This window comes from Colossoma macropomum, unplaced genomic scaffold (assembly GCF_904425465.1).
Source record: "Colossoma macropomum unplaced genomic scaffold, Colossoma_macropomum, whole genome shotgun sequence".
Classification (NCBI taxonomy): Eukaryota; Metazoa; Chordata; class Actinopteri; order Characiformes; family Serrasalmidae; genus Colossoma; species Colossoma macropomum.
Window position 1 is genome coordinate 9206309 of NW_023494796.1, and position 65000 is coordinate 9271308.

The 65000-nt window shown below is 38.4% G+C and overlaps 2 protein-coding genes across 2 annotated transcripts in view; both read left to right on the forward strand.

The window, feature by feature from the left end:
• Nucleotides 1–11499: 11499 nt before the first annotated feature.
• On the forward strand, nucleotides 11500–21242 carry chrnb5a (cholinergic receptor, nicotinic, beta 5a). The gene is made up of 6 exons (XM_036583771.1): nucleotides 11500–11646; nucleotides 11762–11806; nucleotides 15081–15190; nucleotides 17535–18471; nucleotides 20542–20684; nucleotides 20883–21242. The coding sequence occupies exons 2-6, from the start codon at nucleotides 11780–11782 to the stop codon at nucleotides 20896–20898; spliced, it is 1233 nt and encodes a 410-aa protein (XP_036439664.1). The 5' UTR covers nucleotides 11500–11646; nucleotides 11762–11779; the 3' UTR covers nucleotides 20899–21242.
• Nucleotides 21243–54921: 33679 nt separating this feature from the next.
• Nucleotides 54922–65000, forward strand: part of chrna6 (cholinergic receptor, nicotinic, alpha 6) — a 36877-nt gene continuing 26798 nt past the window's right edge. The window contains exon 1 of the mRNA XM_036583765.1: nucleotides 54922–55079. Coding sequence (XP_036439658.1) covers nucleotides 55010–55079 — 70 coding nt within the window. The 5' untranslated portion in view covers nucleotides 54922–55009. The remainder of the gene's footprint in view (nucleotides 55080–65000) is intronic.

Consider the following 65000-nt stretch of genomic DNA (forward strand, 5'->3'; position numbering starts at 1 on the left):
GCCAGATAATTACCTGTCCAGAAAAATAGCTTTCCAGGCCTTTCCACTCCCTGAGGTTTCGCCACCATTGGAACGCCACATCGATGTTCACTTTGGTTTGAGTTCTTGCTTTATCCAACCTCTCCTTGTTCAAGGCCTTTTCTACTGCTGTCTTTCTTTTCTTTTTTTCTTCAGCCATGCAAGCTGTTGTAGGTACCTGTGTAACTTTCTCTGTCATTTTTGTGGATGTAGCTCGCTGTGTGTGTGTGTGTGTGTGTGTGTGTGTGTGTGTGTGTGTGTGTGTGAGACAGACATGCACATGCGCAAATGAGTGCAAGCATTTGGTTTGAATGAAATGATTGGATGGAGTTTTTACAAACAGCAGTCCTGTGGCTTCCACAGATAATGATTTTTCTTTTTGTTGTCTTTTTGTTCTTTTTGATTTATTGATTGCTGTTGGGATATAAAGTGTATCTGAAGAAATACAACTATTTTTTTCTAAAATAAACATTAAACTTCTGAAATGTGGAAAGATGAGGAAAAACAACACAGGAAACTTGAAAACCCAACCTAATTATCCTAGGCTAAAGCATACCGTCACTGTGGGCATAAAAAATCAATCATATATATCATCCCTTTGATAACTCGATGCACTGAAGAAGACACTGTGACATTTTGACACAGTCCATTGTAGCTTTAGTAGCAGTAGCACTGGAGCATTGGAAGTACCAAATTTGCAGAAACGGCCGATGACAACAAATATGTTTTAAGCTTTGGCAATGGGCAAAGGACAAATGACATAATCTAAACAACACTCTACTCGCTCCATGTTATTAAGATCATATCCACACCTTACTGATTTGTGTACAGTATCTCTATCAGTATCTCTATCCTTTGTATGTGTCCAGTGGCTTATAGAGGTTCTCCGTTCAATATTGTACTGTATGGAAAAACACCCACTTAATGAGCTCTAGGACATTCAGATTAGAACATGGTTATTCAAATATATGAATGTCTGAACTCATCTTACTATTTGTTTAAGTACCCCATTAATGTCCACATCTGAATTTTATTCTGTTTGCTCCATATGTGTTTCCGACCTTGATCAAACTATTTGGCTAAGAAGTAAATTTTTATGACTTATGTCTCATATAAAATTCAGTTTTTGGTCACATTGGATTACTGGTTTTTTAACAGTAGAAGAAATTAAATAGGTACAGTTACTGTTCATCCAGGGTATAACTGCAAAATGCCTTCAGAATAAACTCTGTGGCGTTTTTTTTCTTGTCATAATAAATTTAGTTGTTGGGCATGAATGGTATGTAAATAATCCATGTGCTGTTATAAATAGGGTATTATCTTGTGATTTTTATGTAAGTTTTGTGTGAACCGTTTAACATGGAAGAGAGTGTGGGGACACGGATAGCTGATATTGCGTCTCATGATAAGGGAGATGGCCACCTCGAACAGCCGTATGTTGCATACAATAAAAGAAGGCTATAAAAGAAGGCTAAGTATTTTCTTACTGGGATAATTTGATCCTTTAAAAATATGGATATTTGAATAGCAAAAGGTGTTATAGTGTCCATTCCTAGTTTGTTAGGATAAAGATCACAGGCGCCCCCTCTCATCCACTGAATCACTGTACTACAAACAGACAGTAAACAGGGCAAAATGTAAAAAATCACATCTGACCCTGCTTATTTACTGTGTTATATATTTCAGTTCTTGACCTCTAGAAGGCGCTAGGATAGATCGCTGCTCACCTAAACAACTTTTTTCCACTGCAGTACGAACATTAAATTCCATCTGATAATGTAATTTATAACTTGATCTGCTGCTCTGTGGTACCTGCACTGTCAGAAAAAGGTACTTTATGGGGCAAAGGTACAGCAATAGTCTTAGGGTCCAATTGTGTACCTTAAATAGGATTTTCCCAGGGAAAAGGTACATATGTGTTATTTTCTTAGCCTGACGTCTTAAAATATAACAATAAAATAAAAAGCCTGGAGTCCAAACAGGGTGTCTGGAGTCAATACAGCTTAAAAATATAATTGCAATAGAATGTGATAAAGTTATGTTCCCTAACAAAAGGCACTGAAAACGTACCCTCGAGGGTCCCACCCCAGTGACAGTTTAGTATCTTTTTTCTGACAGTGTATCGTGAACCACAGTGCTTGCCATATTATTAGTTTTACTAAGTCGTCTGCGGAGTCAATGCTTATTATGGCGATGTCATACAAGTAATATATATTCTGAGCTGATCTGTATTTAATGTGTTGCTGTAATGGTGTTTTATGTTGGAACTGTGGAAATGAATTCCACTAACTGTGTTGTTGTTGAAGACTGCGAATGTGTATGAAGTGTCTAAGTAACCAGCTTACTAGGTGCAGACTGCACTGAACACATCTGGCCTTTCCAGCAGTCTTTGTTATGTTGGTCAGATCTGTATGTACTGTACTGTTGATGCAGATTTGTACATGGATTATGTGTCAGCATTTGTTGTGTCTGTAATGCTGTCAGTGCTGTGTTCATCACCAGGCCACAAGCAGTGAAGCATATGGCAATGTGTATTTAATTATTAATCACATGATGTGCACCTGGAACATACTCCTCTGTGTGTGTGTGTCCTGGGCATGATATGTAGATTCTTGTGTGATCTTACTAAATCATACACACCCTAAAAGAATGTTTTTTGGAAAAAACATTACCCCAGATGTAGTTGATCAGCCAAGACATGTTAGGGGTTACAATTCTGCTTCTTTAGTTTAGGACTAGAGCTAAAAGGCTAACGTTGCTAACACCAGAAGTGAACTGTGACCCTAAATCTTTTCTATAAAGCCATTTCCAAAACTATTCTGAACCCGCTTAATCCACATCCAGGTCTTCATTAGGGTCACACAGACTTGTCAGAGTAGGTTAGAGTGCAGTATAACTTACCGTAAACTATAAAACTTAAGAACTTCTCCAAGTTTTCTTTCTAAGGAAACTACTTCACTGAATTTGGCCTCCCTCATAAAATCAGACTTCCCATCGCTTGCATGCAGATCACACAGTCATGTGGACGCTTGATTACTTTTTGTTTCTAGTTATAAACATACACTGTATGGACAAAAGTATTGGGATGCATGTACATCTACAGGAGCTTTTATAACATCCCATTCTAAATCCATAGACATTAATATGGAGTTGGTCCCCCTTTGCAGCTATAACAGCTTCCACTCTTCTGGTAAGGCTTTCTACAAGATTTTGCAGTGTGTCTGGGAATTTTTGTCCATTTATTCAGAAGAGCATTTGTGAGGTCAGACACTGATGTTGGATGAGATCCGTCACTCTACAGAATACGTTTCCACTGCTCCAGAGTCCAGTGGCGGTGTGCTTTACACCACTCCATCCAACACTTGGCATTGTGCTTGATGATGTAAGGCTTGCATGTAGCTGCTCAGCCATAAAAACCCATACCATGAAGCTCCTGGCGCTGATGTTAAAGCCAGAGGAGGTTTGGAGTTATTGAGTCAGCAGTGTTGGCGACTTTTATGCACTATGCGCCTCAGCACTCAGCGACCCGCTCTGTAACTTCATGTGGTCTGACACTTCATGGCTGAGTTGCTGTGGTTTTCTTAATGCTTCCACTTTTCAATAATACACTCACAGTTGATCATAGAATATCAATGAGGGAAGAAATTTAAAAAACTGACTTGTTGCAATGGTGGCATCCTTTTACAGTTACATGCTGAAATTCAGGGGGCTCTCTAGAATGACCCATTCTTTCAAAAATGTTTGCAAAGGCAGACTGTATGGCTAGGTGCTTGATTTTATACACTTGTGGCAATGAGACTGAATGAAACACCTGGATTCAATGATTAAGAGCTGTGTCCCAATACTTTTGTCCATATAGTGTATGTTTGTAAAATCAAAATTAACAGTTCATAATAAAAACAAACACCAGAAATTGTGAATGTATAATGTACTCCATATGCCTGTGTGACATGCACACGTGATGTCAATATCAGTTGTATAAAGTGTCTACCTGAGTTAACAGAAGTTTTGAGGATGTATTTATAGAAAAGATTTAGGTGACTATTGATTTCTAGTGTTTATTGGCAATATTAGCTTCGTAGCTCCATTTTTTAACTAAAAAGCGAAAAGTTGGACACCAAATTGCAGATTGACTACAGCTGAGGTAGAGGGGAAATTGTGAATATTTTATTTTTTGCCCAACTGCTTCAAACATTTTTTGCTGCTTTAAACATGGGCTGTGTGCATGTGTGTGCATCTATAAGGCTGTCTCCCTGCATTCATCTGCTCGTCAAGCTTGCACATATGGCGTGCAGTTGGATGAATGAAATAATGCTCATATGCTAGCATGCAATACCATCACACATCATCATGTTACTGTTTCTGTATGAAGTGAAATGTTCTTCTTTGGCCTTCATGTTGCATTCTTCCCCAGTTAGCTTTAGAGGTGTCAGCAGTGCTAGTGCTGAGTGGAGATTTTCACTTCATGTGGATTTAGGCTGCATGTGGTGCAAAGATGTCTGAACTTTTTAAAGAAAATATTGTTTTGCTGTACATTTGGTCAATATTAACGTATAATCATGTCTGAACTTGGTGTGAAATGCTATAGAGGAACTTACTGACTGTGGTGATAGGAACCAGATGTGTGAAGAGTTCAGTGTCTCTAAAGCTACATCACAGAAAGCTATTACATTCACTAGTGGTTTTGTATAGTAAATAAAATGGCTATATTTGTGTTGTAGACATTGTGACCCCTGGTTCCTATCACCACAGCTGCAAATAAGTTTGAGCAGAAGTTGAAACGTTTCTCTAGAATGGCATATTTCTCACCAGAAAACTGCAAATCAACCATTGAATCATGCAGAAGTTTTGAAAAATTGGTGGAATTCCCCTTTAGGTAATGACAAACATGGCTATAATTTGAAGAATGTTTTTTTTCTCCCACTAAACAAGATTGAACAGTAACTTTTCATCACATTAATTTCATAATATAACATCTCCTCTTCTACTAACAAATACATTTGTGGTATGGATTCAAAGTGTAGAATCTGTACTTTTGACAGAATTTCTGTGCTTGTTTCAAAAAGCTATGAGTCAGAAATAATTGAACAAAATGTATGAAGAGCCGTTTCATGGTGTATAAACCATGGAGTTAAAAACGAAACCTCAGGTATAAAGATCTGTTTTTCCCTTATTCATTGGTAGCCCCAAGACACAAGTTACGAAATAAAGAGCAGGGGTGTGAAAAAAGGCAAAACACCAGGGAAATCTGTCACCATACAGAAAGAACGCAATATAGAGAGAGAGAGAGTTGGTTTATAACAACAGCAGACAGGCTCACTAAAAGCAGCTTACACAAGTCACGCTAGGAGGCTGGGTGTTAAAAGGCCAAGCAGCACTGTTTTAAAAAGGGTCAAACAGCACACAAAGTAATCAGGCCTGACAGAGAGTAGCTTTAGATCCAGGAAACAACATGAGGAAAGTAGCTTCAGTGTTGTTATGTCATGCAGGCTTCACTAATATGACGCTACACAAAATCGTAGGCAAACCAAACAACAAACTAGTGCTGCAACAATAGTTTCATTTTTGAACATTCTCTCTAGAAATTCAAATATTCTATTATAATGAAAGTTCAACACGTTTTAATTTAATAAGTGAATGTAAAAGAACGCTTAATGCTATTATTGCTAGTATTATTAGTCCCACTGTTGTAATTATTATTTTTTAAAATAATTATTAATGTGATGTGCTACTGATGGCAAAGTAGTGTTCAACCTGATAAAGAAACATTCCCCAGAGGAAGTATGTGAGTCAATAAATGTGGTTAATGTGTCTGATATTTGGATGGCCCTTGTTTTATATTTATAATGTTTTAATTATTTCATTTATTCTATATTATCAAAGGTTTGTTGCAGCCCCAAAAAACACATTGTTTTATTTGTGCTCATATATTCACTTTAAAAATGCCCTAAAACCTTCTCTCCCTGTATAATCATCATTTGAGTTTACCCAGCCTTAAAAAATAGTATGTGAAAAATCACACTTACACAATTTCCTCCCTGAGTATAGTCGATCAAAGTTCAGGCATTCAATTGTCAATCGTCGGACGTGGATTTTCAGAACAACTTTCTCGGCCACCCCCTTCCACAGGGTGGAATGGACCCCATCGGTCTTGGTGTCTTAAGTGAATACAGTGCGTCGCAAGCACTGTCATTAGTTTGGGAATTCACAGCCAACAATCAGTATTACTGTATTTTCTGTTCTGAGTCGTACTTGAAGAGGACAGTACATATTGGTTTGATATTAAATACAGAAAACACATGTAAATCCTTCTTTGAGAGCCTCTGCTTTTCCACAGAACATGACAGCGTTTTACCAACATGTCGATTTGCATGGGATTAATATAACCTGGGGTTAATTTTATGCTTGATTTTATAGGAAGTAAAAGGTGAGAGACCTACTGCACACTCTGACGCAAGAGTGTGCAAGTAGGTAAAAATGACTGACAGGGCGCATTTGAATGGGACTAAAATCACTGAGAAACAGCGATAAATTACACTCTCCCACCTCCTCATGTAAAACTAATCCCAGCCGAATAGTGCTTGAGAGATGGTGGGAGGTGTTGCTGGGGAGGGTAATTCAGACACATGCTGTCCTCTTTATCTGGATGGTGTTTTAAATGATTCCCAAAGCTGAAAAAAGGTTTTGATTAAACTATATTGAAGACCACACTTACAGATTAATGTCAAAACTAGTCACAGGCAGACGTGTGTTTGCTCTAAGGCAGTTGTCACCAACCCTCCTCCTACAGATATACTTTCCTGCATAATGTAGCTCCAACCTGCATCTACCATACATTTCTTGGGTGCGATATGTAACAATGGAGAAGCAATGCCACACCAAATGAAAGAAGAAATTCTCAGACATATATTTTGTATTCTTTTCATCTGTGTCTTATTTCAGTATGGAGTCATAGTGAAATAGTTCAGTTGTTCTAATTGCGCCTGTTTACACCTTGCGTTATCATGCATTTTTGGTGATTGGATCTTAATCGAATTTCATTTTAAGCAATGAAAAGCCAGGTGTGAACACCCCCGGGATGCATTGTGAACAGATTATGATCGGATTATTCAAACCGCGTTCTGAGATGCTCAGAGACGGATTTTGACAGCATTTAAACAGAATGAAATTACATGAGCAGAACTGCACCTGCTGAACGTGGACTAAACGGTGAGAGAATAAATAACTAAATCGAAGATGGAGTACATGTGACGCTGACATTAGCCCCAAACCAACAGCCTTCTCTCACTTTGAGCTGGTGAAAGTGTCCAAGCCATGATTGTTGACTGGTATTGTAACATGGAAAAGGTAAACAACAGTAAAACGATAATTGCATATGTATTGTCATCCTTTTTTACATGGGAAAAGTACAGTTGGTACAATCAGATCTCATCTGATCAAACTGGATGCATTTTTAGAAAAGTGTAAGTAAAATCAGGCCAAAGATTATCCAGAAACAAAACATATGTTAATACAAGGTGTAAACGGGCACATGGTTAAGTGTGTTCTTTTTTGTTGATGGGGCAAGTTGTCACAAGTGCACGCCCTCGATTTAATAATAGCAGGTAATTTATCACCCTAGAACAAATAAGAACATGACCAAGGGACTGTTGATATAGTTAGAGTACAGTAATTTATGTTAAAGTCCTTCGCTGTAGGACAGAATTTAGCACAGTAACTAGTACAGAAAAACAATTCATAAGTTCAAATTTTTATCCTAAATCTGGGAATTGGAGTCCCCTGAACTTGTGGCGCCTCGCTGGGCCCTTACACTCTGCAGTTAAAAAACACTGCAGACACATTCTCCCTGTTCATTCTTCTTACTTTTATTTCTTAATGTATAACATTAGCAAGCTTGCACACTGAATAAAGGGGATGAAAACTTTATTCGTTCTTTTCTCCTTTCTTCTTTTCTTCCTGACTCAAAACAAAGTTCCTTATGACAATTACAGGCTTATCATATCTGCCTAATATGCTTGTTGCCACAAAGCAATTCATAATGCACTACATTCTTAGCACTGCATTAATCAGCGTGTGTATGTTTGTGTGTGTGTGTGTGTGTGTGTGTGTGTGTCTGTCTTTATTGTTTTAGCAGACACACATACATATGCTTAGTAAATATATAGGGTAATCTGAGTAATATAGTGTATATGATACTGATATAAAATGAATTTACAATAACATTAATGAATTATCCTATTATCAGAAGCTGATTATACAGTATCACAATGATTTTCATACGTGTTCTATGTGTAAGTTTCTAAAAGTTTTTTTAAACAGCAAATTCGTGATGTAGACTGTTGTCATGCTAACTTTTTTCTTTATCATTTTAATTATTTGGAGAGCGATGTCTGCTCTCTCTTACTGGACAAAATTTATGCAGACCAGCTGAGTGTTGACCAGTCACATTGTTGATGTGAGGCAAGAACTGCTTGTGTCACGTCGGTTGCATTTAACCAGTCCCTGAAATCTGGGGGTGCTGCAGCCCTGCTTCCCTTCTCCCTGCTCATGTGTGCTAATGGGGGCTATATCTTGCGACCATCTGAATGCAGGCCGGGAGCTATTCTCTTCTTACTCAGTATAAAAATATCATTATCATTATTACATAAAATGTAATGTGTGCTTTGTGTTTTGTTGAGTGGCACTAGACCAAGGTCAGAAGGCACACACACACACATACCCACACACACAATGATACGTAGCAGATCTGAGCTCTGAAACACTGCAGGGGACGCGCATTCAGAAATGACTAATGTTTAATAGAGTTATGGTGGCTCATCTGTGTGTGTGTGTGTGTGTGTGTGTGTGTGTGTGTGTGTGTGTGTCAGCGTAACAGATCATTACAATCTCATGTGACATCATATTGGATCCATGACAAAGACAAGGTGTGTGTCAGAGCCTCATGTTCACAGAGAAATACACACAATCTTGTCACACACACTCAGTGGGGGTGGACTAGTGTGTGTGTGTGTGTGTGTTGAGTGGTTGATGTTTTTCTGGTGCACCTCGCTGTAGCTGATGAGATGTGAAGGCGTGGGGTGCGCTATGAAATCATTCTGACATATTTGTGTTTTCACCTTTTCTCCAGAAACTGACCACACGCAGGTTGGGTGACACTTTGGCCTTTTCAAACCTTTCACCTTGACAAATATGAAGAAAAATGAGAGTTCTTTTGAAGCAGTTTAAAAAGTCTTTCACATGCTACAAAAAATACTAGATTATTTTTAGAGAACAAAATTAAAAATCAAAAAGAACAGAATTAACTTACAGAGTAAAAACTTTTTGTACTGGTTTATCAGGGTTGATATCTCATTTTAGGGATGTGCGTTACAACTAGGCTGAATTTCAAGAGGTAATGAACTGATATCTGATTAGTTGCTGGAAAGAAGAAAAAAAAAGTACTTTGGCCTAAATGAATATAGGGCTGGAGACTTACTCTTTTAGGTGAAAGCACTGCTGTTAAGAGGCAAAAAAATTGCAGCAAGCAGAGGAATACACTCGAAAAAATATTTTATTATTCAAAAAAGCCAAGAGAAATCATAGTGTTCGTGTTAGAAGAAGAACGGAGACTAAAACTACAGCTAGCTGGTACAACATTGAATGCTGATGAGGTATCTTCTCAGGGACGATAAGCGAACGTGTTAGTCAGAGAAATAGCTCTTCGCTTTTCTAAATCTAACTAGAGAAGTTAGCATAGTTAGCAATAAGCCGCGCTACATCTGCCTTCTCAGTCACATCCCTAACAACACGTCCTTAGCAACACTTTCATGTTCAGGCACCCGTGTTTCGTCATGGCATATAATGTAATATATGTTCTTACAAATTCTAGAAAAACCATAACATCTTACAGTCCTGTTAAAACATACAATTGTTAGGCTGTATACTGCATGTGCTGAAACGGAATGAGTGCCCGAATAGTGTTTTCAGTATTCGAATGCTAGAACCTCGAACGATTAATCAAGTTCTCAAGTATTCGCCCACATCCTCTCATAGTTAATGACCAGACTGAAATAAAAGAATGATTACCAGTGTTCATCTGACCTGTGCGTATATTAGGCCTAATAAATTAACAAGAACACCAAATTAGATCCTATTGCATCTGTTCTATGTCTAACTGGAATGAAATAGGGATGTGGAGTAGAAAAGCAGAAAAACAAAGTCTTTTTTTTCAGAATCAGAATAAACCAAACTTAAAGTTGCATGTAAATTATGTTGCATGCAACATATGACATGCTAGTTGCTACTAGTTGCATGAAACTCTCACCATGTAAAGCCAGCCTTAAGGGTATAGTGTTAGTGATGTTGTTTTGATGTACTGTGTATATGTATGTAATTACATGGTTCATTCATGCAAACTCATCGCCTTTTTTCTGAATCTGCTGTTTTGAATGATGGGTGTGCCGTTTCACCTAAATCATGTAGATTTGATGAGTTTTAGTTTTGAGAAGTGGGGAGGGTGGAGGTCTACTGCCAGCAGAGAATTCTGAGAGAGATTCCCCCCAACACAGTCCAGCAGCAGTTCACAGTCATCATTCAGCAGACCCACAGATACAGTATTAAACCTTAATTGGCCAGTGAGATGGAGATAACGTTACTGGAAAGTGAAAAGGGAGCTAAGATTTGTGAGTGGTGCAGTTGGTTTTATTCATTTGTATTTCTTTCTTCAGTAGTTTTCAAAATGTGGCCGAAAAAGGTTAAGATGTGTAAATGATCTTTGTTTGCAACTAAGGTAATCAGCTACCAACTGATTGAGACTGACGTAGAATATGTTGTTTTCTGTGAACCACGCACATTATGCATCCAGTAGACCACACACAATGAGGAAAGTTCTTAAAATGATTTATAATTTATAATGTGAAGTTTCAAACGAGTCTGCCAAATTTTGTACACATTTACCTTTTGACTTTCGTGTGGTGAGTAACAGATTAAAAAAAAAAATAAGTAAAAATATCTGGAACACTGTTCAGTATTTTGATATCACTTGCACAGTTTAACTGAATAATTCCCAGTAACTACTCCTGTATTTTAGCCTCAGAGTGTCATGTTAAATGTTAGACTGTATACATAATGATAACTTTTCCTCAAATTCAAATCATTATAAAAAATCTCTCCTTCTACATACAGACACATGTCGTTGCTGTGGGAACAAAACCTTGTGTCTCTATTTTTGTTTTCCAGTTTTTTACATAATTTGAAAGGACTCCCTGCCCTTTACGTTGTGTGTAAGTTTCATGATGAATAGACCAAAAGAAACAGCCCAAAATTACTTGGAAAAAAGTCTGGTTCCATTGTTTTTCCCTTCTTCGGTAAAGTTATCATTTTAGAGATACAAGGTTTTTTCTGATAACAGCGATGTGTGCTTTCGATTGGAAGTTTGAAATCTACAGTTCTGACTGGATGTCCCTGCTTGAGATCTGAGTATGATTGTATGTTGGTCTGTCAGGTTCTCTAGAAGCTGATGCTGAGGAGAGGTTGGTGGAGTTTCTTTTGGGTCCAGAGCGCTATAATAAACTGATTAGACCGGCGGTCAACAAGAGCCAGCAGGTCACCATCGGCATCAAAGTGTCTCTCGCTCAGCTTATCAGTGTGGTGAGTGCTGTACACACACACACACACAAACACTGCACTTAAACAGATTTTAAACTACAGTGGAGTGCTTCATTTGCTCTCCTAATCCTGTTTTGCTATTGTCACCCTCTTGCAGAATGAAAGGGAGCAAATCATGACAACTAACGTGTGGCTCACTCAGGTGGGATATTCACCTGCAGCTCACTAACTCAGCACCTCAGCACGTTACTGCACACACACACACACTAACACCATGCTGAGTGTAAATTCAAGTTTAGTTCAGTTTCATGAAAAAATCCTATTACACACACTGCAGCAATTGAGTTTCTGAAATTAGGACAGTATATGGTCAACCCCAGGGGTTCTCATACTGAAGATTTCATGCTGCTATTTTTATTTTAATATCTACTGTTATTAGCAAAGCCCTGCAAAATGTTATGCTAGCTCTGTGTAGGCTTAGGACCATGCACTTTGCTCATTGCCATACACTGTTTTGTAGCTTAGCTGAGTCTCAATCTAGTCTTGAGTATTTAGTGACTTTTAGTTTAGTCTCATAATTAGCTGCAGTATTGTACAAATAAACCCTGTCAAAAACCCGTCACACTCAACACGGCATCCAATAATTAGCCTTTCATTACAGAAAAACCTTCAGTTTCAGTTCAGAAGAACAGAACTGAAGCATTACCTGCAGTTCATGAGGTGTTTAAGGCCTGAGACACACCAGGCTGACTGTCTACCATCAGACACCACCAGGTCGTTGGTGAGCATTGGTGGCAGACCATCGCCCGTAGTCAGTGTGTATGGCACCGTGGGCTTTAGACAGTACTCCTCAGCACTTTTTTTGCAGACTGAGCATGTTGGATTCAGCAGGGGTTGGCTGTGAAACAGGGTAAATGAGGAAAGAAATGAATGCAAGAAAGAGAGCAACGCAAGAAAACAGCACTCTCAAACAGACACACACACAGAATAGCCACATTTTTCAATGCCAGTGAAAGTAGCAAAGTTTTAGCACTAGGAATGGGCATTTTAACTATTTTTGATATCCGAATGTCCAAATATTTAAAAATAATGTGATTGTCATATTCCCAACAAGAAAAAACACAGACGCACAAAAGCTCAGACTTTTTTACTTCTTCTCGTTTAATTAAGAACATGCAGTCATTCACTGTTAAATGTTCAAACATTCACTGTTAAGTAGTCTTTTTACCCACTTAGCACTGCAAAAAGTGATTTACATTCACTTTAACACAACTAGGTTTAGCTTAAACACATTTGTAGCCTATGATGTGTTCAAACAATACATTCTTTACTTTGTATGCAGATACATTCTTTACTTTGTACTACAGATACTACCTTTACGCTACAGTTTTCCTCTGCTATAGAGAGTTGCTCCCTTTTGCACAGGCGCGTTACAGCTGTAGTCTTCATGCATGTTCGAGTGCAAATTTTCACTAAGACAAAACGAGACGAGAGGCAACAGTGATCTGACGGAAGATGATAGTTGGCGCTAGTTCTTAAACGTCAGCTTGGTGTGTCCCGGGCCTTACAGGAAGAGGCAAAACAGTTAGAAACGGTTAGTTAGTCTGTCGTTTGTAACACAATAGCTAAAACTTCAGCTAGATACACTGGCAATTTAAGCTATAAAAGCTAGCGCACTTGCTTGCATACTTGCTGCATGACTGTATGCTGGCCAACTGTTCAAGTTGTTTTGCCTCTTTCCTTTTAACACTATTTACTTCATATAGTGCTTGTTTTGTCCATCAGACTGAAGGTTTTTCTGTAATGAAAGGTGTTATTTCACCACACAAAAAGCTGGAAAGGAGAGGTTTCATTCATTAACTGCATTATGGTTGGTGGTCCTAATTTAATCAGTTTTGCTCATGTTTTGTCAGGCTGAAATTTTAAATTTTACTTGTTTAATTTAAGTCTTAAGTCTTGAATCTGAGTAAGTCAAGAGTCAGTCAACTTGTGTTGCTGACTCGAATCCCCATCTCAGATATGTACACAAATGAAAATAAGCCTATTAGCAATAGACATGCATTTTAATACACATATCCAGTGAAAAAAATAAAGCAATACAGCTTCGAGGACCACATGAACCGCAAAGACCACAGTGTGATGGAATACACAAAAACATAGTTTATTGCAGAGTTGATTATTAATAATAGTCACGTTTAGGGCTGCAACAAACATCTGATCATTTTCAATAAATTTGATCATTTAAATATCCATAAATAGAAATGTAATTTGAATATGTGACCGATTTACCACTTTTATGAGCCCTAGCACTTTCGTAAATGTGCATATGTTACATTGAACATTCAGTAAAGTTCAAATTAAAAAGGAGACAGAAATATAATAAACATGGCTGATCAGACCTGCCTGAGGACTGTGTGAATGTGGCCTCATATTCTGATTAGTGTGCGATTGACATCCCTTCGTCCAACACTCGCAGCCTGCTACATCACTAAAGCAGAACTACACACAACGAAATTTAGATATTTGCTGCATTTTTATCATCTTTGTATATTTTTCCAACTGTCATTACCGTTCTATATCTCTATATCTATATATAGGTCATTTTTCTATCTGCCTTTCTAGGGTTCTTCACTATATATTTGTATCTTTTTTATCTGTTGTGTGTATGTGTTGTTTGTTGAGTCAATAAAACATTAAAATTAGGTAGTCATTACAATTATAGCCTACTTGATGTCTTGATCATTCTGTCCTGGAAGCATTTCATCTAGAAGCACATCTCAGTCTCCCTTCTATAAGAAATTTTATCCTTGGGATTCCAAATGAATCTGAGCTCTGTATAAAATTAGAAAATTAAAAAATGTATAAAATTAGGGGACATCAGTGGAGGAGAAAATGAATCTAGCTACATAAATAACATTACAATCAGGCTAAACAAGAAGAAACGGTGGTAAAAGCAGCCACTTAAACAGCTGTTAGAGTTAACAGGCCAGTTAATGCAGCTGCTTACAGAAACGTTAGCATATAGAAACTTAAGTTTGTGTCATGGCTCAGGAAACTAACAAAATAAATAAAACTACAACCTTAAATCAGTTGGGTGATGGGTCTCCTTTCCAACTGTCCAATAAAGCATCTTCTGATTTATTTTCTTGTCAGTTGATCCGGTGAAATAAATCATTTGATGTCATTTGATGTTGTCATGTGATGCATTATCTGCATTTTGGTTGGCTGTTATATGAAACTTGTTTGAAGTTGCCATGCTTGCAGCTCCTGCAGCTGAGTTTCAAATGAGTAGTGGGACGCTTTACATTATGCAACTCAAGTGCAATTTAGTTTCATGTAGGTTTTAAGCAACTAAAGTTGCATGAAAGTTTCACAGTGTAAAGCCAGGCTAGGTTTTCTCTGAGCAGCTATGCTTGTTTGATCATTTTGTGTGTTCATGTCCCTCATCTAGTGTGTTCTTCTTCTGTCCCGCGCAGGAATGGAACGATTACAGACTAGTGTGGGACCCAGATGAATATGATGGCATCAAAAAAATCCGAATCCCCTCCCACCACATCTGGCTACCTGATATAGTCCTCTACAACAAGTACGCCACAGCTGCTGTTACAAAAGTCCTCCTCCACACTCTGCATTAGCCAGTCGCTGTCCATTTCATATACACTTCGCTTACTGTTAATCACAATGCAGTGACTGTAACTTGCTAGGCCAGATGAATATTTGTAGTCTACAATATGTTAGACATTTGATAGGTTTACTGGTTAGTTGGTTGACTCACTGATTTACAAAGTGATGTCTTATCAGAGAAGACTGTATTTTTGTAAAGGACCTATATCAGAAGTCTGTCCAAAAAATCCCTCTGAGTAAAAAATGCCCCAAGTAGAACATTGTATATCAGTCTGTTATTTGCTGTTTATTAACGCCTTAAGCCTCCTAATCTTTGGGGGATTTGAGGCTTGACACGCAGTGGATTTTTTCTTTTTTTTGTGCAGGAAACACAATACTCCAAGCAGGCTGTCAGTGTTCCAAAAGACTGACTAATTATGCCATGGAGTTGCCAAAAGCGAGAGAGCAGCCGCCTCACCATGTTGCTGTTCTGTCAGGTCGTTTGGGCATTTTTAGAACAATCCCAAACGCAAAACCCTATGACAAACGATATCACTCATGTGTTTCACGCTGTACGATCTAGGTCACCGGCGCCTTGTAGAGTGTGGCTGGGCTTTTGTTTGAAAGAAGGTAGATTTTATGCTACAAGCATTTGGAGAGGATGATGTTGTGAGTCAGCTGTTCACTTAGTTCATGAAACAAGAATCCAAAAAACAAGGGGAGTGGAATGACACGCAATATATGATACGCAAATGGATCTGGTAACAAGTGATTATATCATGTGATGATGTTTTAATTAGCTTAAGATGTGTTTTGCTATGCTTTCATGGGCTGGGTAATCCCTGGCTAAAATAAACGTTCTGTTTCTATGCTAATTTTAATTGAAACACTGTATATGATAGTCTACTGAGGGAAGGAAATTGAGGGTGGATTAGCAATTGGTTAATTAATGCATATTAATCAGACACAGTGTGAGATAGTGGTTTTACCACACACACAGGTCAGAGGTAGAGATGAGCATTCCTTGATATGAATAGCTGCACAGCAGGGATTGTCACGATTTGATCCGAAAGACTGATATAGAATATATTAAGCCCAATCCTTTCCCCATTGCACTCTATTTATGCCACTGCCGTAAACGTAATATAGACATTACACCATCTGCAAAAGTGAGATACGCTTTTATGGGACTGTTTTAAAGTGGAAAGTGAAAATAACTCAACAATCATTGTTTCAACTGTGGCTGCACTGGCTGTCATTTGTCAAAACACAGTTAAACTAGTTGCACATAAAATGTGAGTGCACAGCTATTACACGCTTAGTGGTAAGAGTAACAATGCCTCTAACACAGAGGAAAGGAGGCTATTATGTCTATTAGAGCACCCTGGAATACGAAAGTAGCATATTCAATACAATATAAATTGGTCATATTAGAAAAGCAGTTCAAAAAAACAGATCAATTCAAAGTGTTACAGTATACATACACTAAAAATTATGTGATTTAACTGTAGCGTTTTAAAGTAATGGGCAGCCTAGCACATACAGTACTGTACAAAAGTCTGAGCCTTTCATTTGTTTAATTTCCAGTCAAAACGGCCTTTAAGCACAAATTATTCATTTTTCAAGAGATATTTCTGAGGAGATTAGATGTAAGACAATCCACCTGCATAAAGAAGAAAAATAACTGTAAAAAACACGAGTATCCAAAACTGGAGTTCAAAAAATTATTAAGAGTTACAGAGAAATTGGGACTCCACCTGCAAGTTGGGAACAACCACCTGAAAATCCAGGTAGACCACCAAAACCATCCCTATCACCAGCACTTAAAGCTTTCAACTTTGAGAGAGAGGAGAAAATTAAGCTTCAAATCTGAAAAAATCCTCAGGTGTTTCCGTTCTTTCTTCCACTTTGAAAAAACAATTTGCGCACTAAAACTAGAGAGAGCCCAGACCTCACTGAATGTTTGGGATTATTTGGATTGTGACGAGCAGAAAATACAGCCAACTTCTAAGACTGAACTTTGCGAGTAAAAATAGTGATGTAGATTCTTGTGAAAAACTGAAAGCAAGCCACTGAAATTGAAGCTGTTATGAAGGCATTTTGACTGGAAATTCTCTGTATTACATAAATAGGCCTGATTTCATTAACATTAATGTACTTGCAGTGTGCACTGTGTGGATGTATTGTCTACGAAAAGTATTGTATAAGGATTCAGTATTGCCAGATATTCAGAATCAGAGAACTTAAATTGGGACTGAGGGCAAAAAAAAATTGATTGGAACGTCTCTACAGCACAGTTAAATATTTCTCTGCTCTCTGTCTCTCAGTGCGGATGGTGTGTACGAGGTGTCCTTCTACAGCAATGCCATTGTGTCCAACTCAGGCGACATCTTCTGGCTACCTCCGGCCATCTACAGGAGCGCTTGTGCCATCGAGGTGCGAAACTTCCCCTTCGACCAGCAGAACTGCACGCTCAAATTCCGCTCGTGGACGTATGACCGCACTGAACTGGACCTAGTTCTGACCTCAGACTTCGCCAGCCGTGACGACTACACACCTAGCGGAGAATGGGACATTGTCTCACTGCCAGGCCGCAAGAACGAAGACCCCAATGACCACACATACATGGATGTGACATATGACTTCGTCATCAAGCGCAAACCTCTCTTCTACACCATCAACCTCATCATCCCCTGCGTACTTATCACCTCGCTGGCCATTCTGGTCTTCTACCTGCCGTCGGACTGCGGCGAGAAGATGACTCTTTGCATTTCCGTTCTCCTGGCGCTCACTGTGTTCCTTTTGCTAATTTCCAAGATCGTACCTCCCACTTCGCTAGCTGTCCCACTAATTGGGAAGTATCTGATGTTCACAATGGTACTGGTCACCTTCTCCATCGTCACAAGTGTCTGTGTTCTTAATGTACACCACCGTTCTCCATCCACTCATCGCATGCCCGAGTGGGTCAAGCGTGTTTTCCTGTGTCGCCTACCCATCTTTCTGCTTATGCGGCGGCCTGGCAGCTCCAACGTGCGGGAAAGGTTCAGGCGGAAGCACCAGCGCATGTCTTTCTCCAGTGGCCCGCCCGATGACTCTTTCGTCCTTGGCAATGACCCCGGCAGGGCCTGGAGGCTGGGTGAGCTGCCAGAAGGGTCAGAGTTCAGACAGAGGGTCAGGCTCAGACGAGACCCGGAAGTAGACGAGGCCATAGAGGGCGTGCGGTTCATTGCTGAACACATGAAGATCGAGGACGACGATGAAGGGGTGAGGAGGATCACTATGGAAATTACATTTCTATTGCACAGTCTAGAAAAGTAGCAGGACAGTTTTTGGTAATGTAACTACAGAGGCTTCAAAACACCACTAGACTAGGGATGGGCATTTTTCACATATTTACTGTTCAGATATTCCAGCATTCAACAGTGCAAGCAAAATGCTTGCTTTTCCTCCACATTTGTTAAAAAAATTAAGCAGAATTTTGATTTAGGATCACCAGTGTGAGAACAAATTTTGTGGCCTGCTACTTCAAAAGCAGGTTGTGTTTGATAGTTTGCCAAAGTAGGTGGTTCTTGGCCACACCATGTGGCATAAAACATCAGATTTACTGCCAATAGATGCACAGTTTATTTATTTTTTATAGTATAGAAAATGTCATCAAGTATTCAGTAATGAAAAGGCACTGAAATGAGTCAGAATAATCTTCATTTTGAAGATTTGTATACAGGTATTTATGTACACCCATCCTTGCTATGGAAACGTTCTAATATACTGTCACTAAAACTAGCTGGCCAGTGTTTGGTAATGTAAGCACAGAGGCTTCCAAACACCAGTAATGCCTCAAGACAGCACACACCAATAGCACAGCAAAATCTGGGCTTACTTGCCAGGTTCTGTGTTTGTAAACTGTCATCTAAGCCTGGGGCAGCTATGTTGCCGCTTTGGAAGTTGTTTGTTTGAAGCTTGAAATGGTTCGTGATGGCCACATTAACAATGCAGAGATATTTTTTGTTGTTTTTTGGTGTGTTAATTCTTTAGTATTTTATTTATGGATATTTGTACGAGTCAGTGAGTGGTCTTTATTTTGCTCTTTTTATGGGGACAAACCACAATACAGAGTACGGTGTAAAATTCAGAGACTGCCCTTTATTTATTTGCTTTTCTGATCAAAATGACTTTAACAACCATAATTTCTGAAGATATTTCTGAGGAGATTAAATGTAAGATAATCCACTTGCATAGTGAGGGAGAAAGTTAAAGGAAAATAAGTAGAAAACAGGAGTTTCTAAAACCGGAGTTCAAGATACAAAGTATTGAGTAAAAGATGCAAAGAAAATGGAACACCTAAAAACCGTGCAAGACCTGGTAGACCACCAAATGATGTCCTCATCAGATAAACAGCACTTAAATCTTTCATCTTTGAGAGAGAGGAGAAAGTGAAGCTTCATTCTTACTTCTTTTACATCCGAAAAAGTTAACAGGTTTCCATCCTTCCACTGTGAGAAGACAAATCACATGGTCATGGCTATGGGTCTGAAAGAATGTGCTGCTGCAATTTGCAAATGTCACTGGTTGAACAAAAGCTCCTATTTTTGAAATGGTAACTTTTCAGTAGAAGGAAAAAACTATCTTTAAATGAAAATCAATGGAACTGGATGCTTTTTTTAAGTAATTGTGGGTCATTTCTGTTGGACTATTCATCATGAAATGTTCACAAAATTTAAAGTGTTTTTACATTATGTCATAAAATGATAAACAACAAAAATGGAGAGAGAAGGTTTTGTTCCCAAAACATTGAACTGAACACCCCAGAGTCCAGACCTCAACATCACTTAATGTGTTTAGGATTACTAAGCAGAAAATGCAGCCAACTTCTATGACTGAACTTTGGCCCTGTGGAAAAGTGTGGACATATTAAATACTGAAACAAAAAGATATTATTTTTAGTTGTTGAGGCATCTGTGTCATTGTCTATTAAATATGTTTCTCTGCTTTTTTCCTGATGATAAAAAATTAATAACTTGGGCTTAATTGTCATTTTGGAAATTAAATAAATGAAAGGGTGGTCTCTGACTTTTGCACGGTACTTTTTCACAAAACATTGAATGTCTGAAATGGTACCTTCACAGGAAGAAAATACCTCTTCACTTTAATGTCATGAGGTTTTATTCCAAGTAATTTTGAACCATTTATATTAGTTCAGTCATTATAAATGTTCACATAATGTAAAGGATGTAAATGTAAATGGTGTAAAATAATAAGAAAATGTAGTTGTGAGGTTTGGAAATGACAATGACTACTACATGTAAAAAAAGTGTATGATTTTTGTATTTGTAGATCATCGAGGACTGGAAGTATGTAGCAATGGTGATTGACCGCTTGTTCCTGTGGGTTTTTATCCTGGTATGTGTGATCGGAACTCTCGGCCTCTTTGTTCAGCCGCTGTTTCAGAGCTACAACACCCCCGTAGCGAAGGACGAGTGAGTCATATTCCTCTCTTTTCTCTCTTTTATGCTTTTCGACAGTTATGGTTAGAAATACTGCTGCCACTGTAAGCTTTTTCCTAGAATTCACACATACACAAACCAAAATTCACCTTCAAATAATAAACCTTTCTTTCTCTGTCTCCCACTCTCTTCCTTCCTATGCTCTGCTTTTTTCTTTTTCTTCTACTTTAGCTTTGGCGATTTCTAAACATGTGCTGGTTAAACTCAAGAAGATATTTGAACACATCTGAACCACAGCAATAAGACCAAGTATATGAAGTCAAAGACTGAGATTCACCCTACACACATGGGGACTGGGGGCCAAACTCAAAAACTGTGCATTTTAAAATATGCAAAATACATTTTGTTGTGTTTTAGATGACCAGCTGTACGACTGTTTTATTTTCTTTGCTGTCATATTTGGAATAAGGTATATATTATAAGTGGAGAGACCACAATTATGTAAAGTCCCAAGGAACCTAAATCCATGATTACTATCTAGTTAAGTTAATCTTCTGCACACACAAAATACAGTAAATGTGCAAAAGTCAGACACCACCTTTATTTAATTTAATTTACAGTTGAAACAGGCATTGAGTACAAGTTATTCATTTATCAGTGTCAGTAAAAAGAAGGAAACATATGTTTAACAGAAAATTACAAAAAAAAACTCCAATACTAAGTATAATGTCAGGTCTATCAGTATTTAATTTGTTCACTTTTGTCCACTCTTAAAACCAACCAATTACAGCTGTGTCCTCCCAACAAAACCTGTTCCCAAAAATATCACTGACATTATGTTCCCCTTCATAGAGACACTAAATGAAAAAAAAAACAGACAATAAAGATAAAAATTTGAAGTAGAGCACTGAAACTGGACTCTGAGATTATGGACTGTAATCTTAATTTATAATTCACTTTACTTAGATTGTGGGAAGCAGAAAATGCAACCATTTTTCTAAGACTGAACTGTGGAGTTGTGAGAAATATCCCCACAGATTTCGCTGAAAAAACGTGGACACATTAAATAACAACAAAAAAAAAGTTGTCTTTCTTTTTCTCTCTCTGCTCCCTGCCCTTTGTTTTCCTTCATTTCTGTTCTCTGTCTGATAAATGTGTTTTATTTATCAGAAGCGTTCACAAGCGTTCATTAGTGAGGGAAGCTAATAGTTAGCGGTTCGTCATGGGCGTGAACAGAGTAGGATGCACCTATAAACTAAAAAATGGCTCTATATAATCATAGTAACATATTCACTGTCGTTACTAGCCTTTCACTTCTGGTCCGCCATATATGATCTTTAACCTCTGGTTAAGAGGTTGAGATGTTCTTAATGCACATTTCTTTGGGCTGCAACCATGACAACAGAGCTCTGACTGGTCAGCCTGTGTCCGTTTTCAAAACTTGATGTGCATTTTTTCTGTCCTGTGAAAATCAGTTGGGTGTGAATAGATAGTTATTATCCACATGGTTCATCCAAATAAGTGGATTCTGTACCGGCACAAGCCAATACTCTCCAAAAAAAAAAAGATACAAAACTGTCAGTGGAGTGGTACCCTTCTTGTCACCGGGGTGGGTCTTCAGTACCTTTAGTTAGGGAACATAACTGTACCTAAATCCATTGCAATTATATTTGCTAAGTTCTATTGACTCCACACATCCCGTCTCATCTCCAGGCTTTTTTTATTGTTCTGTTTTAAAACATCAGGTTCTGAAAAGGTACAAATGCATACCTTTGCACACAGTTGGACCTTAAAACCATTGTTGTACCTTTGAGGGTACATTTACCTTGTTGGTACCTTGAAGAGCTAAAACATACCTGCACAGTACCTTTATTTCTAAGAGTGTACTTCAAACTTTAAAGGTTTGATATTGATAATATTTTACACTTTATGTTCTCTGGGACTTTAATTGTGGATTTGGCCATTATTTAAATATAGATACTTCTATCAAGTTTTAACTAATGTACCATTTAGAATGATCAAAAATTCTGATAAAAACAGTTCATTAACCAACGTTCAACGGATGCAGTTACTTTATACCATTTAACTCCCAGTTCTTCATCTGCCCACTGATGATTCATAGTTTAATGTTAATGGTGAACCATGGCAGGTGCCCCGTCTCAAACCACACAACTGTATTCTTTTTAAAATCGAATATCATTATTTTTGTGCTTTCTGTTCAGTATATGCACACTTTATAAGGTCAACTTGCACTTATGCATTTTCGGTGTGTTTTTAAAGGACTTTTTGCATGTCTAAATAAACACCGGGGATGTTATTAGAGCTTCCTTGCCAAGGCTGATCTTTTGTATAATTCTTTTTCCCCCATGTTTTGCTAAGCTTCACAAATGCAAAAAACATTTTTATGTGGCTCAGAACATTTTAGCTTTGCAGCGACAACATTGTTTGAGTTTGCTGATATGCAGATATCTGTAAATATTTATTTTCTGTGAACTATCACTTTTTAATTGCCTTAAAGGAGACAAGGTTGCCATGGAATAATTAAAGGTTATATTTCATCACGAAGGAGAAAGTCTTAATTATATATGTTTGAAATATTCTTCAATAAAGAGATTTTCTTTCATTTGCTATTGGTGTATGTTTATTTATGTTTTTAAAAACAACTGTTTACTCCCTCAGTTTATTCTCTATGTATTTTCTGGCAGAGATCTATTTTATTAATAGTAATAGTTTATTTTTCTCTGTTTTCTGGCACCGTCTCAGGCTTCTGTTCTCTCTGTACCTTACAGAGATGCTACATAGCTGTACAATACTACACAGCAGAGAGAGTGAGAGAAAGAGAGGGAGTACGAGAGGGTGAGTAAGGTGAAAGAGAGAGAGAGAGAGAGAGAAGTTAAATAAACAAGGTAAATAGAGAGTGAGAGAGGTCTGTGGGGACCAGAGGAGGACAAACACTTCAGATCCATTTTGGGGAACCTAAAAAAAAAAAGATGTATGTGAGTAACGACCATCTGTTAGTCTAGCCTCCGGTGTAAAAATAGATTTTTAGAAAAGATCATGCTTGCAGAAATAATGAACAAAACATGACATTTCCTGTAAGTGTTTGAACTGAATTCTGAATAACTTGTTATTCATTTAACGTCAAAACCTTCACGTTTTTAAAATGTGTTATTTAAGAAAATATGCTTTAAAGGAATACAGTTTTTTTCTAAATATTAATTTTAGTTACTAGAAATGACAGTTAGGTATGATTGGAGATACAGTTTGAAGGCATAAGTAATACTTGTTAGATAACATGAAGTAAATATAGAATTGTATCCCGATGTTGCTGCGGTTGGTTGGCAATTCATTTTGGGGTTGGTTGCCACAAACAAATATTATTAAAGCAATAAGCCACAAGACGCTGTGGGTTACTGCGATTGCAGTAACACACTGCCTTGAGTGGCTTATTGCTTTTATAAAAAGTATTCCGGCAAGAAATGTAGTTCCTTTAGAGTATGGAATTGTTGCTAAGCAACCATTGACTACTGAATGAAGAGAAGAACGTTCGGTCGCCAATCACTGCAAACTGAAGACATTTTATGATTTGTTAAAACTTTTTATCGTATAACAGTGAGCGTACGTAACATAGCACTGTTTAATGCAAAAACGTTCAGTTTATAAGTAATTTTGGTCACCAAATTACCACTGAGAATCTTCTGCCAGTCTGACGACGCCACTTGTCTCATGCTGGGGCTGAATCTCAAACGGCTCCCTGCTCCCTCCATATAGTTAGTGCATTAAGTAGGAATTAAAAAAATGGGATTCATCCACATTCATACTCAACAATAAGTGCACTATTTGACAGTAGAAGCCAGAATGTCTAAACTTAATATTGCACAGGGCACTATTTAGGGAGTACGGAGCCGTTTGGGATTCAGCCTCAGTGCTCGGTGCTCCGTACGCTCAGCGCTACAGTCAAAGATTAATCCATTAACAGCAGAAGGGTTTTTTGTGCTGTGGCGCAGTGATACAGAGTTCAGTTGTTGTGAAGCGGTCATAGCCGTGGTATATCACGGATTTTACAACGGCTTCGAACGCAGCTCAGCCAATCAGATTTTAGGACCAGAACTATCCGTTTTATAATTCATATTATACACTACACACATCCAAAATACCATGCTAAATAACGCAGCTAGACTGCAGTACTGTACTCTATCAGCGTTTATATTTAATTTACTTTGTAACAGACTGATCTTAATTCTAAGCTCTGGGCCATTTGATGATATTAAGATGAAATTAACAACCTTTAATCAAACTATACACCAACGAGCCAAAATCTTATGACTACTCACAGATGAAGAGAATAACACTAATTACTCGTAATAACAGCGCATGTCAAGGTCTGGGATATACTAGACCATGAGTGAACAGTTTGTCCTTGTAGTCGGCATGTTGGATATGGAAGAATAGGCAATGTAAAGACCTGAGTGACTTTGACAAGAGCCAAATCGTTATGGCCGGGTGACTGGGTCGGACCAACTCTTAAAAGGCAAGACTTGTGAGGTGCTCCCAGTCAGCAGTGCTGAGTACCTAATGGCAGTGTTCTGAGGAGGGCCAAAGGCCAAACCATGAAACAGTGACAAGGTGTCGGGCGCCCGAGGCTCATCAGTGTATGAGGGCAACGAAGGCTGTCCCATCTAGTTTGAAACAGCAAAGGGCTACTGTGGCACAAGTGACAGAAATTGTTGATGATGGTTACAGGCGGAATGTGTCACAACACACAGTGCATCACACCCTGCTGCGTATGGGTTTTTGTCGCAGCACACTGGTTGGTGTGCCCATGCTAACTTCTGTCCACCATCAAAAGCACCTACAGTGGACACACAAGCATTGAAACTGGACCTTGGAGCAATGGGAGAAGGTAGCCTTTTCCAAAGAGTCCTATTTTCTTTTACATCATGTGGACGGCCAGGTACATGTGCGGCATTTACTGGGGAAATGTGATGGCACGAGGATGTACTGTGGGAAGAAGTCGAGTCAGTGGAGGGAGTGTGATGCTCTGGACAATGTTCTGCTGAGTCCGGGCACTCATGTGGACATCAGTTTGATACATGCCATCTACGTGAACATTGTTGTGGACCAGACGCACCCCTTCATGGCAATGGTATGCCCCTATGGCAGTGGCTTCTTTCAGTACGATGATGCCCCCTGCCACACTGCACACATTGTTTGGGAATACTTTGAGGAAGAAAGTGTTGCTCTGGCCTAAAAATTCCCCAGATCTCAGTCCAACTGAGCATCTGTAGGAGGTGCTGGTCTAGTCCAATCTCTGCCATCTCACAACTTACAGAACTTAAAGGACCTGCTGCTAACGTCTTGATGCCAGATACCACAGGGCACCTTCAGAGGTCTTGTAGAGTCCATGCCTCAGTGAATAGGAGCTGTTTTGGAGGACCAACATCATATTAGGTGGTTTGAATATTAAACGTTTATTTAAAAAGGTGAAATATAAACAGAGGACCTCTGCTTTTACTTCAGCAATATTTTACAAAGTATATCTCTATTTTCACTCTAGTACAAGAGTTCTGTACTTTGTCCATCACTAGATAAACATTTGCCTTACATTAAAAGCTCTATCAGTTGCGTTATTCTTTGAAATTAATGCCTTTTAATGTTGTGCCAACCATCTGCACAAATGTGTCAACCAACCTGTGTTGGGGCTGGTTGGCAGAAGTGCACAACATGAATTTTGTCAGGCATGCACTAATTCTAGGAAATATTTTCTGACATTGAATGTGTCTGTGTTTATCTAAGATGTTCAGCTTTCATTTACTGCTAGTTGAGTTGTGCTAATGCATGTCATGCCTGGGCTGTTCAGCAGAGAGTGAAAACTGCGCCAACCAACCCCTGCTCTCCCCCGCTCTGGGTAATAGCTTTTAAGACATTTCCCTTTACGTAGTAAAAGAACTGCCCCCTGGCTTCTAATATGCAGGTTTTCAAAATGATCATCCATGTTAATGGACTGTATGCTACAGATGAAGCAGATACGAGACTAAATTCTGGACTTGTTCCTTTAAGTATAGGCTGGTCGAAATAGCTTGGTGTTCACAAGATAAGTGAACTGAAACTTATTCAGAAGGCGTCCACGCTGCCTGCGCCATTTAGCATTCACATGCTTTTGCCCATTGAATTTGTGTTATTTTCAGGGCACAAGTATGGCGATATCAGCATGGTGTAAAGCCATCAGTTGGCCCAAGCTTGAACTGTTTCTATTTTCATCCCTTGGTGATTGGTGAAAGTAGACAGTTTGGATAGATGCCTTTTTTATGTCGGATTCCAATTCCAGCACCAATTCCCTCCTAAAATGAGTTGCCCTAGTAACAGATTGGGCAGGATGGTGTTTCCTTTGGACCTCTCCACAGCTTTAAAACGCCATTTCTCTAAAGCTCTCTCTCTGTGCTACGAGAGTTAGCCACAGAAAAAGTGTAATTCCATCTCCTATGGGACCACTGAATGGAATCTTAACAGGAGATGGGAATATACATTTAATGTCAATTCGCTATAACATACCACACTAGTGCTGGGTGGAACTGATAACATGCAGTATAGCAACATTTTTAAAATGTATTATGCTGTTGTTGCATAAATATAGATGATATTTAAGTTTCTGTTGGCACTGCACAATGTGTCGTTTGTCAATCATTATTGTCATATTAGCGTTTGCAGTACCGATATATGCAATACCGTGGGACCACAAGGCCCACCTGTTAATAATTTGAAAGTGTAGCGGCCCACAGGAAAACTAGAATTGCCTTTTTTTAGTACAGTTTTCATTTTCTTTTATTATGTACTGACACTGAAAACCTGAGAAAAGACCTGAAAAAGATTACATCGTCCATTTTGGTTCAATCGCAGAAAACGAAATTTCAAAAGTTATGTTAAAAAAACAACACGTTAAAGAAATATCATGTTTGCAGTGATGTTAAAAAAGGGGGAAAAAGAAAAAATAAATAAAAATGTACAAGGTGAATGTGGACTGTGATGTTAACAGTTACTCGCATTTGAAGTTGTAGTCCATCGTGTTTTCATTGAAAATACTCCACTGGCTTTCTCACCGCAATAGGCTGTTTGGTCTTGAGATGTCTCTCAATTTAGAGTTTTAGCACCTCATTTGAACGTGTCAAGCCGCAGTCTACACACAAGCTTCTAGATTAGTGTTGTTACAGTTAAAGCCATAATAATAAACCTTATTTAATATCTGCTTCGTTTTGATTGGTTTTATCTATTTGAGTTTAACCACCCAGGTCACTGATGCAACTGGTTAGCTAAGTACAGGTTGCAGTGATAATGGCAAATGTCTTGCTAGAACAAAATCTTTCTTTTTGGTAGTTTTTTATTAATTCACATGTTTGAAATATAAACATGTAATATATTTTCAAGGTTGGGAAGCAAGTAATATGAAGCATACAGCAATACTGCTACTCTGTGCTAAACAATGTCTATTTTCTGAGGTGTTCCATCATCTGAAGCACTCAGTAAATGGCATATACTGGAGTTAACTAATTTTTTTTTTTTTAAATCTGTTTATATTGCGACCTGTCCAGGGTGTATCCTGCCTTCTGCCCAATGACAGCTTGGATTAGCTCAAGCACCCCCCATGACCCAGAGGGATAAGCGGATTAGATGGTGTGTGTGTTTATATTGCTAAAGTCGGTTTCCGCTTTATTAAGCTGATTTTTATAGTCTTTTTGTTTTTTCACCTGAAGCTCACACTATGTAGGCTAAGTGAACACCTTCATTATTTGCTTATTAATTAGCCAAATTTGCATTTTAAATTCATTTATTAAATATTCTTTCAAATTACTTCAAACTAGTCCCACAGTAAAAAACTTTTAAGTATTCAGACCTTATATATTTTCAAGGATTATGTTATGATCTATCTATATACACAAGCTCATTATTTATACCCTACATTAGTTGAAACAGTCACTACTGAAACATTTGGTAAAGTTTCAGTGGTGTTATCATTGTTTTAATAGTGACAAAATGGAATGTTCAATCATGTATTTTAATAACATCAACATAATTATCCCTCTGGGGTTCATAAACACGCCTGTGCGTCAAATTCAGTGTTTCTACGTGTTTCTCTATCTTTGTGATAATACAGTGCAGGAATACGGTTTATACATTTCCTGAATATGTGGAGTCGCCCTTTCCAATCCATCTTATCATGAGATCATACATGACCCACATCCGGAATTATGAGGCAATGAAGAGGGGTTGAGATACACATCATCTCCCTCTCACTGTGTGTAGTTGGTGGATTCCTGTGTACGTCTACATTTTGTGTGAAACTGAACAATGGACACTCAGGGAATCACTAAGGACTGACCCATCACACCGGAAACCCTTCATTATTCATTCAGTCCACGTCAGAGGCACATGTGAAATGGCAAAGAGTTTACAGCCACCGAAGCGGTTTTGGAAAGTAGCAACGTAGATAACGGAGCATTTTAATATAAAACATATGGGTATCAGGCTATGCGCAAATGCCTTTAAAGGGTCACTCAAAGCAAATTTTAGTCAAAAGCAGAGTCGAAATTCCAAGTCAGTTAAAAGTCCGTAATTCAGTAGAATGATGCGTATGCGAATAAAATAATTTGCCAATTTAAATGACATAATAAAGTGCTACAAGTTAGAGGCTGTGTAGCACAATGAGTCATGCATAATTATGCTACAACTTTTATGTATAGGTGTAGCTGCATTCAAATACAGTGCGAGTGCATTAACCTGACTCACATTGTTTATATCATAACATTGCAACACAGATCAGCCAACATCTGGACTAATAAATAAACGTAGATTGGCCAATTCCAATCATGCATCAGTGGCTAAAACTAACAATCAATATTTTTACGTGACACCAATATTGAAGTAGATGATACACTTTCATTTCACTCTCACTCCCTCTCCATTATTGGTGATATGGGTTGATGAATCTCTCTGGTCTGCAGCAATGGAAACAGTACAGCACAGATAACTGTATCTGTAATTATTCAGATCAATACATTGACCATTATGATGCTCTCACATTTAGAGACGCTGAGATCTCTCCATCCGTTTACTGATTCCGCTGACAGCACTGTGTTTGCACACACACACACACACACACACACACACACACACACACACTCCACACTGATAATGCTCCAGCGACTTGGAGAACGTTTTTAAAGCACTTCTCAAACGCATTTAAAAAGCTTTTTAAAAATTAGCCTCTCACGAACGTCAAGGAACGTCTGACTTCAGTAAGCAGAGAAGAAAAGAGAAGTGATGCTCACTCGCCCACTTTCCCTTCCTCTCTTTCTCTCTCTCTCTCTTTCTCTCTGTCTCTCTCTCTTTCCCCGTCTCTCTTTCTCTCACTCTTTTTCACTCTTTTTTTTGCTCTCTCTTACTCTTTCTCTTGTCTTTCTCTTTCCTTTACTCATGTCTTTTTCTCTTTCCCTTATTCTCTTTCTCTATCTTTCTTCTCTCCCATTCTGTCTTTATTTCTCTTTTTCATTCTTTTTCACTCTTTCTCTCTCGTCTTTTCTTCTCTTTCTCTATCTCTCTTTCCCAGACACACTTACTGCCAAGAGGAATGGTGTTAAACAGTGCGCATAGGTGCTTAAGGCTTTTACACACTTATGTATATGTGTGTGTGTGTGTGTGTGTGTGTGTGTGTTGCTGCAGACACACTGTCTGTGTTTAATATCACCTCCTGGCTCCTGCACTCTTCCATCTCATGGAAACACACACACATACAGTCTTCTGTCCCATTTTACTCATAAAGCTTCATCGATCCTGTCCTCATCCCCCATTACTCTAAAATTCAGCTCCTACACAACAGCCCTGACCACTCATACTGACCCTAATGTATCCACAAATCAAACTACTGACCAGTCTCGCTATTATTTATACATTATATCTCTGATGATGACCATGATTTTCTCCTTAAAGTACAGCATTGTTTTGAGGGTCTTCATCACTTTTTATAGTATAGCTTATATGTAGTTTAGTCAAAAATCATATGTACACAATTTCCTCCTACCTCAAATAAGTTTATCAACCAAGACTAATTTGTTTTTTTAGTTTTGCACTCGAGCTACAAGGCTAATGTAGCTAACAAGTATTGGAAGCTTATCGGGGTAGACACTGCCTGTTACCTGGTGCCTTTGGCTCATAATATTCCATGTTTTGGCCACTAAAATGCAGAGTCTGTGGCCCAAGTGGTCATTTGCCTTGGAAATGTTTATCTGCATTTTTTCCCTATTAATAAGCCTATTTTGTCAGACACAGATCTAATTGCATCAAATCAGGTTTCTTCATAATTCTTAATCACTGAGATACCGACTGGGATGGTGACTCTGGTGGTCCCCCCAGAGATGGTGTTCTATTTGCTAAGGTTTGTTAATATCAGTCTATGAAATACAATCTTACATAAAAAGGTGTTAAATAAGCTTGATAACTGCTGTAGCTAAACAGTATCTAAAGAAATAGCCTAGATTTGATGCTGTCAGGTGAACCATAACAGCAAGAGGGACCACCACAGTCACCACAACAACTTTCTTATTGAAGTAAAGGTTTTTTTTTTCAAAGCAACACATGACTGGTCTTTGGTACTGAAGCATGCTTGTTAATTGGTAATACAATGTATACACGATAAAGATGTTTTTATTATTGTGGCTACAAATCCTTAAAGTTTTGTTCGAGCTGTCATTCATGTTTATAGATAGAAATAGTGTCAGAAACCACATAAGTCTATCACAACTCAACACAGTTTGCGGCAAGTGTGATACGTACGTACTGGTGAGGGGCAAATTGGCCAAATTTTAAACTGGAGCTATTGATGAAATTATTTTATTATTTATTTAGTATATATTATTTATTTATTTATTCATTAAAGGGGCATTCTGGTCTTAAAATAGCTTTTAATATGTTATTTGTCTTATGTAATATTCAGTAGCACAGCATTGTATTCCTCAGCCTCATTGGTTTGACAGAAATAAATGATTTTCATCCATCAGTGTTCTCTCACTACAGTACCCAGCATGCACTGTGCAAACGTGTCATACAGCCTTTGAGCAATAAAGAAGTCCTGACTGCTAGCTTAACCACTGATGTAGAGATTTATAAATACAGATGTGATATTTGATTTCCCAGCTGTAACGTCAGTGACCTGGCGTTCTTTTGCATCAGTCTACTAAACAGCCTGCCCTCAAATGTCCATCCAAAAGTCAAAAGTTCCTCACGCCTTCAAAAAACATCATCAAAATGAGGGTATCCAGAAAATCTTACGGGGAACACTTTCTATGAATGTTACCATTGTAAGCATCTATAAACACATTCATAACATGTTATAATGCATTCATAAGGCATTATAAACATGGCTATAAATATTTATAAAAATGCATTATATGTTATAGCCATGTTTATTATGCATTATGAATTGTTAACATAATACATTATAAGTACTGATCATAACAAATTATAAGAGCTCATAAGTCGTATTTGTCCGCTCTAAGTAAAGTGAAGCGTACTGTACTAAAGCCTCCTCCAGTGTTAAGAGTGAGGCTACAAGTTGAAGTATTTACTGAAGGATTTACTGAAACACTAAAACATACACAGTAAATCTCATTACAGGCTTCAAATGTCAGAGTTTAAACTAGTGCTGCCATCAGTGTTTTACCCAATGTGGGAAAGGTAATGTACACCACCGTTAGCTTGGTATTTGTCTTTACTTTACAGTCTCCAAGCTGGGACTGACTTCTGTGGCACTGACAGTATAACATGTTATTAACACTACTTATAATGCATTATATTAACAATTCATAATGTATAATAAACATGGCTATAAAGTGTAATCCAGTGTAATTCATTTTTATAAATGTTTATAATTATGTTTATAATGCCGTATGAAGGCATTATAACATGTTTTAAATGTGTTTATAGATGCTTACAAACGTGACATTCATAGAAAGTGTTACCAATCTTACTCCTAAGGCTGCTATGGCACTAATGAAAGAGGTTCACAACATATGTAGTCATGTATAGTCAGTCCTCAACAATGACGAAAACTTCAGACCTCAGATTAGATACTAGATATAGAGCCAGTTAGGTAGATATATAGATGTACAGGTAGATAGATGCAGAGAATAGCAGTGATACTGTTGTCATGGCTGGTGATTTACTCTGATAGAATCCACATTGCCTCAGCAAAAACACACACACACACACACACACACACTGGGGTTGCACAAGGCTGTGTGTCAGCAGAAACAGCCTGTCATATCTCACACTGGACCCTACTACCATATTTACAGTGAAATCACCACACACACACACACACACACCACTTGCACACACAGTTGTGTGGAAAAGAGCAGGGTGCTGCACTTATCAAACTTATGAAAGCAGAAGTAAAAATAGAATAAAATAAAATATCTTTATTTTCACTGTAAAAATACAATGAAATTAGATTGCAACTTCCATGATGAATGCATACACTGATCAGGCATAAAATTATGACCACCTCCTTGTTTCTATGCTCATTGTCCATTTTATCAGCTCCACTTACTATATAGGTGCACTTTGTAGTTCTCCAGTTACAGACTGTAGTCCATCTGTTTCTCTGAATACTTTGTTGGCCTCCTTTTACCCTGTTCTTCAGCGGTCAGGACCCCCATGGACCCTCACAGAGCAGGTACTATTTGGGTGGTGGATCATTCTCAGCACTGCAGTAACACTGACGTGGTGGTGGTGTGTTAGTGTGTGTTGCGCTGGTCTGAGTGGATCAGACACAGCAGTGCTGCTGGAGCTTTTAAACACCTCAGTGTCACTGCTGGACTGAGAATAGTCCACCAACTAAAGCGTCCTGTGACCACTGATGAAGGACTAGAGGATGACCAACACAAACTGTGCAGCAGCAGATGAGCTACTGTCTCTGACTTTACATCTACGAGGTGGACTGACAAGGTAGGAGTGTCTAATAGAGTGGACAGTGAGTGGACACAGTGTTTAAGAACTCCATCTGCACCGCTGTGTCTGATCCACTCGTACCAGCGCAACACACACTAACACACCACCACCACGTCAGTGTTACTGGAGTGCTGAGAATGATCCACCAACCAAATAGTACCTTCTCTGTGAGGGTCCATGGGGATCCTGACCACTGAAGAACAGGGTAAAAGGGGGCTAACAAAGTATGCAGAGAAACAGATGGACTACAGTCTGTAACTGTAGAACTACAAAGTGCACCTATATAGTAAATGGAGCTGATAAAATGGACAATAAGCGTAGAAACAAGGAGGTGGTCATAATGTTATGCATGATTGGTGTATATTGTGTTATTGTAATATACTGTAAAAGATCTGCACAAAATACACTTGTAATGCAAAATGTAATTAAAGTAGAAGACAGCGCAACATAAAGTGTACAAAACAGCATATTTACAGAACAGTGTGAGACACAGCAATATGAATAGTGGTAAACAACATATTTACAAGTAGTTGCAGTGCTTATATAACATTTAATGTTCAGTATAACAAGCAGCAATCAGGGTTGTGGGAGCCATGGGCATCATGTTTTTAATAATGTCATTGATATTAGTCAGTCAGTGGTGCCAGTGCAATGTGTCTGTGGTAGTCTGAAATGGGGTTTCAAGGAGAGAAAGGAGAAAACTATAAAATATAGATTTGCTGCCTAAGTATGATGTGAATTTTCCATGCTTTGCCTTTATTACAGCTTCTATTCTTTTCAAGAGAGTTGTTTTCAGTTTTTTAAAGAAATTTTTTCACTCCTCCAAAGTTCAGTCTTAGAAGATGGTTGCACTTTCTGCTCCTTGTGATTCAAATAATCCTAAACTCATTCAGTGATGCTGAGGTCTGGACTCTGTGGTGGTCGGTTAATTGGTTTGGGAACACCAGCAGCTTCTTTTTTGACTGGAAATGAAATAAATCAGTATAATTATCTTTACTTTTGTAAAGGACTGTATTAATGGTGGCGACTGATTAGCAAGCCTGATGGCAACCAACTGAAACAGTGTCATTCATTTTCTTCTCAGTATTCTACAGCTGAAAAGTCACTGCTAAATTGCTACTTGCACCAAAACAATCACCAGTTTTCTGGGTGCTCCTTGGTCACAGTGAGGTAAAAACTGGTAAAATCTAGTGTGATTGCAGCTTTAGTTGAACCATCAGAGTGCTGTGCCAGTCATAGATGCCTTCTTTGTACAGCTTCATTCTAGTGGAACATTCTTTTCCCTGAATGTCTCGCAGTGTTCACTGCTTCCATCACACTCCTCTCAGAATCCCATTTGGCGCCTCTGAGGAAGCAGCCAGATCAGTTTGAGGGTGTTTGCTTTGGCTGTGTGCTGCTTCATTGGGCTTCATTTGCCTGAATTAGCAGCCAGCCAGCTCACAGCCTGTTGTTCTATTGTGATTGATTCTACCACTGGAATTCTGCCAGCCCTGAAGTTAGTGAGGGGAGAGAGCGAGAGAGAGAGCGAGAGAGAGAGAGAGAGTAAGAGAGAGAGAGATAAAAATAATACCATGGGTAAAACTTGGGAGACGGATGAATGCAACACTCACACATACAGGGGTTTGTTGTGTAATACATATATTGGACATTTTATTATATATATGTATTTTATTATATACGTGTGTGTGTGTGTGTGTGTGTGTGTGTGTGTGTGTGTGTATTACGAATTATAAAAATGTTGGGACAGTAGTAAAATGCTAAATAAAACAGAAAGCAGTGATTTGCGTATCCACTTTTACCTGTATTTAAAAGTAAACAGTACAAAGATTACATAATGTTTTACTTTATCAGATTCATTTTTTCAGTTGTTTTTTTGTTTGATTGTTCTATTAGACGCTCATTCTGAAGTTGATGTCTGCAACATGTTCCAAACAAAGTTGCAACGGGGCAATTTAAGACTAGGAATGATTTTAAACAAGTGGTACAATCATGCTTGCAGGCTTGCCACAAAATGCACCAGCAAATAATCCAGCAGTTTAAGAACAACATTCCTTCCACATTCCTTCAAAATATTCAGGGAATGTAGAGAAATCTGTGCATAAAAAGCAAGACTGACAAACTAAACTAAATCCCCTTGACCTTTGATACCTCTGATGAAATGGCATGCTTCTGTGATGGATATCACCACATGAGCTCAGGAATACTTTCACAAACTTTTGTAAAGAAAGGTCTCAACACAGTTTGTCAACGCGTCCACAAATACAAGTTAACTCCTTAAAATCCCAGGTTGTTTATTATCCAGTAACTACAGGAACATCAATACAAATCTGGCTGAGCTATTCTTAAGCTATGGAAGTGTGTGAGTGTGTGATAAAACTTTGGGCCCTGGCCATATAAGGGGTTAAGATGGTACAATGCACAGAAGAAGTCAAATGGCCGTCCTGATATATACATATGTGCGTATTTATATGTATATATATATATATATATACATATATGTGTGTGTGTGCAACTTTACAGGAGAAGAAAAAAACATACTTTACTTTTAGTGTAAGTCAATGGAACCAGACCTTTTTCCAAAGTTATTTTCGGGTCATTTTTGTTGGTCTATTCATCATATTCATCAAATTTACACACACTGTAAAGGATAATAGGCATTTTCAGATTATGTCAAAAACTGAAAACATCAAACGTATGTATATATACACACATATGTATATGTGTATGTAATAAATTCTTTCTAAGCTTATTCTAACCCTTAACCTTATTCTTAACCTTAATAACTAAGCATAAATGGTTTTGTTTTTTCAGTTTGAGAGTTTGTGTAAAAAGCACTTACAGGAGTCTGTTTTCTATGATTTTCCTACAAAGTCAGGACAGAACAAACACACACACACACACACACACACACACAAAACTCCAGTAGCTTGTGTGGCTTTCCAGATATCTCTCATTAAATATTGTCTTAAGGTCACATGTCCCTGGAGGCTGGTGCTCTGGCTAGCTGCGCTCGCGTTTGATCACTCGTGCTGTTATTAAAGATTAAAAACGAACTGCAGTGCACTGCAGCGATGCTACGCTAACCCCTAGTGCTAATCACACACACACTCACACACACTCGCACACACAGCTGGCAGCCGGAAGGGGAGGATGTGGGGTCGAAAGTCTCATTAGATTAAACTCTCTCTGTTCTGAAGTGAACAGAACAAATCTGGAGTCTCTTTTGATCAAGTAATTCCTGTGTTGCTGAGTCAGCACAACTCAGAGTGTCTTGCAGTTTATATCAAAACCTTTGTGACTTCTCTAACTTTACTATGGGGTGTGAAACAGAGGACAGTCTCTATTCTCTATTAGTCTTTATTTATTTAGCTCATATTTCTCCTGCTATTAGTCATTGCCTGTTATCTAGGGCTGTGTTCGGAATCACTCCCTGGAGAAGTGATGTACTTAGAAAATAGTGTTGTTTTGCAGTGTTGTTTCTCAGCGGTTTACATGACTGCCTGTATAATTCACTTTCATAGACATGCAATGAGCTGCAAATTGCTCCAATTCTAGAAAAGAGGGTAGGACTTAGCGCTGCATTCTCCAATATGTTTTTGAATGTTACGAGGCAGTTTACACCAGTTTACACTCAACTATGTTGTTATTACAGCAACCTATGTCAAAACTTTTCCTTCAAGGGATAATTTCCAGTTCTCATTTTCCAATAAACTGAGTCCCAAACGTGGGATTTGAAAAACAAATGAGAGTTATGTGCAGTATGAACATACACAATGTGCAAAAGCATTCAGACAGCTCTTACAGTTAGTAAATTCAGCTACTTTAGGGTGCATCCATTGACACGTGTTCAACTGTGCATATAGCTATAATCTCCTTAGGAAAGCATTGCCAATAGGATGGGATGCTCTGGAGCAGCCACACGTTAGAACTCCAGAATTTTTGGATTAATGTAATTACAATTACAATTGCAACTTTAAAGTATTTACAGGAGTCCCACATGCCATATGTTGTTATCTTCAGGAGACCCTGGGCTACTCAGATTTGCCATTATTTGACATGTAAATGCTGACAGAAATGTGATATCTTTATGAATTTAGGTCATTTTTGATCAAAGATTTACCTAGCGCCTGCTAAATTTTGTAATATTTTATACAGATCTTGAAAATAAGTGTCTCTTTAGATAGCTTTTCAGAAATTGTTAGTCTGGAGTGTCTGTGAGCTGAATATGCAATAATTATGATGATGATTCATTCTGTTGGTTAATATGAGTAAAAATAAACAGTTAGCATAAGGCGGCCATGTTTTATTGATTTTCTGTCATCTTGGATTCATGCTGAGTGCAAAAACTCTGATACACAGTAAGACAGCCTTTATTTTTAATTTTTAATTACAAATTGAGTTACATATTTAATATCACATTTATAATACTCAAAATCAATGTAAACTGAAAGACAGAGCTAGATATTATTCATTTTATAATCATATTTATTATAATGGGTGTAAAATGTTGAATAATGGGTGATTTTGGAGCTGGACTGCTGGCTGATGGACGGTCACAGGCGGGTGAAATCACTCTGGATTGTGAGGACAGAGTGTAATGAGTGATCTGATGTGTAAATCATGTCCATGTTTTAACCCTTTGTTGGAATATGAAGGTCAAAAAGCAGAGCAATAATAACAGGAATTTGGGTGATTTTCTGAGCCGAATTACTCACTGATGCTGACGTCACAGCTCGATGAACTTAAGCCGTTCTGAAGTCGTGAAGACTAGAAGCTACTTATAGTTTTGCCCGTAAATTGCGGACTTAGGGTTAAGGCTACCATACCTAGAGTTAAGCATCAGCCAGAGGAGTATAAACCTCCCCCAGCATTGGGCCGTGTGGCCATGGAACTGTGTTCTCTGGGATGATGTAGCGCCATCCAATACCTTTGGGTTGAGTTGAAGTGATCCAGAACTGACCATCCAACATACCTGACCTCACTAATGTTCCTGTGGCTAAATGCAATCAAATCCTCACAGCAATGTTCAAACATCTAATGTGAATCCGTCCTATGAGAGAGCAAAGGGTGGTCAAACTTTCTTTTAATACCCTTGATTTCAGAAGAAACCCTGGATGGGCAAGCGTCCACAAACTTTTGGACACATAATTCAGGGACTCCTGGTCCTGGACAGCAGTGACACTGCTGAGAATTCATCCTGGATTTCAGTGATGGGTCACAAGCTTCTTAGCTGATCGTAGCACCCAGGAGCCTCCCAGTGTCTGTTCTTTTTAATGGACATCACATCACATGAAAGGGTCATGAGCATGCTTTATAAGAGGATTGCTGGGCACTAAGCAACCTGCTTTGACTCTACAGGAGCAATAAACTAAAGCGCAAAGCAGATTTTACATGGAGGACTTCTAAACAGGCCTGATGGATTGGAAACTGTGTATTAGCAAAACACAGTCATGTTCATGAAGCAGTGTTTGTTGAAGTTGGTCAGCTAATGGGCTCTGTGAAGATACGGCCTGGATAACAGAGGTCACTGACCACATCAGTCACACTCCACTGATTGATTTAATTAAGCAACACAAGCTATATTGTGAGGATTACGCGGCCTGGCAGAAGCTGGAAGAGGAAGTCGTGTTTCGGACTTGGCGCTGACACATCTCATTTAGTTTCTTTTAGAGGGCTGGGTAAGCATGTGCTACTCAAGTGGGACTCGGTCCAGCTAATCCTAACACCACAGAGAGCAGAGGGTTTATTTAGGGTTATTTAGGGTTTTGGCTTGTAAATAATCATTAGCTATATTTAAATGCAGAGGAATGATTAGAAATTAGTCCACAACTCCTAGTCTAACTAATGTAATGTAAACAGTACAAGTTGATTAGGCTTTAGTTGACCCAAGCTTGAAGTGAGATGGTCCAAGCCTGTATTGGTTGGGCTGTTTGAGATGGATTTCAACATGTAAACAGGTTATTCCACTGGAGTGTTGTGGAGTGCAGTAGGGGAGAACGGGATTGGTTGGCACAGTTGTAACTTCTGGGTCAGTAAGAGGAGCTCTTACAAAAATGTAACAAAGAAATGATTTATGATTATGCTTTATCAGCATAAATATATAAGTAAATACATTGTAGAAGTGCTTTAAAGAGAGATATTAAAAATGTATTAAATGGCAATTGTGCAATATATTGATGTAGAATTTAAAAGACAATGTCAAGATGTCTTAGAAAGCTAATATGAAGTATCATTGCTGTCTGAACAAAATCTCGTATCTTCGAAATGGTAGTTTTACAGGAGATGGAAAAGACATTTAAAACTTTTTAATGGAAGTTAATCTACCAGATTTTTTAAAAGTCATTTTGAACCTTTTTTTTGCCCATTTATTGTGAAATTTTTACTCAGCTTTACTCAACTGTACTCAATGCGGAGAATAACCAGAGTTGTTCGTAAAAAAGAAAAAAAAAGACAAAAATGGAAATACGAGGATTTTGTGCAACAGTGACATGGTTAGCACATGCGTTAGCCTGCCCAAGTGTAGGGCGACTGTCACAAACATATTATTTTGTGTTAAACACTGCATGCATACTAAATAGCACCTAAAGAACACAACGAATGCAGCACTGTACTATATCATTGTTTATATTATTTTATATTTGTAGCAACTTGTTCTTTTAAACTTTGATAAGCAAATCTCAATATGGAAGCAATGTAACTTTACATCTAAAATATTTTTGTATTAAATATGGCTTTTTGTTTGAAAACTTTTTTCAACACTGCAATATTCACTACATACAAAACTGATTGTTTATTATTAATTGTGATGCTTTGATATAGGCTAATAAAAGAACAAAAAGAGCTTTAAACTGGTAAAGTAGCCCAGTTTCAATTTTCTTATTGTCGTTCTTTAATACAATCGAATGATCAGTGAAACATTCATAATGTTTAATTTATTAAAAAAATGACATTCGGTTTCAACTGAATGTTTTTATTTGTGGTTTTGCTTTAAATTAAAAGCTTTATTCTTTGAAACTGTGGCTTTTTAATGTTGTGCCAACCAACCCCATGTTGCAGCTGGTTGGCACAAACGCATACAGTGACTTCAGTCATGACTGATGTTCAACTTTCATTCAACCTAATATATGTGAAAACTGTGCTGACTAACTCCACTCTCCCCTTCCACACATATGATCACCACATTGTGACACCAAAACAAACACGAGTGACCGGGCGTGCCATTAAGGGGGGGGGGTCTTATGTTGTAGTTAGACTGCTGACATGCATGTAATTGGGAAACTGACTTTTTTTAATACTTCTGTAAGCGTCTTGGTTTGGTCCAGTCTCTAGACTAGCTACCAGCTTAGTTGTGTACATGTAAACATACCTACTGTGATGTTAAAGGAAGAAACAGCGCAGTGTTCACTTAGTTGGTTGGCAGGCAGATCACTATTTAATCCATGTACCTTTATTTTATATCATTAAAGCTATAATTCACTACAAATTTAGTCTTCAGGATGCCACTACTGTTTTTAGCTTTGGAACATTTTTTTGCAATACATGTTTTGCAATATGTGTCATAAACCACATATGCAATATTTGAGATTTCTTAACAACTCATCCCAGTTTTAGGCAAGTGTGATTATTTAGTTATGCAGTTTGGACAATGCTAATTGGCTTCCATTACTTGTTAGCTACATTGGTCATGCAGAACAAACTAGAGCCAGCTGTGCTTGCTACATTTTAGCACACACTGCATAGCTCCTTTACAAGCTCCTTAATAAATGTGGCCTTATATGAAATGTACTTTTGTTGATATGTATACAGTCGTATGCACAAGTTTGGGCATCTCTGGTCAAATGACGTGTTGGTGATTGTCTAAGTATAAATGAGTTAACACATCTCACTGCACAAATACTGTTTATTTGCTGAATTTAACATCTTAGAAAATAACAAAGCACAAAATGTGGCCTGTGCAAAAATCTTGGTACATTTTATATTTAATTTTAATTTTTTTTTTACAATATGTTAAACAAAATTTGCAAAAAAAAGCCATATTTAAGATTGGGTTTGTTCCCTGTCGAGGATGTGCTAACAAAACATGTCATTTGGAGGTGTTCAGTCCTTTGCATGCAACAATAAAACACTACGACTACTGAGATCTGAACTTGTGTATATCCTTGTCTATATATAATACATAAAGGCCAACAAAAACAACATATCAGACCTCTATAGAAGAAATAAAGGTATATGCATTGTGGTGATGTGAGTTTATGTGAACTGCCTGTCAGCTACCATTGCCACTGCTGTGCTGTCCACGGTAGTGATGTCTCTCAGAGGCCAAAACCCATAAATAAGCACTGTCCATCCCAGACCACTCAGAAGAACACAATGCAAAGCACTGGCAGTGCATGCGTTGTTTCATGCAGTAAACTGCCAAAATGCATCCTGGCCTGTAAATATCCATGGTTATGGCAATGTTTTAGCCAATCAGAAGCATTATAATATACAAACCTTTTTAGGGCTGGGAAATTTATGATAACTTGTTAAATAAAAATTATCATTAATAATTAAAAGAATATAAATAGTAAATGTTACAGTAAAAAAATTAAACTGCAAAAACAGCCCAATTCATTATTTGTATCCACCTATTCAGCCTAGAGGTTGGCTACATATCCTGAACTCAAAAATATTTTTTGGGCCAGATTCAAGACAATTTTTCATTAATCTGGCTTAGATTTGTTTTGTAATGAGTGACTTTGTATGTAGTAGATTTTTGTTTACTCTCATACTTGCTCTATCTCGCTTTCTCTCTCTCTCTCGTAACATTAGCTGCATTGAGAATAGCTCTGGAGTTTGAGGAGTGGGTGAACGTGCCCCTGAATGAAACCTTGGTTGATGAGAGGGATGTGTTGTGTTGGTGGAAAGGTCACAGCCGATCTTTCCTCTTGTTTGTTAAGCTCTCTCGTCGCGTAAAGCGTAGCAGTAAATACAGTATAGCAGGAACAACTTTGGAGGAACTGATTCAAAGTGGGCCCACCCTTTATATATGAAGACGTCTGATAGACCCATGTAAAGCAAGCCACCCCGTCCTCCGTACAGTACTGCTGCTAATATGATGGTGCTGACAGAATGTGAGCATTAATGAGGAACTGCAAAATGATTGAGTGGCATGTGTTGGTACACTAGTGTATTTTAGCGTGATTCAGTTTTACTCATCCTCAGAAGACACGCCCTTCACCGCATTTTGAATGAGTTCTCCTTAAAATCTTTCGGCGCACTTACAAAAGGCAGATTCATCATGGGGCTCCCAAGTGGCGCAAACGTCTAAGCGTTGACCGTATCATCAGGAGATTGCGAGTTCGATCCCTGGTGATGCTACAGTCCAAGAGAGCACAATTGGCCTCGCTCTCTCTGGGTGGGCAGGATGGCCCCCCCTTCCCCCCCATCACTTAACGTGATGCTAGTCAGCGCAGGCGTCAGTTAGCTGACGTAACAGATCTGGCGGTTGGCGCTTTCCTCCGAGCGCGTTCGGCTGTCCAGTGACGTTGCGTGAGCGGCAGTTCGAAAAGAAGCGGTGGCTGGCTTCACAGGTCTCGGAGGAAGCCTGTGTTAGCCTTCACCCTCCTAGCATTGATAGTATTGTGTTATTGGGGGAGTCCTAACTAGTGGGTGGAATTGGCTACGACTAAATTGGGGAGAAAATTGGGTTAAAAAAAAAAAGTCAGATTCATCTATTTGCGGGGTCTGGTGCATAAGTGACATTAAAGTTGAGTGAAATTACACATTTCCACCAAAGAGATCTCCAAATCGACACAACTTATATAGTGTAGCTTTAATGAATGTGTTTGGCACCTAAACAATGAAGGTTTAACATTGTCTTATTGCATCCAGTTACTGTTAGAGTTTGTTAATGTAGTGTTTTTTCTTTGTGTTTTAGTCGTATCATTTGAGCAGCAGCAGGGGTGCACGACTCCAGTGCCGGAGTCAGGCACAGTTTGACTTTCCTACCCAAACACACCTCACATTTTACCTAGGGCGCTGCTATAACTAACATATGGTATTGAAATATGGAACCAGTGAAGGAGGAATAAAAATGAAGTGGAACAGACAAAAAGAATTTTTGAAGCCATTTCTTTAAAACCAGCCACAATAAAATGCTGTGCTATAATATTTAGTTTTAGTTGAGGAAAATCAAACTGTGGACAGCACCAAAGAAAAGAATAAAACATCCATGCTTACCTACTCTTCAATTAATGTGTTTAGCCACACTAACAAAGTGAAACAAAAGCTAACTTCTTTACACTTCCCTGGACACGGGATGGTGCCCACCCTCTGACCTAGGGAACTAGACAGAGTAGACTCCTATGTGGTACAAATGAACAGGCACATCCCTTTTACCTGTTTAACACCCCAGGTGATACAGAAAATCAAGCAGCACTTGTGGATTGAGTTGGGAGTGTGCTGGTAAGATTTGGCAAACAAAAACACCCCCCAACACAACAAAGGATGTCAGGGGGTGTGCTAGTAAAACACCTAACATAAGCAACCCCAACGCAAGAGCTGCAGTCCCTTGCAACACATAGTTAGAGAATGTACAAGTAATTTACCACATCAAAGCACTACACTAAACGTAAGAGATTCAAGTCCTATAAAAGTTGGGAAATTGTGTGGTAAAATACCTAAACTAAAGTACAGTCCTAACACAGGAGAGTCTGTTTGGAAATAAAAATCTCTACTTTCTACTCACTACATTTTCAAACCAGGCTTGTTGCTCTAAATGTTTATTTATATATTTTATTTATTATTTTCTTCCACTATAGATCACATTTTTTACTAGATTTTATTATTTACCAGATCTTCATGGACTGAGAAAAATGTTCAATTTCTGCAGAAAAGCTGCCCTCATCATGTTTCACTTCTGAAGTAACCAATCAAAAAAGAGGGCAGGTCAAATTCAACAGCAGGACAGTTTAGATGCAGATTTTTTTTTGTGGAAAATGCTCTGCCATCATAGATTCCAAACACAGTGATAATAGCGAGCCAGCACATGTTCTGGAAGGTGCAAATATGTTAGAAAAAAATCCCATCTCTGGCATTACTGACAAGAAAAAAATATATATTACAAAAAATATTCAAACTGACATTAAAATCAGCTATTTGTATGGTTGTTGACCATTATTTACTTTCTTAATGCTTAATGTCATGGTTGTGTTGTACATCCAATTAATACTTAATAAATAACTTCCTGTTTCAAAAATAAAATTAGAAATATTAAGTATCATGTAATTTTACTTTTTAAAAAATGGAAACCATACTTTAACTTTTACAGGAGTACTTTAACTTAAGTAAGGGACTTACATTTGTCACCTGTGGTCAACAGTTAGGTTACATCGGTGAGACGAGTCAATAATAGACTTAACAGACTAATCAGAATTACCTCAATGACTTTAATATCCTACAAACAGTTTTTAAGTGTATTTAAAGTAGAATAGTTTGTGCAGCTTTAAATGTGAGTGCCATCAGCTCAAGCCATGTTGACTGTAGAAGGGTAGCATATGAATACTAAACAAAAGTGGTCCAAGTACTGGCCCCTGTGGAACATCATAGTAATTTTATACATAAACTCTCACACATGTCAAAAGTAGGGGAAAATAAAACACAGGAAAAGCCATTTGAAAGCTGTAAATTAAAACAGAAATCATTAATCATCTATACATTTGGAAACTCTTGATCCACTGTGTAGATAGTGGACCTTTTTACATTTTGTTCAGTGTTTGTTTATGTTTATGGGGTTTGATGGTTGAGAGGTAAGAGGAGCTGATCCAGAGCTTGTGAGTGCACGCTCAAACTCAATAACAGAAACTCAATTACTACAGCATGAGTGCACCAAAGCACTGCCATTCCCGCTCTACCTGATCTCATCATCTCTTTAAAGCCTCTGGGGTCATTCTTCTACCTCTGGCAGCCGCAGACAACAACGCAGCCAGAAGTAGGGAAAGACAGAGAGAGAACTACAGTGAGGAGAAAAAATAGAGAGGGATTTTTCACTTTCCTCTGGCTGTTGCATTCGATGGGACTTGCAGTGGCCTCTGCGATTTCACTAAGCTGGTTAACGGCTGGCGGGACAGCAGGACCCTGAGTCATAGCATTACATAGCCTCAGGACTTGCTGCGTGTATGTGTGTGTGTGTGTGTGTGTGTGTGTGTTTGCTGACTGCAGACCCTCAGTGCACCGCTAGTGTGTTTTGTTGTTCAAAACCCTTCTGGGTCTTTTTGGTTGTGCAATTGTTCAGCCTCAGAACTTTAATATGGTGCAGTAGATCCATCTTTGGGTCAGAAGTAGTGCAACTAAGGACACTTACTCAATACACAGGCAACACCATAGTTAGTTTTGTTAGAATTATTATTCTAATTCTTAATCTAATTCAAGCCATTTTTGTTCTATGTAGACTTACAGTAATGTGCAGTTGTTTTAAGCTGACTCCACACATTGCAAGATCCAATGTGCTTGGCAGTTGCACAAAGCAAATCAAAAATAATCAGAATTGCATGCAACACATGAGGTTATTCTGCTAGTTAGCAAAATTAGTAGTTAGCATTAGAGTTGAGTATTGTTCACTTCTTTCTATATGGACAGTTTGACTAATATTTATTCCTGAAAGATGAAATTTGGTACTGAAAGATTAAATGACAGAATGTTTCAGTACTCAGTGGTAGTAAAGTAACTTGGTTGGTAAAAGAAAATATTTAACTTCGATACCCAACCCTAGCTAATGTTTTCATGTTTCATATCTCTCTGCATACACAACAATGACAGACTGGCTATACATGGTGATACTTTCACACTATTTCACTTGATTTTAACTTACATGTAACTAAATTTCACTTTTGTTACATAATATAAAGCCTCCTGCAATTGACTTGAAACTTGATTGAAACTTAACCATAACAGTCACAACCATTTTAGGTTCATGATAAATCAAGACAATAACAGAGAAGATGGTCTTTAGGCATAATGTTTCTTAGTTGCTGGTGACTTACTAGTAAACTAACTTTAGTCAAAATGGCCATTGAATATATGTTATTAATTGTTTAAATGAGGAAAACAGCAGCAACACATATGTAACATAAAATTACACAGAAGCTAAATATGATATCACATTTTTACACAGCATTTAGTGCGTCCACTCTTTGCTTTTATTGCAGCTTCCGTTCTTTTCAGGAGACTCACTTTCAGTTTTCAAGGAAATCTGCAGGGATATTTTTCCACATCTTCAAAGTTTAGTCTTAGAAGTTGGTTGAACTTTCTGCTTTTCCTAATCTACGTAATCTCAAACAATTTCAGTGACATTGAGGTCTGGACAGTTTCGGTGGTTTATCGGGTCCTGCAGGTGGTTGTTAGGAGTCCTGTTTTCTCTGTAGCTTTTAATAATGTTGGACTTTCTTCTTCCTTATAAAGTAGATTGTCTTACATTTAATCTCCTCAGAAATATGGTTTGGAAAATTTAAATTAGAGGCTGTTTTGACTTGAAATGATATGATCAAGAGGGTGGTCTCTGACTTTTGCAAAATACTGTAAAGCGGTACATGGTCTAGCTCCACCTTATGTAACTGAGCTTCTCAATCTCTACACCCCTGCCCACACTCTTTGGTCATCTTGTACTGCATACTAAGCTGTCTCCATATTCAGACGGGTCACTGTTGGAGGCTGATTCTTGTGTTATGGCTGGTGTTAGTGGTGTTGTTGTTGTGTATATTATGGGATGTTTAGCAACCTTATAAAAGTGGTTAAATAATTAGTTTAATGAGATTATTTAATGAGATTATTGAACAACTCAACATTCTTTGAAGCTAGCTGGTGGTTATAAGCTTCCATTAGTTGTTAGCTACATTAGCCTTTTAAGTCCAATACAAAACTAAAGAAGTAAACCTGACATCAAGTCTACATCAGTTAGATTTGAGGTAATGGAAATAATAATGTACATTTCTATCTGTATCAGGTTTATTTGATTCGAGGTTGAAATTATACTGTAAGCCAGGGTTTGTCCAGTCTATAGAAACTGTCCTTCAGTCTTTTTCCAAGCACAGCTGCTCTCCTTCTCAGTGCAGATCCAACCCTGCGTGTCTTCCCCTCTTAACGGATGAACAAGATTCCAGATTTTACCTTGGTGCAGAGAATAAGACCACTTAGCCGCTGTCGTCTAGGTATTGTAAATATGGATGGTGAATTATTGAAAACATCATAAAAGTTCCTACTGGGGATCGTTTTTATATATATATTTTTTCCATTTTTAATACTAGCTGGAAGATGCCAGTCCTGTCCTGAGCAGAGAAAAAGCTTTTAAAGAAGTGTTTGGAAGATGGGGGAGTGAGAGAGAGTGAGACAGACAGAGAGAGAGAAAGAGAGAGAGAGAGAGAGAGAAAGGGGGTGAATATTTATGTGTGTAGGAAAGAGAGGTTAACCAAGAGAGAGAGAGGAAAAGAAAGAGAGAGGTGTGGGTGAGCCAGAGGTAAAATGGCTAGAGAGGGAGGAAAAGAGAAAAGACATTAATGGCTCTTTGAGTCGCTGTGTCTCGCTTTTAGGAAGGCATGAATTAAAGATGGAGGGAAGAGCGCGGAGGACAGTGGAAAAACCAGCAGATGCTTTTCGATAAGAGATGTATAGAGCGGATCTGGAGCCAGAAGAAGGCTTCGCGATATAATGTGGCATGTTACGATGCAGCAGAATGAAAGTGATCATGAAAGACATTTGCTGTCCATAGTGTAACCTCATCATAACCTCATAAGACCACAAATGCATTCAGTACCACGGACAGCGGCACAGTTGACTATCACTGGTGGGAAAAAAACACCAAAATTCAAATATATTAAGAACCATAGATGGTGACACCATTGACCTCAACTAGTGAAAAACGCTTGATGCCTTTCAATCTGAGTTGCCATATATGGCAATGACATGGAGTTAAAGGAAGCTTTTGGTGTTTGATGCACCGTATTACAATGTACAAAAATGAAACTGATTCCAAAATCAGATTCCAAAATCCTTCCTACATTCAAAATTGTGACACCGTTGACCTGCACTGTTTACAACCCTCCCTAAGTCTCAGTAATGATGTGTAAAATGACAACACACACCTCTAACACATTGTGTAATATTGAATTACATGTGATTTAGTGGTTGTTTTTAAAGCTTTTACAGTGTGCAACTGTATTCAGAGACATGGACAGCAACACCATTGACTTCTACCACTGAAAAAATCACCATGCCAATAAATTCAGGACAATGAACAGCAGCACCACTGACCTGCACTAGTTGAAAACGCAAATATAGGCAGCACCATGGTGAAAACAGACTTAAACACGCATTAACACAAATGTATCCAGCACCACAAACAGCATCACCTGACCTGCTCTTGTGAAAACACATATGGCATTGATGCTTTGCTTAAGAGACACCACATACATGACGACTTGGTGTATAATGTGTGTAACATCCTGTCTTGCCCTTGTCTTTGTCTTTTCTCTGTTTCAGCCTTTGTTTTCTTGTTCCATGTGCTTTTGTATATGTCAACCATATGCTTTTGTTGTTGTTTTGGTCTGTGTCTCATCCCTGGTCCTGCCTTCTTGTTATCTGTCTCACCTGTCTGTTGTCTGTAGCCCCACCCTCTCATTAGTCCCAGGTGTTTCTAGTCTGTTCCATGTGTATTTATACTCTGCTTGTGTTTTGTTCTCCCAGGCCTTGGTGATCTCTCGTTTGTTTTCTAGTTTTCTTTGTGTCATGGATTTTTAATAAAACCCAGGACTTGCACTTGCATCCTGCCTGTTCGGCTCTCCCAACATTACAATGTGGCATTTTAAAGTGCACTTCTTTACTGCAATAAAGTTACCTGGCTCGCCACAGCTTTAAGGTCCCATCCTAACCCCCACTGCCCCCCATATTGTTGGAGGCATCTGTTTAATGGTTAAAATAATGGCTAAAAACTAAAATTCAGTGCTCGGGGATGTTTCTTTGTGAGAAAGTGAGAAAGAAAACATTTGGTAGAAAGCCTTTTAATTGCTATAGGAACTTGGAGAGGATTCTGAACTGCAATTACAGACTATTTTCCACAGGAACCAACTATAATGGATCAGCTTGTGCATGTATAATACATTGGAGGCACAATTGAAGATAATTCACTCTGTTGTTCTAAAAGTCATTTTCTCTGAGATGCAGTTACATTTACTTCCAGGCTGCCTTGCACAACAACAATTTGCACCACAGGATCGCAGCACAGAAAAAAATGTAACATGCTTCCTGAATGGTCTGAAATGTGACTTGGCTGCAGCTGGATGATGGATGTGAAGGCTTAGGTCCACTTACCAGGTGCACTTTGCGGTCCTACAATTGCAGACTGTAATCCATCTGTTTCTCTGTTTCAGAGGAGATTAAATACAAAATAATCCACAGGTATAAGGAAGGTGAAAATCAAAGGACAATGAATGAATAAAACAGAAGTTTACAAAATGATTAAAAACTTCAGAGAAAACAGGACTCCTAACAACCACCTGCAAGACCTGGTAGATACCAAAACTGTCTCCATCAGATAAACAGCACTTAAAGCTTTCATCTTTGAGAGAGAGGAGAAAGTCAAGCTCCACTCTTGATTCAGATCTGAAAACATCCACAGGTGTTTCTGTCCATCCTTCTACTGTGAGAAGACAACTCAGCACTATGAGTCTGAAAGGATGTGTAGCAGACAAGAAGCTTTTACCAAGAAAAGGAAGCAGACATTTGCACTAGAATACTGAACATGCACATCTGAAATGTGGAGTAAATTTTTATGGACTGATAAATCTAAATTGTGTTTGAGTTTATTTGGATTGTGAGAGACAGAAAATACAACCAACTTCTAAAACTGAACTTTGGAGGTGTTAAAAAATATCCCTGATTTCTTTGACAAACTGGATGCAGGTCTGGAAGAAAGTAAGAATAGAAGCTGTAATAAAGGCAAAGAGTGGACATGTAAAATACTGAAACATGATATAATATTTATTTGTTGAGGCTCCTCTGTTTTCTGTTAAAGATGTTTTCTGGAACAATGGAATTAAATATCTCTGACTTATGCACAGAACTGTGTATTTATTATATTGTTTGTTTTTATTAAAATAAAACCTCATATAAATCTTGCAGGATTTTATTGCAATTCATTTTGGACTATTTCTATTGGTCTATTAAGAAATGTTGTCCACACAATGTCATGGGGCAGCATTGTGTTTTTTATCTATTAAACTTTGTCTTGTGGACACACACACACACACACACACACACACACACACACACACACACACAAACACTTTCTCTCACTTGAAGCTGTAGAACAGACCTGGTAAGTTTACCTTGCTTCTTCAACTTTAGTGTTGTTTCTCCAATCCCACCAAAACCATCTACTTAACTCATTTTAAATAACATGTTAACTGTTACAGTTAAGTTGCAACCTTCAAAGGCTGAAAGCCTGACAGTCTTCTTAATTTGAACAAAAAAGTTAAAAAAAACAACAAAAAAAGTCAACAAAAAAACAAACTTTAAATAACTGATTGTGTTGACAACATTTCATTTTGACCTGCACTGATGAAGACAGCCCACTGAATTCAGCATCATGGACAGTGACACCACCGACCTGCACAAGTGAAGAACGTCAGTGAATTCGGCACCATGGACAGTGACACAGCTGACCTGCACTGGTGAAGAAACGTCAGTGAATTCAGCACCATGGACAGTGACACAGACTGACCTGCACTAGTGAAGAAACGTCAGTGAATTCAGCACCATGGACAGTGACACTATGAGCGTTCACTTTTGAAGAAATGCTGCTGTCCATGCAGTGACACCACTGACCTTCAATGATAAAAAAGGTCACTTCAGCATCATGAACAGAACCCTCACTGACAGGGGAGTTATATACATGATTTTAATGATGATTACTTGCCAATAACATTTGTACTAATAGTCATACTAAAACTACTAATAAAAACGTTACACCTTCACATCTGCCAATTTTTTTTTGTTTTTCTACTGGTAAGACAACCTATACTGTTACATATAGAAGCCTTTTTTCCCATTTCAAACACTTTTTCGTTTAATTTACTGTATTTATTTTCTTTTTGTAAGAAATCAATTTTCTTTTTATTTCCCCAGACAGGTGATCCAGAATCTGATTCTTGTCTAAGATGTGCATGTGCAGCTGAATCAGTAAAAGACGAATCCTGAGCCCTGAGTCGCTACACCTGCTCCCCCTAGTGTACACACACACATACACGCAAGCACACACACACACACACACACACACACACAACGGAGTACACAGTGTATATAGAGACCGAGCTTTAAAGGAATGCTTCAGTCTATAACGCTGATGTTGCTAATAATGAATGAAAGCAAATAGCTGATAATTAGCATTATGAACATGACATCAGGCTAATTAATGTGACTGGCTTAAATTAACTGTCATCAATATTAGCGTGCATGCTTTAGCTTGAACTGTCTGATTATGTGTGTGTGTGTGTGTGTGTGTGTGTGTGTGTATGTGTGTGTGTGTGTGTGTGTGCTGACTGTAGAAAAGCCCATGTTTAGACAGTGTTATAGTGTCTTTGTTTGCGTGTGTTTGAAACATATCATCATTTTCGCATCAGGATTCTGCCCATGGTTAGCATGAGCTGGTAAACAGAGCTAAACGCAAAGATTTGACGTGAAAACAATATAATTAGAGAGAAAACAACAGCTGCGCTGCCATGTGAGCCCCCTGGCCCATGTGTGTGTGTGTGTATGTATGTGTGTTTGTCAGAAAAAAACAGACTTTTCTGACTTGTAAAGTACCTTTTGCGTATGTATGTATGTATAATATATATGGAATGTATTATGTTTAAATAAAGGTGCTTACATATATAATACATATGAGACATATTATTACATATAGGTACTTACATAGGACCCTGTTTCCAAAATTGTTGGGACGCTGTGCAAACTCTAAATAAAAACAGAATGTAATGATGTGCAAATGTTTAAAACCCTGTGTTTAATTGAAAATAGTACAAAAACAACATACCAAATGTTGAAACTGAGAATTTTTTAAAATACATGTCTGTTTTGAAATTGATGCCTGCATTGTATTTCAAACAAGTTGGGGCAGCGGCAACAAAAGACTGGCAAAGTTGTGTAAAAAGAGCTAATTAGGTAAAGAGGAGAGTGACCATCCGACTTGTTATCAGCACACAGTTCCAAAGCCAGCATCCGTGATGGTATGGGGGGCATTAGTGCACATAGAATGGGTGACTTTGCACATCTGTGAACGATATATACAGGTTTTGGGGCAACATATGCTGCCATCCTAAATCAAGCAAGAACAGGAAAACATTTCACTTCCAAAACTACAGCAGTTGGTCTCCTCAGTTCCCAAATGCTTGTTAAAAGAAGACGTGATGAAACAAAGAGGTAAAGATGCCCCTGTCCCAACTTTTTGGAAACGTGTTGCTGGTATCAAATATAAAACGAGCATATAATTTTCCAAAAACAATAAAATTTCTCAATTTCAACATTTGATATGTTGTCTGTACTATTTTCAATTTAATATAGGGTTTAAATGATTCGCACATCATTGCATTCTGTTTTCATTTATTTACGTTTTGGAATGTAGGGTATATTATTATTACATATATATACTCTGACATGTGTCCGTGTTTGCACATCTAATGCAGCCTCACGCTTCACTTCATATATGCGCTGTTTGATAACGTCAAGCCAAGTGTTTCTAATGGAAGCTAAAACACAATCAATACCCAGAGAGCTGCTGTTGTGGAGGCTCTTAGAGATCAGCCAGCACCTCCTCATCGACCTCCACTAGTGCCAGCTCACCTCAGAGACTCTCCTGTAAAAGCACAGTTGAGGAAAAGTTCAACCCCGCATTCATCTGCATTTTCCACAAGCAAGCTAGCAGTGTGCAGTGCTGCACTGCAGGCTTGAACTTAGTCGAACAAAACAAAAAACTACAGTACCCATGATCCACTGCAAAAGTAGCAGTTTATAGGAGGAAGAGTTAACAACTTAGTGGGCTACCCGGTAATAGAAGATATTTTAAGAAACTTGTACTGACCTATAATACCTAACCCACTGTCCCGTATTACCTGTATCTGCAGAATGCTTAAATGGTTCTTTGCACAGTGAAATGGTTCTTCAGATTGATTAGTTCTAAATGGTTCTACATGGCATCAAAAAAGGTTCTTCTACTCATACAAGATTGGTGCTATATAGAATCATACACAACACAGTCTCCATTAATCAGAAGAACCATTTCAGCATGCAAAGAACCATTTAAGCAAGCAAATGGTTCCATGTGGAACTAATGGTTCTATATAGAATCATTGCCTTTACTAAAGAAACTTTACTGCAAAGAAACTCAAGGTCAAATGACAACAGTCTGAAATGCACCATGCAGGCGCCTCCTGAAAGCTCTTGGACTGGTCTATTTAAACTGAATACCACTTGGTTTGGCACAGTGACTAAACACTCTGTTTATACTGCACATCCGTCTCATAATATTTTATATAATAGTTTTTATTATATGAAGCTGTTTCCTCTGCGTGCACCAAGGTGAATTCCACTGTTTTTTCAAAATTTTTGAATAGTGAGTCCTTGAGATGTAAACAGCGTCATTCAGAGTGGTTGACGTGAAGAGGTTAATTGCAGGGAAACCTACTGACTCAGATTTCTTTACAGTGGTGCTGATAGGAACCAGGGGTCACCATGTCTGCAACACAGATACAGCCATTTATTTACTATACAAACCACCAGTGAACCCACACGTCTCGTCTCAGTTTTTATAATAATATTGATGATGGCAAACTAGTCATGACTCTGAAAATACTAAGCTTCTTGGGGGGGGACTATTTCGCCTTACAACACCCTGCATGTATCCCTCCGCTATGAATAGATTCAAATACATGGACTAAAATGTCTGACCTAATCTAACTTGATGTAAAAACTCTCAGTGAGGGAGCTTTCAGAGGTGGACGTCTGGTTCCTATCACCACCACAGTGAACTATTCTGACTCCAAGTTTATCTAGAACGGAGCTTTTCACACCAAACCACTCTGAATGACTTTGTTTAATCATTTAATTATGTAGAACTTTTGAAAAATCGCTAGAGTTCCTTTTTAAGACCCATGTTCGTGTTCGGTGGGCGGGGCCTAACACTCCTTCCTTCACGCGCATTCAGCGCGCGCTCACAGCCCGGGATCCCTACTCCTTTCCACTGCTTCTCTCTTTCTCTCTCGCGCTCTTTCCCTCTGTTTATTTCTCTTTTAATCATTTTTATTCACTTTGTTCGCTCGCGTGCGGAGAGACGGATGCCTCGTGCGGGGAGACGCACTTTCTTCCTCTTTCTCCTCCTCTTCCTCGTCACTCTGATGGCGCGAGGTGAGTCTCTGTAGATCCGTCTTTAGATACAGTCTGTGAGGTTTAGATTCACAGGTGGAAACGCAGGTTTGCGAGTCTGGCATTGCAAGTTGACGCGTTTTGGCACAGCCGTTACGCACGAGCGTCCTCGGCAAACCGCGCGGGACAAAACTACCGAACTGACTCTCAAGCGTCCTCGTTCGCCGGAAACACCTTTCTTATCCACATTAACGTCGTTTACCGCGTCGAGCTGCTGCTATAAATGCTAGTTTGTTGCGTTCTTCGCGCTGCTGCGCTGCCCTCTGAATTAGTAATCAGCCCGGGAGTCGAGCGGAGGGACTTTATTCCTGCAAGCCTGCTTCACTCTCGCTAATGGCCATGCCTTATTTAATGCGCGCGCTCTGGGGTCCGTGCTCTGCCCACTTTCCATTGGCTCTTTTAGGCCACCACTGGTATGAGTTATAACGCATAGAGAAAGCAGCTGGTCATTTTTAAGTACCTGTTAGGCCACTTCTGAAATGTTCAAAGTAATACTCCAATAATGTCCATCTGAAGCGGATATAGCATAGTCAGTTACACTCAAGGGTTCCTGAGTAAAGACAGTAGAACCACTGAGTAGAACTCTCAAAGAACAAGATTTGCATGCTGAAATGGTAAAACCTTTTTGAAAATGGTTCTATATTGCACCGTATAGAACCATGAACACTCAGGGAACCATTTGCATGTTTAAATGGTTTTTTGCATGGGGAAAGGTTCTTCAGATCCATGGAAAGTGTGTTGTATATGGTTCTGTATAGCAAAAAGGGTCGTACTATTGTGATGATGTCAAGCTTGTAACAAAAAGAGAACCCTTTTTGGTGCTATATAGAACCATTCAGAACCACCACCTTCTCCATCCATCTGGAGAACCACTTCACCGTGCAAAGAACCGTTTAAGCTTGCAAATAGTTCTTTCCTCTATATTATCACTGTCTTTACTAAAGAAGCCTTGAAGAACCGTCTTTTTAAAGAGTGTATATAGAACCATGAACACTCATGCTTAAACGGTTCTTTGCATGATGAAATGGTTCTTCAGACTGACGGAGAATTGATTCTAAATGGCTCTGTGTGGCATCAAAAAGGGTTCTTCTATTGTTATAAGCTTGACATTGTAATAATAGAAGAACGCTTTTTGGTGCCGTATAGCACCATATACAGCGCATTTGCCATGGATCTGAAGAACCATTTAAACATGCAAATGGTGTTTTGAGTGTTCATGGTTCTGTATAGAACCATTGTCTTTACTAGAGAACCCTTGAAGAACTATCTTTTTTGAGAGTGTATCACAGACAATCACTACAACACATTTTCCTTCTACTTAGTAAAAAAACAAATGACCTGTTGACTTGCAGCACTTTTAGTAGAACCCAATGAGCAGCTGCTGAAGCAGAAACTGAAGCTGAAAGCTCAGCCATTTGACTTCTATTGTAAGTCTATAGAACTCTGAAGTCGTCATTGTGTGGTGGGAATCATGCCCATATCAGGAACTCTGAGTCTAAACTTGTTTTCTCTTTGGGAAAAACGAATGGTGAATACATTTTGCTGTGCCTACGTTGCTGGATCTTATGAAATTATGAGGTCATTAAGGAGCCAAAATACAAATATTGCTATATGCTAACACTGCTGAACATTGAACTGACATCATAAGACTGGCAGCCTGATCAGAATACCCCTAACAAACCAGCAAGCTTTGCCAAATTTGGTAGTTAAGTTGCTTTGGCAGTAGTAGTCTAGAGTTCGAGTAGATGGTGATGTTATATAATAGCGGTGATGCCTAAAATTAGACTTACTTCTAGTGTGCAGGAGTCTTAGCTTTCGACTGCTAAACAACTTCATAATTCAGAGGATCCAGTGACATTCAGTGGAAAAACGTATGTACAGCAAAACATATCCGGTTTGAAACATTACTGCATTAAATAACGCCATTCATTTTTCCCATAGACCCAGACTGCCCTAACATGGGCATGATGCACTTCCGAGGACTACAGGTTCTTTGTTCTTTTCCTAGTAAAGGGAAAAGGATGTCCATGGTAATCGACTGTATGTGACAGATGCCATTTTGGCATTTCAACAAGTGTGATGAGTTGTGAGTAAGATGAGGAGACTGTCATACAGGCTTTCTGATTGGTTGGATCCTTACGGAAGACGAGGTGGATCTAATTGGGGATGTAATGATCATTTCTGTACTTCAGTAAGATAAATGAGGGCACCGCACTGCCTCATCCAAGAATCACTCAGAGTGAGTGTTCGGGTGAGTCAGTAAACACACACGCATCCTGTGCAGTAGGTATTCCAGTGATTTCCCCACACCGCTTAATTCCTCTCAGCGCACACAGTATTAGAATAGAATAGTGAGTTCGCCTGCGGCTCTGAGCTCCGTCTGTGGTTAATTCCAGAAAATGTGTAATTCTGTCTCTGAGCATCACTTCTGTATAGGACTCATCATGAGTTCAGAGAGAGAGAGAGAGAGAGAGAGGGAGAAAGAGAGAGAGAGAGAAAGAGAGAGTGAAAGAGGGAGTGAGAGAGAGAAAGAATGGGCTAGTGAGGGAGAGAGACAGAAATGAGAGAGAGAGAAAAGAAAGAAATGTAAAGAGAGAGAGAGAAGAGAGAAAGAGGGAGAAAACAAGTGAGACATGAAAGAGAGAATGTAAAAGGGAGAGAGGGAAAAGAAAGACAGTGAAAGCGAAAAAAGAGGGAGAGACAAAAGGAAAGAAAGGAGAAGAAGAATAGAGAGAAGGAAAAAAAGAAACAGGAAAAAATAGAGAAAAAAAAGAGGGAGCGATATAAAGAGAGAATGTAAGGGGAAAACGAGAAGGGGAAAGATAAAGAGAAACAAAGAGGAAGAAAGAAAGAAGGGAAAGAAAGAAAAAGGGTAAGAGAGAAATAGAGAGAGAGAGAGAGAGATGTGCTTTGGCTGAGTGTGACTTACCCGGTGGGAAAGTTCAGCTGTTTCTGCTGCTGCTGCTCTTTAAGGCAGTGAAGACTCTGACGTCACACTAACAGCAGAGCTGAGAGAGGAGCGCTTCAGCTCTCAGCTCCACCAGCAACATCAGGAACGCAAAAGCTCACATCGCTCTGAGCTTATTATGATTATATGAGATCCTGCTGTTGGAGTTTTTCACTATAAGATGTTTTGAGATCACAGGGCTCAGAATTTCAGTGGAGAAGTGCGTTACACTGGCCTTCTTACACTTTCTGTACAGTGTTTGACAGAAAACATGGACTCTTACAACATCCTTTTAGTGTTTTCTTCAGTGATAGACAAATATAACATAGATACGCCTTATACTCACCACACTGGACAAAGCTGAAATTACTTGATCCAAATGTGTACAACATTTCCACATTAATGTAATATATTACACCAACACCGTTATTTCCGACAGCAAGTAAATTGAAAAACAGAGCTGCGTCATTGTGATATTTTATTCTTTTGTACACATTTGAATCAAGTATTTTCAATATGTCACTTTCTTCAGTGTAGAAAACTACTAGGACTGGTTTAAACCATGAGGTTGAGTGTATTTCGCTATTGTTGCACTGAAACTCAATTATGAACAGCCATGGAAAGAAAACATTTGTTTCACTTTCAGTCAAAACGGCCCGAAAAGTTATTCATTTTTCAGGAGAAAATTTTTAGGAGATATTTCTGAGGACATTAGAAAGTTGTTATCGTGAGATCACAAGATAATTAGCTGATTATCTCAAGTCACCAATCCAGAATATTATAGCAACAGCTTTTGGCCTCTCTGGACGTCTGTAGAAAATGCTACTCCCAACAACCACCTGCAAGACTGTCAGATCAACAGCACCGAAAGCTTAAAAAGAAGAACATTGGTAAATTACTGAGTGCATTTATATGCACTCAATAATCTGATAACTGCAGATTTTGTCAGTAATCCGATCAACACGTTTACGTGCAGTTGAGTAATCAGATAATGGGAAACTCCGGGTCTACATGAGTCAGTTCTCAGATTTCTGCTTTGCAATCAACCAGTAAACTCACAGAAGAAGACGTGACCTAAATGCAATGTAAAATTCAAACTTCATACCGTGGCTTTTTTTAAAACATCGCGCTGCTTTACCTGAAAATATAAACATAAATGATCTAGAAGATGAAGAATATTCAAATCCTTTATTTCGTATTTCTCGTCGCTCTACAGTGTTTTGCTGCCATCTCGTGACATCCACCGTCTGTTCTCACGCGTGCGCAGACTGAGAAATCCGATAGAAATCAGAGTAAGAGTTTACATGCACTGAGAAATCTGATTACTGAGCTAAAATCCAGCCTCTCTATCAGATTTCTTAATCAGATTTCTAGATCGGAGACCATTCGAATATGAGTCCAGACCATAACATTCTTTGTGTACTAAGTAATTTGATAAGTGTTCCCAGCTTTAATTATGTATAATGAAGATACACTGTTAATGGGTTATAGGTATTTATGTAACCAGCTCAGTGGTTCAGTTGTGTTGCTAGGTGCTAGTTTAGCTAACAGTGGGCCAGAGTGGTAGTTGATGTTCAGACCTATGATAATATATCCAGTCACACTTAAAAAAGATGGTTCTTCAAGGGTTTTTATTAAAAGCAATGATTCTGTTTAGAACCATGAGTTCTGTATAGGACCAGTTCCTGCCTAAATGATTCTTTGCATGGTGAAACGGTTCTTCAGATTGATGGAGAATGTGTTGTACACAGTTCTGTATGAAACCTTTTTGAAAATGGTTCTATATAGCACCAAAAATGGTTTTGCTATTATGATGTCAAGTTTGGAACAATACAAGAACCCTTTTCGTGCTATGTAGAACCATATATAACACATTCTCCACTCTGCAAAGAACCATTTAAGCATGAAATGGTTCCATATAGAACTCAGGGTTTAAATAGAACCATTGCCTTTACTAGAGAACTCTTAAAGAACCATCTTTTTTGAGCGTGTATACATAAGACCAGCCTTTGGCATAAACACAGACCTTTATTTATAGCATACTTTAAACATAGACCACCATTGCAAATGCAGTGGTAAAATACTTCTTAAGCAAACCACCCTGGAAACAAACATCAGCTTTGATTCATCACTGGCAAATTACGCTACCAAGAACCATTTGTAACCAAGTTTCCCCCCAAAGGAAAATCCTTCCTAGCTTCACTTTTTCTAAGAGCATTAATTTGAAACTTTCCCAGTGAAGCCCACAGGCTCATTAAGTGGATAATGTAGGCATGCTCTACCTGACTTGGGTTTTAAAACTCCATACCTGAGGGTCTACGATTTAAGTGTGTTTCCTGCTCTAACCCACCTGATCCACCTCGCTGAGGGCTTGGTAATTAGCTAATGAGTCGAATGTGCCATGATAAAGCAGGGAAAGCACAGAACTGTGCTGGGAAGTGCCTCCCCAGGGCTGAAGCGGAGAAATCCTGCTACAGTAAACATCCACGTCTGCACATTTTTGGTAATAGGTAATCTCATACAAATAAATAAAGCGCTGGAAAGCCTTCTTTTGTCCCTGCGGTGTGTTTATGTGCCACAATCCAGGGCATGTTCATAGCTTGAATTAAGCCCAAACTCCGCCAGCAGTTGTTTGGGAAGGTTCTTACATGCTGCGCTTGCATGGGGTGGCTGCAGGGTGCACTAGGTTGGAGGGAGGAAGGGTGTATTTGCATGAGCAGGAATTAACTCCTAAAACTCCACTTCCTCACCCTGATAACTGTATACTGTACCGTACATACTAGTTTACATATAGTTTACATAAAGGTCCATAATAGCTATGGAATAATTTGTAGTAGTTACTGAATAATTCATAGTACTTACTAATAATTCACAGTAGTTACATAATAAGTCACAGTAGCTGCTGAATACTTCATAGTAGTTACTGGATCATTTATAATAGTTTACTGAATGATTCATAATAGTTATCAAACAATTTATAGCAGTGACTGAATTATTCAGAGTATGTGCCGAATAATTTACAGTAGTTGCTGAATATTTCATAGTAGTTACTGGATCATTTGTAACAGATATTGAATATTTCATATTAATTCTAGAATAATTCATTGTAGATAATAAATAATTCATAATTTATGGTAGATGCTGAATACTTTACAGTAAGTGCTGATTAATTCATAACAGATACTGAATAATTGAAGAAGTAACTGAATAGTTCATAGTAGTTACCAAACAGTACATAGTAGTTACTGAATTGTTTATAGTATGTATTGAAAAATTAATAGAAGATACTGAATAATTCATAGTAGATATTGAATTCATAGGAGCTACTGAACAATTCATAGGAGATACTGAATAATTAACTGTAATGACTAAATAATTAATGGTAGGTACTGAATAATTAACTGTAATGACTGAATAATTGATGGTAGATACTGAATAGTTAACAGTAATGACTAAATAATTCGTAGTAGATACTGAATAATTAACTGTAATGACTAAATAATTAATGGTAGGTACTGAATAATTAACTAACGACTGAATAATTGATGGTAGATACTGAATAGTTAACAGTAATGACTAAATAATTCGTAGTAGATACTGAATAATTAACTGTAATGACTGAATAACTCATGGTAGATACTGAATAATTAAATAATGACTGAATAATTCACAGTAGATACTGAATAGTTAACTGTAATGACTGAATAATTCATGGTAGATACTGAATAATAAACTAATGACTGAATAATTCATAGTAGATACTGAATAGTTAACTGTAATGACTGAATAATTCATGGTAGATACTGAATAATAAACTAATGACTGAATAATTCATAGTAGATACTGAATAGTTAACTGTAATGACTGAATAATTCACAGTAGACACTGAATAATTAACTAATGATTGAATAATTGATAGTAGATACTGAATAATTAACTGCATTAACTGAATAATTCACAGTAGATACCCAATACTTAACTGCATTCACTGAATAATTGACAGTAGACACTGAATAGTTAACTGTAATGACTGAATAATTAATGGTAGATACTGAATAATTAACTAATGACTGAATAATTCATAGTAGATACTGAATACTTAACTAATCACTGAATAATTCATAGTAGATACTGAATAATTAACTGCATTAACTGAATAATTCACAGTAGATACCCAGTACTTAACTGTAATGACTGAATAATTCATAATAGATACTGAATAATTAACTAATGACTATATAATTCACAGTAGACACTGAATAATTAACTGTAATGACTGAATAATTCATGGTAGATACTGAATAATTTAGTGACCTTTACTGAAGGTCTGTCATAAGCTTGTCTGTGTTTAATATTAGAGCTATAATATGTAAATATACACTAACAATAGGTGGGTGCTAAGATATTGTTCCCACCGGGGAGCTAGTAGCAATTAGCATTACTTCAGCTGTAAAAAACAAGTTTAAAAAAGCTACTTTTGAAGGCAATTAGAAGGTTTCTGCAGTACACATTGCTGTGTAATGACAGGCTTGGCTGGTACACACTGCTAATGTAGTGACTGTGTCTGTCTCTCAGCATAAACAAGCTTAAAACATGTGGTCTCACTATGCTGTGCTCCACCACTGCCAGTGTCCACACCCCCCTCCACCGAAATGGCCAATCAGGGTAGTGGTCATTAGCATACAAAACCCACACCCAGAAAATGACCTTTTCTTCACATTAGATTTCGTATTTGTTTGCGTGCTTCTTTCTCGTGCGTCATCGGTACGTGTTTAGAGGAGCTTTTAAAGCCGTGTACTGTCAGGCTGAACTGACAGGACCCCTCAGCTCTCTTCAGAAGAAGCTCCAACTCTTTTAGTTTTTTTTTCTGCCGGATCACGTCTTCATAACTGCGCTCAGCTGTGGATCTAAGCTGAGCTGAAAGAGCTGAATCAATGCCGGCTCCAGCTGAGAGACACACTGAGGTAAACCTCTGCGGTCCAAACTGACGCAGGACCAAAAGAGACAGAAGAAAAAACTCTTCACCTTGATAGCAGCGGAGCTTTTCTGAAAGTCATCCACTCTCTTTTTTATCGTTCTTCATCCTCTCTACCTGGCTGTCCTCTTTTGCTCCGTTGGCCTCACTCCTTTTATCTCTCTCTCTGCTCTTCAGTCTCATTTAAATTGGGTTCTGATGGGGTCATACGGTCAGCCGCGAATGTGCAGACTCACACTTTTCTGATATGAAGTAAGGCACCTCTTTATATGTGGGCTGATTACAGAGAAGAGCAGAAACATTGAAGAGAAGGTCCAGTGTGGCGTTGCTTTAAGAGTGTTCTAGAAATCAACTTTGCTCCACCCACAAATACCTAAACTATTCACACTAGCTCGCTGTTTAATTAGAGTCACTATATACAACCAGAATTTAATGAGGAGGTGGGCGGTTACAAGTTGAGTGGGCTAGCTAGCAAGCATTATGTCCTAGAGACAGTGCTGTAGACCAAATCAGAGCGCTTGTAAAGATGAAGAAAGGTTGGCTGTACTTTGTGTGGATAACTTGCATCCAGTCACCATTCAACCCAGTTGGCAAAATTTGTCTGGCCCACTGTTGGGCCACATCCTTGGTTTGTTCTGGCCCAATGTATGGCTGGGTCCTCGGCCCACACACCGTAAAGTAAGTGGAAATAAAGGATATGGCCCAAATTTGACCCCAATCTGGCCCAACTGCATTGTTGGTCCACAACACCCCTGAGCACCAGAATGTAAACTAGGATGGTGTGTTGCTGTGTTGACTGCTATTTTTAGAGTTATTACTTTGTAAACTGTCCAACATAGGCTGATGTAAGCTAGCTAAGTCTATTTAAGCTAGTTAAGTCTATTAGTGTTTATGCTAGCAGCCACAGAAAGAGTGTTTTCGCTGATATTTTCACGCTCCACAAAAGAAGTTCATGTTTTTTTGATCCTACACCTCATTCTGTGTAAATGTAGTGTGTGGGAGAAGAACAGTGCAGTATATTGTTTCATATCAGCCAATAAGGTAAGCTAACTGGCAAACAAGGTAGCTAACTAGCCACGCTAGATGGTTTAGAGTGCCATCACGTTACCAGAAGGACAATTAAATTGTTAAAAGTGGTTATCGTGAATGGTTTGACTAAGTTCTTGTTTTTGAATGTGAGGTGGGGAAACACTTTTGTAAAGCAAATCCTTCTGTTATGAAATGTTTGGGTGGTGCATGTTCAGAATTATATGATAAAAAATTTGCCAAAAAGTGATCAGTTTTAAAAATCTCTCTTTTTTTCTGACATCTTGGTTAAATAAGTTTCAGAATTAGTACAAAGTCCTGTTATACCAGTGCAGCACTACCTGTGTTATCCACCTGGAAGGAAGTTATTAGCTGTTGTGACATAACACTGATTTGTCCTATAGTGTCCCATAGCTGTTAGGAAAGTATCCCCATTACCAAAACTAGTGAGAATAAAGAGATTCTACACATAATAGACAGGTACTGATCTCGCTTTTAACTGCTTAGTTCCCATTACAACTAACAGCATACCACAACGGGTAGAGGGTGATTAAACAGCTTTCATAGCACTAGCAGTAGATGTCTATTTGAAGTGGTTGAAAGACTGAAGACTGGGATTTTCTTGTTCTGTTGAACTCTGAACTGTTTTCGGTAACACTTTCTATGAATGTCACCTTTGTAAGCATCTATAAACACATTCACTGACTTCTGTGTATAACATGTTATTAACACTACTTATAATGCATTATATTAACAATTCATAATGTATAATAAACATGGCGATAAAGTGTAATTCAATTTTATAAATGTTTATAATCATGTTTATAATGCTGTATGAATGCATTATAACATGTTATAAATGTGTTTATAGATGCTTACAAACGTGACATTCATAGAAAGTGTTACCCTGTTTTCTTAACCAATGTCAACTTTACTACTTTCCATGCATGCTAGC

Excerpts from the sequence above, each read along its gene's own strand:
- chrnb5a (XM_036583771.1), top strand. The coding sequence starts at position 11,780 with ATGACAACTAACGTGTGGCTCACTCAG. Across the intron at positions 11,807-15,080 it reads CTAACGTGTGGCTCACTCAG|GAATGGAACGATTACAGACT; the intron begins GTGGGATATTCA and ends TGTCCCGCGCAG. Across the intron at positions 18,472-20,541 it reads TCGAGGACGACGATGAAGGG|ATCATCGAGGACTGGAAGTA; the intron begins GTGAGGAGGATC and ends TTGTATTTGTAG.